Below are 72,089 nucleotides of genomic sequence, written 5' to 3'. Positions count from 1 at the left end.
GTCCAATGTTTTTAGTTGTACGTAACAGGCAGAATAGGGAAAAGTACACCTACTCAGTCTTTCCAGAGGCAGAATTTCTTTCTCTTTTTACAACGGCATTTTATAAATAGCTAAACTTATTTCTATTTGAAATTCCTTATCCATCTTTATTTCCATTTGTACTTTAGTAGTATTATTTAATAATACAGTCTAATAGAATTAATATAGTTTGATACTATTATTTGGTCTTCATTATATGTCCTTGTGCTTCTCTGTATGGTCAGCATTTCTTTCTAGCAAAAATACAAGTTTTTAATTAATGAGAGTATTGTAATGGGAATTATTAATTTAAAAACAATAAAAAGGAGGAAATTATTTTTAGGAAAATATTAGATGTAAAAGTACTGTATGAGGTTATAGTAAAAATTATGAAGCTATAACTCAAGCTATATATTTAAAAAACACTGGACTCTTTGAAGGTCCTTCCTTCTCCCTGTACGTAACAGGGGTGTATGTGGGGTGTCAGTGGATATATAGTGTGACTTGAGCTTTTCTTCCCTGTTCCAGGTCTCAGTCTGTGAAGTCTTAGCTCTGCCAGTTCAGCCTCAACACAGGACCTAACATGCCGGAATCTCTGTGGTTGTTGGATATCCCAGGATCAATGGAAAAATGCTTTTCATTTCATTGACAGACATGCCAGGACATGCTGTGTCCCCTGATAATATGTTGTGCACAGTTTCTGATTTTCACTCTCCGGGGGTGTCTGTAGTTCTGAAACAATTAAGTTCAACCTGGCACATAAACTGAAACATGTCTCGCAAACTTGAAGCACATGTGGTGATCCCAGTAAAACTACACATTGATTTCTGACCTAAGGCTCTCCAAGGAGTGTCCCTAATCTCCCAAGGGTAAAGTTTTGTGAGGGAATCGTTGATTAAACTGTAAGATTAAAGAAAATTTAAGTGGTTGGACAGCTCCCTATTCGCTGCATGCTTGAGACGTCTTGAGAACATGTGTTATTCTTTTCAAAGTTGGTTGTAAATCAAACTCTCTAAATTGCTTCCAGATCAGTCTTTTCAGGCAAAGCATTAAAGTGATGGTTCCATCACCCAAAACGCTAATTTTTGCTCAGATCACACATACTATTATAAATTCCTTTTACCTAATACAGAGGAGGGAGATGCCAATCTCGCCAGCCATCCTTTCTCTAGGTCAGCAGATGTCCTGCCTGGATTAGAAGCTTCTGACAGCAACTTGGTCTCACAATGTAGCTCAGGTTTTTTAATAAATCAGTGGTATGTCTCAGAAAAAAATTGGCATAAATTCCAAAAATATTCTTAGGAACAATGAGTATAATACCAAATGGAAGTAGAATATTTAAATTGAACAAAAGTAGCCTTTCTGACAAGAAAAATGCTTTATAGCTCTTAAGATTTTGCAAAATAAAGTGTTTTGATAAACCTATTTCAAATATATATAGTACTCATTCTTGAGTCTTCTTCAGCTTTTTCTAAGCCAAACTCCAATTGTAGCTGGACTGTATTGACTGACTGCTTAAAAGTAATGAGTACACTGATAATAGCAGAAATTCTTAACTTATCTCTACATATGAGTTCTAATCCATCTGTGAAGCCCCTACATTATGTGCTCTTTTCCTGAATAATGGGTGTGTAGCTTACATTAGATTTTCAAAGATGTATATTAATTTAAATTTCACCACTAAAGAATTTCTCTCATTAAAATGCCTAAAGAAAGACAAACACTAAACGTGAACCAACATGTATTAAACATATTCACACATCCTCAAATTTAAGAAGCAAAAAAAATTATAATTTACAACTAAAATTGTAAATGGATTAATATACTAAGCGAAACAAGTATTTGTTTAATTTTGGAGCATTGATTATTTGTTCCATTTAGGAACTATTTAAGATAATACAAAATGAATTTTACAACTTCCAAAATGTCAATAGGTAACTTAATTTGCTAATATCAGGCCTCACTCAATGTTCTTTGATAGAATGTTCTACTCACAGGTGGCATCAGTGATTCTACATAAACATGCCTATCATGAAAAGTTCTCCATAGTTCCCCACAGGAGAAATATAGACCTGGTAAATGATAACAAATATTTGTAAATAGCATATGAGTTTTCGGTCTTGGGTAAAATGGAGTACACACGCTTGACTGTCTTTGTCACTGAATGCAGTTATAAAACCTGGATATAATGCATGGAGCAGACCTTTGAGGCCTCTAGAAAGTCAATAACAGCAGGCAGCTAGAATTCAAAGTACCACCAAACCAGTGAAGAAATTACCAATTTTTTTACCAGAATACTCTTTAGGTATGCAAGACTTAGATGCAGTACAGCCTAGAACTTAGAGGTGGGTAGATGATGCAGCCAGAGAGAGCTCGAGAAGACCCCTTTAGTTCTGACTTGAGGAGCAGGAAAAGGAACACCTGATATTTAGGTAGACTGCAGAAACTGCCTTTATTTTGTGGCGGGGCGGAACACCTGGATAGCTCAGTCAGTTAAGCCTCCAACTATTGATTTTGGCTCAGGTCATGATCTCACAGTTCATGAGTTTGAGTCCCACATGGGGCTCCGCGTTGACAATGTGTGGACACTGATTGGGATTCTCTCTCTCTCTCCCTCCCTGCCCCTCCCTCTGCCCACTCTCTCTCTCAAAATAAATAAATTAAATTAAAAAAAGAAAAGAAGAAGCTGTTTCTTTGTATTTTGCTTTGTCTTTTTTCCTCCATTCTCCTGAACTTCAGCCCCCAGACAATACTTCAAAGAAGTCATCAGGTATTGTAATAGGAACCCACAGGAGGCAAAACTCGGAAGGTGGTTAACCTTCCTCCAGGCTCATCAGTGGAACTCTGTCCCCAAGATGGTGGGTGATCCCTCTTTTGCTTTCCCCCCACCACTCTGTCCTTCATCTGCTTTGTTCTAGACGTGGGGCACAGGAGAGGGGACTCAGGAAAGCCCTAGCTTTCTGTCCATGTGAGCCAAAAGGGGAGACCCAGAGAAACAGAAACTTCAGAGAGGTTGTTAAGAGGGAGGAGCTTGGGAAAGCAGTATCATAGAATGATATATGAACTTCTGAGCTCACTCTTGAGCTGTGTATGTGTGGATCTGATAGTAATAAGAGTACCAAACAGTCTGAGAACTGAACTAACAGATTGACGCCCGCACCTGCTGGGGGAGACAGATCCTAACAGTACTGCAAAGTTTGAAAACTGAAACAACAGTGGAATCACAGCTGATAGAAGATGGGCTAGAATTTGCAGTCTCAACATAACTAAGTAGAATGGTTACTAAAGCAAAAATAAGTTCTCCATAAGTTTTAAACTTACACACTTATAATATCCAAAATATTCAGGATACAATTCAAAGTTACTCAGTGCACAAAAAACTCAACTTTCATGGGAAAAGCCAATCAACACGTATCAGAACCAAAGTGATGCAGAACTTGAAATTATCCAAGAAAGATTTTCGAGTAGCTACCATAAAATTACTCCAACAACCAATCATAAACATCATTGAAATGAATAGAAAAATAAGCAGCAGCAGTAGCAGCAGAAGAAGAAAAGAAGAGAAGAAGAAGAGGAAGAAAAAGAAGATAATGACCACAAAGAAGAAGAAAGAAATAATGATAATAAACCAAACAAATTTTAAAATCACAAAATTGCAATTTCTGAAGCATTTAATGTCAACAACAGGAAGGAGTCAATGAGCTTGAAGATCTATCAGTAGAAATTATCCAATCTGAAAAACACAGAGGGAAACAATGAAATAAATGAACAAAGCCTCAAAGACCCATGTAACAACAAAATGTCTAACATTTTTGAAAATAGTCCTAGAGTGAGAGGAAATAGTGTGATGTTGAAAAAATAGTAGATGAAACAATGCCTAAAATTATGGCAAAAGATGTAAACATACAGATTCAAGTGGTTTAGTAAACACCAAACAGAATAAACCCCAAAAAGTTCACACCCAGACATAACAAACTGCTAGAAACAAAAGGCAATAAAAATAATTTGAAAGCAGCTAGAAGAAAAAAAAAATGCATTTTCTCTGCAGGAAAAACAATTTGAATTTTCACAGACTTCTCATCAGAAATTGTGGAGGCCACAAGTAAGTGACACGACAATTTTTAAATGCTGAAATAAAAAGATGTCAATTCACTATTCCGTGTCTGATGTAAATATCTTATAGGAACGAAGGTAAAATGAAGAGTTCTTATACATGACAGTAAGAGGACAATCCATAAAGGGAAAAAAATGATAAACTGAACTTCATTAAAATTAAATGCAAAATAAAATCACGATGATATACTACCAGCCGCTCTATTAAAATAGGTAAAGTTTAAAAATCAAAAATTGAGCGCTGGCAAAGGTCGGAAGCAACTAGAACACGCATACATCGCCATGGGAATCCAAAATGGCACTGCCTCTCTGGAAAACCATTTTTCAGTGTCATAAAATTTTTAACACGTATTTACTTTGTGACTCATCAACCTCTCTTTAAGCTACTACCTTAGAGGGGTGCCTGGGTGACTCAGTCTGTCTGACTTCCGCTCAGGTCATGATCTCGCAGTCTCCGTGTTGGGCTCTGTGCTGACAACTCAGAGCCTAGAGCCTGCTTCAGATTCTGTGTTTCCCTCTCTCTCTCCCCCTTCCCCTGCTCATGCTCTCTCTCTCTCTCTCTCTCTCGCAAAAATAAATTAATATTTAAAACATTTTTTAAATAAATTAAAAAATAGACTACTACCTTAGAGAAATAAAAATTTATGTTCACCCCCAAACTGTACAAGAATATTTACATCAGTTCTATCCATCACAACCAAAAACTGAAAATGACCTAAGGGTCTTTCAACAGGTGAGTGAATAAGGAAACCGTTAAATTCAGGCAAAAGAATTCTACTCAGCAATAAAAAAAAAAAAAAAAAAAAAAAAAAAAAAAAAAGAACAATCTATTGGTATGCACAAGCACTTGAATGACTCTCAAATGCATTTTAGTGAATAAAAGAGCCAGTCTCAAAAGTTTGCAAACTCAGTGATTCAATTTAAATGACATTTACAAACCCTGAAAACTGGTAATGGAGACTAGATCAGTGGTCACCAGGGGTTAAGAGGTAGGGAGAATGCAATTGTAGCACCTGGCTGTTTTTTTAAGGGTGAAGGAATTGTTCTGTATAGTCACTATGCTGGTGGTTAAACTAATCCACACACATTAAAATTTGTTGAACTGTATATGAAAAAGGTCTGTATTTATCATACAACAATAAAAAAATATTTAAAAAATTGTGCATGAAAATTTGACAAAGAAGAAAATAAATTGTTTAATTAAAAAGTACTACTATCCAGTACCATTCATTTGGTGCTTCCAGGGTAGTTTCTTTTATCTGTGATTGAATCAAGGTTAATTTTTATGCCATACAGGTTATGCTAATGCCTGTTTGATGATCTACCAAGCTGCTAAGACTCAGTGAATACACTGGTTCCTCCCTGAAGTTTCACATGAATCTTCTCTCTGATTCTCAGGTAAATTTGCCCAACCCTTCCTTTCAGTCTTCTCTTTGCCCTGTGTCTACTACTATCACAGCATTTATAGCAGTATTTCTCTATTAAACTATAAATCCCATGAAGGAAGGAACAAGTCACTTTTCAGCATCATTTCCCAGCAAAGAGTTTGGCATATACCAGACACAGAATAAATGTTGAATGAATGAATGATCTAAAGCTGCACAGTCTTTAAGTTGAAACCTACCAGGCAGTATTTCAGCTCTTTTATGTTAAGGTTGCAATCTACAACCATTCTTTTTCCTTCAGACCAGAAAAAAAAAAAAAAAATCACCTTGATGAATATCAAACCACTGGCCCCGAATATCAACTGCTGCCATAAGTCAGCTCCTCTATATTTTGTTATGCACGTGTGAAATTCATTTCTGTCCTGTGCTCCATCACTGCACTAATGAAAAATCTTTTCTTTAAATTTCTTGGATTAGCATTCAAGAGAAACTTTAGACAGGTCAGTATGGTATCAGAACCTCTATCTCATTAGTCTGACATGAGACTGTGGGAACATTTACTTTGTGGGAACATAGAACGTGCTATATTTACTACAATGGAACCATTGTGTGTGAAGTGTGAAATAGTCTTACTATGCAACATGTAAGGGGAAAGTACAATCTGGTCATGAACGACATTAGGGCTCTCGCAATGGTTCTAAGAATATATACTGATGTGTAGCCTCCATCGATTGCCATGAATTGTCCTTTCTCCTGATGAGAATAGAAAGTTACAGAAAAAGTAAATGGTGCTAAGCTTTGGGATCAATAATCTGTGATTTAATAATAGAAGTTAAATTCCACTAGAACAAGAGCTCATCAGCCATCCAGACAAGCCCATCAACTATATGGAAGTGGGCGGGTTTGTATAAACATTCTAAATGTGACAGAGCCCTCTGACACCGAGCATCATCAAAGCCAAAAAGGTGGAAATTCATGTTCGTGGTATGATTTCCTGGACCTACTGTGGATATCTAAGGGCTTTATCTCACCCAGAATCGGGGAAAACCCTGCCTGTTTTCTAAACTATAAAGATATTGAAGTTCTCATCTGTGAAAGATAAAATGATTATGGATGAGGAGAAAAAGAAAGAGGCAACTGAAAGAGGGAACTAAAGAGCAAGAGTCCCTGATACTTTTAAGACTTTACTGAAAGAAGGCCCTGGGGGAGTAAACTGAACCCCGGCAAGTAAATTGACAAGAAAGTTGTAGTGAATTGCAACAGAAGGGAATGTTGGTCGTTCCTGGCATTAAAATGATATGCCGGACAGGGATACCTGGGCTGTGGTCATGCAAGAGTATCTGGAACTCATGCCCACTGTGTCCCTTCTCATGACCTGGGTGTAAAGACAACCAGATGTGAAAATCCTTACCGACAGTTGTCACATTCTCATACAGCAGAACAGAGTTGAGTGATTTCCAAAATGTGAACCAGGCCATTTCTAATGATGTCCCTATACAGATATTTCAGAGACCTGAATGTGATTTCTAGTTCTGTGTCTGCTCTTAGAGGTGCTAAGAGGACAGATGATCCCGTGGTTTTAAGCAAAACCCTGTTACTGCAAAGATTAATGTGACTTTGACGGTCAAGCTTGGGAATTCTTTCCCCTCTATTTCCACTAACCTCCATTATATGAATTATCTCTCACTGGCATCTGGCTTATTTGTATAAATGAATAAAGAACTCTACTACAGAGTTCTTTATATGTCTTTTTAAAGGTATAATAGGACAATACCTTGCACATCATAGGTACTCAAGTATTTGTTTGAATGAATAGATTTGGTCTTAAGATCATGTGCCATGGAAGACAAACCAAGAGGAGCCAAGTAGAGAGAACACACAGAACTGCAAAATACCAATGAAGGACATGCCCTTGGGGGTCTTTTAGGATAACTTCCTCGTTATGCAGATGTGGAATAAAAGCTCACAGAGAATTACTTTTCTGTCCAGCAGCCTAGGACTACTGAATGATAGAAACCAAGACTTCAAGGTAGACTCCTTTTCCTTCCAAACCTACAGTTACACTCTCACACTTGGAGGACTATGTACAATGCCTCACTGCTTCGCTGCTTTTCTAGCAGGAGAGAAGCCCAACAAGTCAAACTAAAAGTATTTCCTTTCCTGGTCAGCAGTGTAGCCAGAAGACGACTGCCTAAAATGAAAGGAATTTTGTTCTCCAGAGAGAACATATACTTAGAAGCTGCCCCAAGCTAGACTTTCTAAGGAATGGAAAAGCAAACAAAAGGAGAGACAAGATTTCCTGTACTTGCCTTTCTGTTCTGAATGATGTCTCAAAAACTTCTTGGAAATATCTAAGAGTGGGAAAATAGATGCTGACATTGAAATGCCAACCACTTTGTGGTACATATGTGCACCTTCACCTTAAGCTCCCCTTGCCTATGTTGCCATTCATTTTGTCCTTTTGTAGCCCAAGTCCTGGGCTTTGCCCAACCTCTATCATACCTTACAACTTCTCTAGGCCACTTGTCGTAATAATTTGAAGAATCCTATACGTTCAATAACACTAGGCTAATTTTTCTTCCAGCCTGAAAAGCTAGAGCCAGAAAAGATTTTTGCTTTGCTTAAGCTTGTCTCACAAATTATCATTTCAGTATGAAGTGACACTGTTGGCAGATGTCCCCTTCGTTGATGTGCTAGAAACTCCAGTACAGGCTGGAAAAACACACTGGAGAAATAAAAACGTGGGGCTGAAAGGCAGTTTCAACTTGAAAGGAGTGTGATTCGTGGGGTGCCTGGGTGACTCAGTTGGTTAAGTTACTGAATTTTTTTTTTTTAATGTTTTTTCAATGTGTATTTATTTTTGAGAGGGAGAGTGCAAGTGGGGAAGGGGCAGAGAGAGGGAGACAGAGAATCCAAAGCAGACCCTGTGCTGTCAGCACAAACCCGGACATGGGGCTCAGACCCACTAACCATGAGATCATAACCTGACCCCAAGCCGGTCGTTCAACCCACTGAGCCACCCAGACGCCCTGTGACTGACTCTTGATTTAGGCTCGGGACATGATCTTGCATGAATTCGAGCGTGGGTTCCAATGTGGCATCTGGCTCTGTACTGACAGTGCGGAGCCTCCTTGGGATTCTCTCCTTGTCTCTCTGCCCCACCCCTGCTCTCTCTCTCTCAAAATAAATAAATAAACTTAAAAAAGTTGTGATTCGTGACCATGTCTGATGAGATTGACATGGAAAGAGAGGGGAATGAGACAACTTGACTATAATGACCACCCTGTATGTCGGAAAGAACAAAACAGAGGAAAGAGAAAGCACAGCATAAATAAGCCAATTCAATATCCTGGAAGGAGCAGAAGCCAACAGAACTCTACCCCACACCCCAGGGAAACTTTAATGGTAAATACAGTATATACATATGTGATAAAGCACAGCTCAGGTATGACTCCAAATGTAAACCCCATTCCAAGAACTCCATTAGAGTTTCCATTTGTTACCATGAAAAAGACAAATGTGGTCACTAAATACCAAACCTGAAAGATCTGCATTGCTTAAAAGATCCTCAAAGCAAGGTACTGTCAGCTTCTTACAATAAAACAGCCTTGATGAAAAGCAAAAAAAAAAAAAAAAAAAAGGAAATGGATTCATTTTATTGATGAATATGTCAATCCATCAGCAGCTATTAATTGAGCACCTACTAAAGAGAAGTTTCTTGCCTACTGGTACCTAAAAGTTGAGTGCTTTATAGGAATGTCAATAGAATTTGTTATGGATTGGTGAAACATGATTCATAATTTGTTTTTCCAGTAGACTATAATTCAGTGTGTATCCACAGCTAATATTCCAGCAAAGTGGATTCAGCTACTCTTAGCAAGGTTTGAACAGCATGTAATTGACAGGCTAAGTGATGGAGCTGGGAAGCTCCAAGTGACATGATTTTCCCCTGAAGAATTCTTGAAAAATCACAAATAATCTATAGAGTCTGGAGGAAAAGGTACAGCAAATAGTAACTTTATCATGTAGTAAGACTTTAATTTGAGTCCCTCGTATGTGCTAGAACACATTTAAAAAATTATTCATTCAATGTTTTTTTTTTTTAATTTTTTTTTAATGTTTATTTATTTTTGAGACAGAGAGAGACAGAGCATGAACTCTGTCTCTGGGGAGGGTCAGAGAGAGGGAGACAAAGAATCTGAAACAGGCTCCAGGCTCTGAGCTGTCAGCACAGAGCCTGACGTGGGGCTCGAACTCACGGACCGCGAGATCATGACCTGAGCCGAAGTCGGCCGCTTAACCGACTGAGCCACCCAGGCACCCCTTCAGTCAATGTTTTTTAAAGACATGATGACTTATTAAATAGTTTTAAATGTTAGGTAATGACCTTTTATATGCATGCAACCCGTTAACAGGGCTAGTCTAGACATTCTTAATATATATAGTAGAGGCCTTCAATAGAGATCAGCTTGGTCCTCAATGGGGACTCTAGTATGTTAGGGTTTCACTACCTGGCCAAGTAAGCCCTCCAAGAGTTGATTTCTAGGTGTGCTTGGCAAAGGATTGATCAAAGGAGAAGGGTTTTGAAAGATAGCCCCGCAATGATCTCAGGAGCCACCTGAGCTGCTCCAGATGTCTGCTGTTAGTAAGCCTTGGGAATGGAGCTACAAACAGAAAAGAGCAGTCCTCAAGCAGCAATTTCTATGGAGATATTGGAAATACCGTCATTATAGTTGCATTGCCAACGAGGTGCATACTTAAGAGGTCCCCTTAAGTGTGTTGAGAGATGAGGCATACAAATAGGTACAGAAGTGTTTATTAGAGGTCAAGAACTTGAGCCCCATGTGTTGAATTTATCTTAGATGTTTGTTTTGTGTTTCACTCTCTACTGCAGAGTTCTAAAAGGATGTGAATACCTTCAGAAAGAATTTGCATGTCCTTTCTGGTTTGCCCCAGTCCCCACTTCTTCGTATTGCCTTATCCCTTGTTTGGTGCCTTCATTTATACTACCTACAAGTCCCTGGATAATCATTTTAATCATTTGGGAAGTTGTGACCTATGGTTTAGACAAATTAATGAATGACACAGTTTTAATGGATAAAGCCAGAGATCAGAAGAAATCTGTGACCACAACTCTCCCCAACTCTCCCTTCTTGACTTTCCATGTTTATCTGCTTTGATTCTGCTTATATTCCCACCACTCCCACATACCCAACATACACCCATTTCTCCAGCTGCAGTCATGATGTCAGTCAACACTACACCAACCATGCTCAGTGCTTTTATTGCTGTGGTTTTCCTGAGTGAGCAATGAAAAAATCTTCTCTTTTATTGAGTAACTTCTCAATAAAATTTACTAAGAAATTAGGTCATAAAATAAAGAGAAAGATAGAAACAGTAAAAATGGTGGCAACAAAGAGCAAATTCCCGACCCTAAAATATTACCTTATTAAATAATTTGCCATTCTATATCCTTAAACAACAGCCCTTAGTCAGCACTATGTGTTACCCTAGGAATTTTTAGAATAGCTGAGGAAGAGGATATGTAAATAATCTTGCTACAACATCATGTTCAAGAGGAGATCACTATGGTCTAGATATAGTTTGTCTTGAGTGCCCAGCTTAGCCCCTATAGTCATCATTTCTACCTTAGCCTCAACTGTGAAGAATCCACTTGAAAGCCCCTTCACCTCCCACTCCCTTCTTCCTGCAGAGGCTGAGTGTGTCATAATTAGGTTCCCCTGTAAGGTGAACTATAGGGAGTGGATGGGAAAAGAGAAGAAACACTATACTTCTTATAAGTTAGGAGCAAAAAACTAAACACACAGAAGGTATTTGGTTTCCCACCCACACCAATGTCACTCTGAGGACAAAGTGTTTTATCTCATGGTAGTTTCTAACAGGAGTTGTAGTAGACTGAAGTGCATTCTAAATTCTGAAAGTTTATATTCTCTATTTGGTGGCATGCCGCCTACTATCTGCCTAGCACTTGCCTGGTGCGAGAGCGACTACATGAGAGAGAATTCCCAGATCTTCAGATTCTTACAATTTGATATCCCAAACAAGCAAACCAACACGTGTTGTTATCAAGATAATAATTTAATTTCCATAAGACTCAAAAGAGGGGTGTCTGACTGGAGGAAAATAAATGGGTTATTGGAAGAGTGGCTTCTGATCTTTGTCTTAGAGAATGATCCAAATTAACAAGAAACAGATGTAAATGGGTTCTAGAAAACTTTCCCAGAGAACATCCCATGGTGCCAATGTCAGAAAGAAGAGTGCAAGGTCAGGGTTATAGGGTGGCATCTGTGACTTTTTAGGTATGCCAAGTTAAGCAATCAGTGTTAAAAGCAGTTTCGTATACCATTAAATTTCTGTCTACCAAACAATCAGCTCCCACATGTCAACCATCTCACAATAATTTGCACATATGAAGCCTAAACCTTGGCAGGTTTTAGCTGGCTATGATTCAGCCAAGGAGCTATATCTAATTAAAAACAAAAACAAACAAAGAAAACCAGACTTTTAACCTTGTTTGGGGCTTGGGGCACCACCAGTGACACACTTCCCACTCAGAAGCAGGTACATCATTGTTAGCAAAAAGTATACAAAGTATCTGTTCAAATATAATGTATCTCCCTTACATAAAATTGTTGATGAGAGAGATTTTAAGGGGCTATTTCCAAAGCTTAAGAATGTTGAGGATACACCCATGGCCCACATGGCTTGACGGAATGAAAAGCCTTTCCTCTGATTTCTGTGTATAACTTCACCTTAGAATCAACGGGGAAAAACAACCCAAAACCATATATCTGATAGAATTCACTAACCAGACAACTGGTTCTGCCAGTTACGCTGCTAACAGATGAACTGATTACAATGCAAACCGTTAATCTAATAAAAATAGCCCTGTGGCCAAAATGAATGAAGCAAACATTAATAACAATGAGGATAAACTCTGAGGGTGATTCTCATAAAATTTCCAGGGGAGATGTTCAATGAGATGGTTGGCCTATTATTTAGCACATGATTTTGAATGTCTGTCCTTGTTTCAGGGCTGTGGTGGATAAAAAGATGTATCAGTCATAGATTCTGCTTCAAGGAGCTTTCAGGCTAGAATGGGAAACATGATATATCTATGTGTGTGTGTGTGTGTGTGTGTGTGTGTGTGTGTGTGTGTTGAATTCATATGCGTTGTATATAATTTAAATATATAGTAGATGGTGGTAGGTGCTACAGGGCAGTACATATACACTACTATGGGTGTTGTGAGGAATAAAAGATTATGTCCAGCTCACAAAGCTAGAAAGATTTTTTTATGGAAGCGATTCTGCTGTATTCTAGACTTGTGCATCCAATTGGTTTTTGATCATTTCTACTTATAAACCCCATTAGGCTCAAAGCAAAATCTCACATCTTTTCCCCAAAATGTGTTCTCCCTTTTCAACTCCACAGCTCACTGAATGACACCATCCATCCAGTCAACGAGGCTAGTGTCTGGGGAGTCAATATCGAACCCCCACCCCACATGTCACTGCCACATTTAATCAGTTACTGAATCCTGTACATACCATGTGATTCATTGAAGTAAGAGGGGTGTCAAGGTCCCCTACTATTATTGTACTAGTATCAATTAGGTCCTTTTGGAATCAGCCCTCTCTATTCATGTTCCCATTATTGTAGTTATATCCTAATAATTGCTTGTATAGATACCTGCAATGGTCTCCCTACATTTTTAAATTTAATTTATATATAATTTAATATATAATATATATAATTTGATATGATGTAATTATGTAATTGCTGTGCTTAAAACCTTGCAATAACTGTAGCTTTCAAGATAAAGTTCAAACTCCTTAGGTCCTTCATAATCCAAGACTTCACAGAATGCTTATTACATTGTAGGTACTCACGAAGTATTTTTTTGAATTAATGATGGGATAAATGGATTTTTGATAGATTTGTCACTTTTGAACTACATCTAGAAATAAAAGGATATTTTGGACATGCTGAAAAAGGGAGTTCCAACCAGAAGTAATGTGCTTAGGAGCCCTAACCTTGGGAACTATGTGGAAGAACTTGGGACTCAGTCTATGGAGGCTTCCTGTCCTTAATAACCTACTTCCTATAAGAGTAGAATAGCTTCAAAATATCACTGTGCTCTCTCCAAAGAGACACAAATTGAATATTGAGATATCAAGACACTTATAGTCATGCAGAAAAAATAATGGTAGAGACATTTGCTAATTCATAGCCCCACTTGCTTAAGAAGAAAGAGGGGGGCAGGAAAGGAAGGAAACATTATTTTTCATCAGATTTTTTTCTGCTTTTCAAATTCCTGACACATTCCAAAAATATAGACTAAAACTTTGTTCAGTCTAATGCTAAAATTTAAGTGAAATTCTATTTGAGTTTTCGTGAAAAACCATCACATATAAATAAAAATTTTTTACAAATCTTATCTTACATTTCTATATAAATATACAATTAAAAATGACCTTTAAAATAATCTAAAAATATCTTGGATTCATATGCATGCACACATAGTATGATGAATTAAAAAGAAAAGGCTAGTGGGGTGCCTGCCTAGGTGGCTCAGTGGGTTAAGTGTCTGACTCTTGATTTCGGCTCAGGTCATGATCTCGCATTTTGTGAGGTTGAGCCCCAGTGGGGCTCTGTGCTGTGTCAACATGAAGACTGCTTGGAATTCTCTCTTCCTCTCTCTCTACCCCTACCCTACTCAAGTGCTTGTTCACTCTCTCCCCCTCCCTCCCTCTCAAAATAAATAAATTTTTAAAAATTAAAAAAAAAATAGGCTAGTGTTTTTATTTGGGAATCTGTGTTTGTTTTGTTTCATTTTGTTTTGGTGGGTTTGTTTGTTTTTTAGATAAGACACTATACTATATCTTTTATATAGATTTGTGTCTCCAGAATTTCTAGAGTGTTAATTTCAACAGTTAGGAGTAATTCTTTAAATCATCCAGTTTTATACTTTGCTATGTGAAGTCAGGCAGTGGTGCAAGGAGAAATAATTCAGGGGGATGCCAGGTCCATTGGCTGCCACACATGGACCCTGGCCTATAAGAGCTGCAGTCTTGGTTATTTTGCATGTTGAGACTATGCAAAATATTTCACCTCTAGAAAAACTTCACAACATTTTCACAAAGCAAAAAAGTGTTCGAAAATTCACTGCTAAACAAATCAATTTTCCCTCATTCTTCCTTTTGTCTCAAAAGTCAAAGACAGAGGAAGGGATATCTCTAATACGAGTGTACATGTAACACTAAAATTTTGAAATACACGTCATTCATATAACCATTATATAAAGACTGTGTCAGATAATTAATGTAATTTACTGGTCTCCCCCAATAATGGTAATTTGTCTCTACTCGTGAGGTGTATACTTGAACCCTTTCATTTCCATTATTTTCTACAGTTAGAAAAGGCTTTGAATATTGTTGCCTACCCTATAGACATTCTGATGGCCTTTCAAATGACTTTACTCCTGATGAACAGAAAATAGAGCTTTCCCCATGAGGCCATTTGTCTTCCAAAAATTTGTACATTAAAATTACAAAGATGTCTTTTCTACCAGGGGCATTTACTTACTTATCTAATGCAATGTGTCAGCAGAAACTAAAAAAAAGTTGACATATTTTGTGGTTAAGTTTGGGTATACTATGTTGTGGTTATTGTAATTGATGTTGTTGCCTGCCTTTTTAACCTTTACCATTTTTACTCTTGTCAAAATAATACATTTTCACATTTATACAATCATGTTGTCCTGAGAGGCTCATAATGAAAAACAGCAGTCCTCTGATAGGACCCTAGCCCCCTTCAAGAGGAATAGAGCTCACTGATGGAAATTTTTAGGCTCTACTATTGGTATTTACCTTCCCTTTTATTTTCTTTTATTTCTTTTTTTAATGTTTATTTTTGAGAAAGAGAGAGAGGCAGAGAGAAAGAGGGACAGAGGATCAGAAGTGGGCTCCATGCTGACAGCAGAGAAGCCCAATGTGGGGCTCAAACTCACAAACTGTGAGATCATGACCAGAACCAAAGTCAGATGTCAACCAACTGTGCCACCCAGGTGCCCCTAACCTTCCCTTTTCTAAGTAATGAACTCATTTCTTGATTTTTCTTAATTTCAGAAATTTTTAGTAACCCCCATTATAAAATATAAGGATTTAATTCTCTTACATGCCATACACCCAATATAGTTAGATGACTATTTTTATTTTTATTTTTTTGAAAGAGATGGTGGGGGGAGGGAAGGGCAGAAAGAGAGGGAGAGAAAGAGAATCCCAAGCAGGTTCCACACTCAGTGCAGAGCCCAACGCGGGGCTCGATCATGACCTGAGCCAAAATCAAGAGTTCGAGGTTTAACCAACTGAGCCACACAGGCACGCTGATGACTATTTTTAGAGTGATCACCAGTCAGGGTTTATACCAAGATTATTATAAAGTATTATTCACAGGAATTCCAAGGGATTATAAATGTCTACATAAATAACTTTAATTTTATCCTATGGGCTATCAGATACCATTAGCCACTGTCTTGACCTCTTTTTGAAACCAAATGTTCCATTATATCAAGCTGTTTGTTGTGTCCCTTTTTTCCTCTTGGAAAGCTTTTCCCAGAGCTTTGCATGCACCTGCTCTCTAGGCCTCCTGAGAGCTGCCTTGCAGAGGCTGCTGTTCACCTCTCTCCTGAAATGCTTCCGCTGTTTCTCAGACTTCATACTTCTTCTCTGTACTCTTCAGTTTACTTGCTAGTTTTGCTGAAATATTTCTAAGAAAAGGTGCATGAAAACTGAACTTTTTGTGGCCTTTCATGAACATGACATCATTTTATGCTTATACCTGACTGATGGTTTTTTGAGTATGAAATCCTAGGGTGAATATAGTTTTCTCTCAGAATCTTGAAGATATGTTGTCTTTATCTTCTGTTCTTTTTATAAATCAGATAATAAGAAGTTATTGAGTTTTTTTGATAAATCTTCTAAGACTATTGTTTTTGTCTTATATTTTCTCCAGCATTTTTCTTTGAGTTTAGGCTCTAGGTGATTTCTTTGTTTTCATCTTCCAATCTTATCATTGATTTTTTTTTTTTTTTACAATTGTGTTTTTAATTTCCAGGAGCTATTTTCTCTTTCCTTTGCATGTTCTTTTCTGTATGTTTCTTTGTTTTCTTTGTTTGTTTGTTTTAATGCATGCAATCATTTCTTCTATCTCTCTTGGGATACCCATTAGAGCAGTGATTTTAACTGGTGAACTCGAGGGCATCCGGTAGAGGAAAAGCCATTTTATTAAAAAAAAAAAAAAAAAAAAAAAAAAGTCTTAAATTCCCCAGCACTGTTTAGTTTCTCCAGAAAAGCAAACCCCGTTCTTATCCAAGATTCATTGCCTAGCTGCCTGCTTTATACACAGACTGAGGAAAGCAGACTTTCCAACTACTAGCCCTATTGAGCTCCCAAGCTCCCTCCTGGCGAAGGTGGGGTGAGAGCCCTGACTGCTGGTGATGTGGGCATTATCCTGTTCAGTGTTGTGACTTTACCCCAGGGCCCATGTTTGTTTCCATCTTGTGCCTCATCCTCACCCTTACCCATGTGTTCTACTTGTCTACACATTTTACTCCACATAGTGCAGTTTTCAACTTCATCACGCTGCCTTCAATCTTCCTTTTGTTTTTTATCTTCCAAAAATTTGTGGGTATTTTATTTACCCTGTTTTCTATCTTCTCTTTGTTCTCACAGAGAAATATAAAGATAGTTACAGGTGATACAGATACAGATTTAGGTATAATCATTTCAGTTTCCCCTTAGAGAAATAACAGATCAAGGTGTATAGTCTCCCTATAACCTCAAGTTTCTTGGCCGTGTTTCAAGTTTAAGAAAAATATTTTCCAAGTTTTAATAGGCTACTAATTTCTCTTTTACTCAATTTCATAACTGTTCTCACTCAATAAAACACAAGAAGAAAAATTTTCTGACAGATATTTACCTTTTCCCTCTACTGAAAATAAAATTTATTCTCATTGCCTATTTTTAACGTTTTTGAACTCTGTTTCATTATAATATTAAAAATTACAAATCCCCCTTTCAATACACATGGCAAATGCATTACCTTAAATGGGGAGAGGGTTCTAGCAATTTACAAAGATAAACCAGACAGCATCAGTCTTGGTGGGAATTTCTGATACAATCCCAGCTGGGGGCTTGGTGACCCCACTTTGTATGAGACTTTCTCTGGGCACCAAAATGCTCCCTAAATTAGTACAGTTTATAATTTGGTTGGTACGATAAAATCAGAGCGCCGAAATTTGACTTTAGAATCTACTGGTATGTTTGAAGTATACAAATGTGATAGGCTTTAAACTATTTTTTGTGCCTCAATAGCCCAGCCCTTCCATATATATACACCCGGCTTGCCCTATTAATAGAAACAACCTAATAGACATCTTTTCAGGAAGAGTCTGAGGCAACAGGGTAAACACAGAGTCCATGCTGTTTATAGTGTCCCTGCTGAAGCGCTCCAGGAAGCATGCGTCCTTTCCTGACTACACAAGGAAGCGCCCACATTCTCTGGGAACCAAAGCTACCCGAACAAATCCATCTCCCTCTTCTCTGTTATCAGCATGTACCTCATCCTGCCTGGCATGTTAAGAAACAACGGGACTTTACTCTTCTCTTTGGTTGTGCTCATTCTTTTTTTTCCCCATCATTTTTACTAAGCATAGCATGTAGCATTGAAACTTATTTTAGTTTTATTCATTCTATCAATGAGTGTTCAGTTAGGAGAACAGGGACCAAAGCAGCTACTTTAATTAACAACAAAATCATAATATAGGGAATCGTTTAAATAAGCATTGAAGGGCAAAAAAGAAACATTGAGATAACATGGAAATAGTAACCAGAGGAAGCTGCTAGAGCTAGTGAAAAAAAAAAAAAAACAGCAGAGGCTACTAGGATTTAGAAACCTGAAGAAGTTCCGTTGAACTGGGACTCAGATCTCTGAGAAGGAAAAACCTCACAGTTGGTTTGGATATTCTTGGGTGTACCCCTCCCCTAAGCCAGGACTCAATCTTCTGAGGAGGGGGTGCTGCCTGGCTGCTGTATCTATGAGATGATTTGTTTAAGGTGTTTTGACTGTGTGTGTGTAGGAGGGTGACCTGAAAATTGGATCCAACTGCTGCTCCTGGAGTCCACAGGTACAAGCCAGAGTGGAAGATGATGGAGTGATGTGGACAGGAACAGGAATCAACAAAAAAGAAGTCCATTCTTCTGCATCTTGTCTTCCAATCTCCTTGCTGTATTCCCACCAGTGCAGCCTGGTTGGAGGCAAGCTGGCCTCGGAGACATGTGATCTACAAGGTCCCAGTATCACAAAGCAGGTATAGAAAGGTAAGCTTCCAGCCGAGAGGCAAGAGCTTAATAATCATCATATCCAAACCTATGCAAACACTTGCCACTTCAGGGGAGAGAGAACTGACTTCTAGCGCAACATTAAAACTAGACACCGAGTCCTTAATCAGGTTAATATAAAATTCCACCCTGACACTGAATGTTACTGTGAGATAATAGAATGTGCATCTGTTTGTCTCTGCAGTTCCTGGCACAAAGCTCCTAAAACCCTTATAATTTCCTAAGTGATTAAGAGTACCAGGGGCACCTTTTGTTCTAACATTTGGTCTTAGACCCTGGTTTTTGACCCTGAGCTCTTAAATCTGCTGGAATTTCTGGGGTAACAGAAACATCTTTTGTCCTCAGGAAGAGACTCTGGATGGCTTCCTGGATGGCACCTGGATGGATGCTCGTCACCAGAGGGGGAAGAGGAGGGGGGCAGTCTTGAGGGACTGAACCCTTAACCTGTGGGATCTGATGCCATCTCCAGTAGACAGTGTCAGAATTGAGTTAAATTTTAGGACACCCAGATGGTATCGCAGAGAATTGCTTACTGGGGGAAAATCCCACCCATTTGATAACCAGAAGTGTCAGAAGTGAATACACACAGCAGGGAAGATTGGGTGTTTTTTAATTCAGTTACAAACACTACACTCATGCCCACCCCTACCCACCCCCAGTTTAGGAAACACAGATATTCTCTTTTACTCACTAACAAAACAAATATCCAGGATAAGGCTACAAATTATTTCAATGGCTCCCATTATCAGACTTATTACTGAACAATGATTATGGTCTCCTTCATTCCTTTTTAGGTTACTAGAGCCAGAGTTCTAGTTCACTGAGCTCCACTCAGTTGTTACAGATTTGTTGCTATAAGAGAGGAAACAAAAAATGTCCCTTTACCTTTCTAGGTTCTTGGCTGAGAGACCTCCTGTAATAAAAGACAGATTAACAAGAGAAAAACAGAAGTTTAATCATGGGTATATTTCTGTATACATAAGAGAGACCCAGGGAAATTGAGAAGCTCTCCAAAATGGCCCAAGCCATCACTTTAAATACTGCCTCCAGCTAAAGACAAAAGATGGTGGCAGGGGAGGGGGGCTGGAAGTCCCATTATGGGAGGTTATCAGGAAAGGTGCAATAAACTAGGGAAAAGTTGTTGTGCAGATTTAAGTTGCTCTCTTCTCCACTGATAAGATTTCTAGAGATTTGGTAGTCTTCTTCCAGGTACAGAGAGGGAGACACCCTACAAATGGGAACATCCTTTATATATGCAAATGTATCTTACAAAAGGGTAACTCCTACTCAGTTTTCAGAGCTTCTCCTGTGTTTGCTGTCTCTTACAAATAATCAGCCTAAAATAATGTTTATGCCAAACAAGTATATTTCAGGGTGACAAATTCTGCTCCCCTTCATTGTGAACCTACTTCACTCTGGACCAAGTTTCCTCCAGCATAGGTATTCTCAAAGAATTACCTGAGATGTTCAGAGAGAAAATTTTAGTTTCTTTCAGAGAGCTCAGGGAAAAACCACTTCACTTTATGCTTCATTTGGCTGGAGTCTTTCTTACTCATGAAGAAATTTGCATTTGCCTACCAACATCCACTTTCTCCTTCTGCCTTAATAACAAAATCTCAATTTTGTTCAAGATGGTGATGTGTCAAGGTAAAACAAAACAAAACAAAAACAAAAACAAAACAAAAAAAACTACACTTCTTGGCCTGTTTTTCAACTAATGATGGGTGGGTGTTAAAAGGGAGCTGAATACCATCCCAAACTATGCCCCTTTGGCATAAAGATTATTTTAAGTTGATTATTTTTTAAATATTGCAGACAGAGGAAAATCTCTCAAAACTGAGTAGAAATTATCGTTTTAGGACACCTGGGTAGCTAAATCATTTAAGCAGCTGACTTCCAGCTCAGGTCATGATTCAAGGTTCCTGAGTTCCAGCTGTCAGCATGGCTTCTGCTTCAAATCCTCTCTGTCTCTGTCTCTCTCTCTCTGTCTCTCTCTCTCTCTCTGCACCTCCCCCACTGGTGCTTGCTCTCCCTCTCTCAAAAATAAATAAACATTAAAAAAAAAGGAAATTACCCTTTTGTAAGAATCATTTACATTTACAAAGGAAATCTCCATTTGTAAGGATGTCCCCCTCTCTGTACTCTCTAGGGAGGGATGAGTCTAAATTTCTAGAAACTGCTATCAATGGAGAAAGCAACGACTTAAATGTGCAAAACAACCTTACCCTTGTTTACTCTGCTTTTCTTGTTCACCTTCTGTAACCTCCACTCCACCATTTCTAACATCTTCTTTTGGCTTTAGTTGGAACTATTCTTCAAGGTGGTGGCTTGGGCCATTTGGGTGAGTTACTCAGTTTTTCCAGGTATTTTCTTTCATGTGATCTCCTCCAAGAACCTAGAAAGATAGAAGAAAACTTATTTTTCCCTTCCCACAGTGTCACAGTTCAAGCAAATGAGATAAAAGTAGAAATTCACTTTTCTGCAGAAAAGCAGAAAACCCCAGAGGATTTTTTTTTTACTTTTCTCTTTGTGAGGTTGCTTTCTGGAACATGAATGGCAAACTAGAGATAGAACAGCCATCTTTCAATGGTGACATGATTGTGACAAAGAAAACAGCATAGAAAGAATGAAGACGTAGCAATAAAGAAGGCATCTCTACCCTGGTCTGCAAATTCTAGATGTCTTGTGAAAGAAAAATTGTCTTTCCTACTTCTTTCATAAGGAAGCTTAAACTTTCATAATTGATACACTATTAAAAATATTGCAGCAATATCATTCTGTTTTAATTCAACCACTTTCAATGGAACTGCTTTATGTGAAAAGCACTATTCTGAGCAATATAAATGATACAAGATAAAGAATAATTGTGAGAATATGTTGACCTTAAGTACTATGGAATATGGTGGAAGAAACAGACATTATGTACTTGGTTAAGATAAAAGGTCTTTCAGTAGCATTTATTTCCAAAATAGCCACATCTTTTTGTAGCTTTGGCTCCTAGAGATTCTGAGTAATCACAGACTGTACTAGGTCCCAGATGCCTAAGAGATTTTAATGATGTCACGATGCCTACCAAACCCGGAGAGGGGCATAAATTTCTCTGTGGCCAACCCTATTCCAGAAATATTCAAAAACGGAAGTACATAAAATCTCATTCCAATTTGTCTGAGTTGACACAGCATAAAATCATCACACCCAGTTAATAATAGATCTGGGATCCAGACCCAGGAAATCTGTCTACAAATCTGTACTTCTAACTACACTCTACCACTTCTCACACAAGCACTCCAAGGAGGGACTCTTGTTCTGACTTGGAGGTTAATAGGATACCTAATTTTTCATGTGAACTGTCGGTGTTCTACATGCTGCTGCTCATGAACATGGCAGCGTTTGCAAATGGAAAAGCATTTATTCTCTGTTTTTGCTCCTAGGATATAAGAGGTTCACTCCCATGTCCAATATGAGCAGCTCAAATGAATGGCAAATCCACAAAAACCCCAACTTATCGATGGGGGAAAGATGAAGGTAAAATGTTTTTTATTTAAAATTTTTTTTAAAATCTTTATTCACTTTTGAGAGACAGAGAGAGACAGAACATGAACAGGGCGGGGGGGGGGGGGGGGTGCGGGGGGCAGAGAGAGAGGGAGACACAGAATTCGAAGCAGGCTCCAGGCTCTGAGCTGTCAGCACAGAGCCCGACGGGGGGCTTGAACCTACAAACCGTGAGATCATGACCTGAGCCAGTCAGACGCTCAACCAACTGAGCCACCCAGGCACCCCTGAAGGTAAAATGTTTTAAGATAAAAGAGAACACAGATTATCACCCTGATAAATAATGAAATAGAGGATCCTAGAGAGCTGATACAAGGCTTAATGCTAGAAGACTAAAATATGAAACAAACCCTGGTTGACTTCGAACACTTGCTAGTTCATCATAATTTCCAGAGTAGTTCTCCAAACTCTGATTGAAGGCTCCCTCAACACAAAATGGAAATTAAATGCTTGCTATAATCAAGATATAAGCTGTGGGGCATGGAAGAGAGAGTAATTTATCCCAAGTGGGAGGTCAGCTTCAAGGAGAAAAAGGCATTTGAGTCCAGCCTTTGCCTACTGATAAGGTTTAATACAGAAAAGACAAGTGCAGCAAGGCAATCCAAAAGACACAATGACCCTGAGGCATTCCATATATTATTTAGATTTTTCCGTGTGCCATGCACCGTGCTAGGAATGAGATAGGTGTTGCAGAAAAGTCAAGACAGGTTCACAAAACAGATGACACTTGGATGTATCTAAAATGAAGGGTGGGTAGTATGAAATAGAAGCAGATGAGTTTGGAAAGGTAGAATGAGAACAGATTATGGTTAATGGAATTTCTATTCAAAGTAAACATTTCCCCTTTTGCAGATGGAATTCAAAAGATACAATGTGTAAAGATTTTTGAAAGTTCACAATAAGCAAAGTAACACTGTATCACAGAAGAAAATTGCCACAGCCCAGCTCTTTCTCTCTTCAGAAATGTATTTGAATGCAGGAATGCGTTTATAATATAAACCATTTCTATTCCCTTCGAGAGGATGAGGGAAGAGCCACCTTTTATGAAATGTATGGAGTTTAAAATTCAATAAGCACAATGTTTACAATGTTACACATTCTTTCTTAGCCAAAAAGCAAGGCTATTCAAAGTGTTCTCTGCGAGATTGACTTATATTTTATTTATTGGAAAACACATTGACTTCCTCTATTCCTAAACTTCAGAGATGCTTGAATACTATTCAACTCATTGTTTAATCTTTCTCAAGCTTTCCTGTTTTATTTTATTTTTTTCTAAGCATTTCATTTACTTATGGAATTTAACTTTTACAAAATTACAGTAAAGATTTCTGGTTGACTGCATTTTGGACTTGCAGGGCTACATTTCAGGGGTCCATATGTCATTGTCCACATATTCTATGACTTCTTGTTGCTGTCAGAACCCAGTTCTAATTGTGTTCTGTGAGGCCTGGACTGAGGTACGGCTCACAGAAGGAAATAACCAAAAGTGTGTGACCAAAGGCATTTGAGAGAAACACTTAGCAATTTCAATTGCTGGCTTGACTTGCCTGTCTCACTGATACAAAGAGAGCACCAGGGGTTCAGAAAGAAGTACTGGCTAAGATGTCTATTTTATTTCAATCTTTAACTCTTTTGGCCCAAAATTATAGAGGACAAAGATAAAGGAAGCATGCCGGGGTACAGAAGGGGAATGAGTCAGAAAATGTACAAGCTTCTTACACATGCCATAATAAATATGGTTCTGTAAATTAGCAGAGATGCCATGTTGGTTGAAAATCTTATCTCCAGAGCTATTCTTTTGAATGAAAACAATATGCATACCATGCAAATATGTTATACAGTAGGGTTGCACTTATACTTGTTTTGTTGGGGCATATTCCATTAGTCAACTTAGTGCAAGAAGGGGGACCTTAGAAGAAGACAAATATCAGAGAAGTTTTTATTGGGAAGTAGGAGATATAGTAGGGGGACATGTATATTCAGAACATGAGGTCCAAATGAAAAGGGGCCAACGTTGAGATCCTGGGTAAACAGGACCTGTGGGAGTTTTTGGAACCTCAGTAAGGTCAGAGAAATAAATGTGGAGGTAATGTTTCCCTATTTATTCTGTAGTCTGATGGTGTGATGGTAAATGACACATTGGTGTGACAGACCCTATGATGTCTAATTCCCGGTAACCACAACTTGTGTAAATCCCCTCCCTTTAAGTGCAGGAGGGAACTGTGGCTTGCTTCCTAATCCATATAATATAATAAAGGTAATAGTACATCACTTCTGTTATAATATTTCATATGATTGCAACCCATCTTACTAGGAGAATACATCTTCCTTCTTAGTTTTGAGGACGCAAGGAGTCATGTTCAGAGGGCTCATTTGGCAAAGAATTGAGAGTGGACTCCAGCTGACAGCTGGGAAGAAATTCAGTCCTTTAGTCCACCTACCCATAAGGAAATGAATGATCATACTACACAGCACTATAGTCAACACTTTGATTCCAGCCTAGTGAGAATCTGACATAGAGGCTCCAATAAGTCATGCCCTAACTTTTGACCCATAGAAACTGTAAGAGAATAAATGTATGTGATGTTCAGCTGTTGAGTCTGTGCTAATAACTGTGATTTGCAGTCCTAGAAAACTGGGTTGGGACATGTTACTTAACATCTCTAAGCCTAATTTTTTTTTTTTATCTCTTCTGTTTACCGTCCCTCATAGGCTAACTGCATAATGTCAAAGTAAGTTCCCTTAAAACAAAATTCTACAGAGCGTCAACACCATGAGGTTTGTTCTCTGAGGCAGCTCTCCAGAAGTTTCATAAAGAAAAATGTGTATTGCATTCAGAGCATCATTTCTCCAAGCATTCCTCAGAATACTAATTTTATCTACTGGATGTTAGTAAATGTGACATGCAAAGTTTGTCCAGTGAAAAATCTGAGAAAAGAGAGTAAATAAAGTTAATCCAATTGCTTTACTACAGCTTTTCAGGTGCTCTCGTGTTCATCGTGAATCTCTGAAAAGGAATGAAGACTAGGAAGCTTGACCAAAAGTGGTCTGAGGAAGTGCCCAAGGAAAATAGGAGAACCTCCTAGAAAAACCATTTGGAATCTGCTTCTAAACAAAGACAGATGATTGACCTAGGTCCTTGAGGTCTATAACATGGAACGTGCCTACAGAAATTTCAGCCAGGAAATTCTTACCAAATGATTCTTACCAAATATCCATCTCAGCAATTACAACAAATTAATAGCTTGCCAGACATCATATTTCAAGGTGCTCAGGATCATACATACATTTTTCCCCCACAAATTTTCAAATTTCCCTCTTGGGGAATTTGGGTAGAAAAATTTAAGTATAGCTTCAGGATGCTTTCAGCTAATCAGCCTTGGCTATTTGGCTATCACCTGCTGTCTAACTCAGCAAGGAGCTAAGAGGCGAGGACAAAAGGATGGGGTGTGGCAGTGGACCCAGAGGGGAACTAGAGCATCAGGGAAGAGGGCCGGTAGGAGGGCTCCTGTAATTCACAATCTAACCAGCATGCAAATAGGCATCAAACCAGATCCCGGTTAGGTGGCCCTGCCTCCAGCAGAATACGAAAGGCCAGAAGGATGTTTTCCAAAAATGGTAGCCTTTAGAAGGAATTGCAACTTTTAGAGAAAGCATGCAAAGGAGAACACCAGCTTCCAGGCACAACATACCGCTGTCTAGTAGAGAAATTATAGCTGCCAGAGAGACACTGTCCACCCCTAGAAAAGTAGTATGCCTGCTTGAAAAGACACTTTCCCCTCCACCCCCACCCCCCGAAAAATCTTTTCATCTCCAAAATAGACTAATTCTGGACATTGAAAAGTTCTGTTTATTTTTACTTTTTGGATGCATACACGCACCAAAAAGGCCCAAGCAATTATGCCAGCCTACCAAAATCACCTTTACCAGTAAACTGAAGATAACTGGAAGCAGAAATGGGTGTTTTTGTTTTATTTTGCTTCAGTCATCAGGATAACTACTTTTACTCCAAGCTTTGTTAGATAGAATGAGAGAACAGAATCACTAAGTTTAAAATTTGTCTGAATATGACAACACATATTTAAGGATATTCCTCATAGAAAGAGTATGAATCTCTCCAGTATTTGATTTTTAAAAGGAGGTTAATGATGAGAATTTCACAATCATGGTACAGAAAACACCAGTTCTCCTTGGCACACCATTAGCCCTTTAATGGAAAATTAATTTGTATCCAACAAATAGTTGTAAAGTTTAGTATGTGTCCCTGTTGACTTCTCAAGGATATAGGCCATTAAAGATAGGGCACAGGTCTTCTGAACTATCAGAGTACTAAGTGCATACTAACAGAGTGCCAAAGTGGACCAAAATATTTTTAATTAGTCTATTTTTTCCTAAAACGAGAATTTAATTTTTATAGTGTTTCTCAAAAATTTCCTATTTAACAAAGTTAATGTGATATATAAAATATATACTCATATATGTTATATATATAAATATATATAATTATATATATTCATAGAGACTTGTTGAATAAAGTTCATATGTGAAAAATACTGCCTCATAAATGTGTTTGTAATTTGAAGATTAAGGAGGACAAGCAACTTGACCAAATTTCCATAATAATTAAGGTATAGAAATAGCATTGAAAATCAGATCTGTCGGGAGTGCCTGGTTGTCTCAGTGAGTTAAGTGTCCAGCTCTTGATTTCAGCTCAGGTCATGATTTATGGTTTCATGGGTTTGAGCCCCACGTCGAACTCTGTGTGCAGTACAGCCTGGAGCCTGCTTGGGATTCTTAGTCCCCCTCTCTCTCTCTGCCCCTCCCCTGCTCACACTCTCTCTCTCTCTCTCTCAAAATAAATAAATAAATTTTCAAAAATCAGATCTGTCCTACTCCTTAGCTTATACTTTTAAATATTACCTATGAACAGTTATAAACAAGGGTACAAGCATCAAACACCTTTCTTCTTTTCCCTCATTATTCTTTGAAATCTCCTCAATAGGCTAGTTCTTGGCTTACCCCTGGATGAAATCTCAGACTAATTCTATAGTCCTTGCAGTCATAAATTTTAAACACTTTCCAGGATCCTTCTAGTGCCAAGAATTGCCTTATGTCATTAATTTTAAATGTCTGCTATTTGATTATTAATCAAACATTGATCCCTGGCTAGCCCCTTCCCTTGTCACCCAGCCCTGATCTGTGAGACCCAGGAACCTGGGTCAGGTCCTCAGATGAAGGGCAGCTGGCTCTGGGATGTCATTTCTCTTCTCTTCACTGCCAGAGAGAGGTCCAGCCACAGCCAACTGCCTCTGAGTTTCACAGATAAAGGTCAAACACCAGTCCCTTATGCACGTCCAAACTTCATGGGGAAAATACTGAGCTCATTAATTATTTCACTTATTCACTCAACATGTGTTTACTGCCCATTTGCCATTTGAGAACTGTAGTTCTTGACCCATGAACAAGACATATTTGTTTTTATAAATAGATTAATGAAACCAGGACATTTTTGAAAGTGGATATAAGAATGGCAGTGAAAGAGAATGCTCTTCATAATTACGTTGTGATGTCAGGCATAAACTCATTCCATCTCAGGTAGACCAGGACACATGGTCACCCTCCAGGAAGTGGACCACACAGTGTGTGATTAGTGTTGTAAGAAAAAATAGTATAGAGCCAAGCTGAGTCTAGAGTTTATAATTTTAAACATAGTGTCTGGGGAAATTTCACTGTGAAGGAGATGTCTAAGCAAACACTAAGGAGGGGAGGGAGGGAGCCACAGAGAAAAAGGAGGTAAGAGCCTTGAGGCAGAGGAAGCAGTGAATGACAGACCCATTGTGGAAGGACACTTCTACAAGCTAAGAGAACCAAATAGCTAAAGTACTAGAGTGAGCAAGGGAGGAGCAGGGGACAGAATCAATGAGGCAAACAAGGGAGAGAACATTTAGGGCTCCACAGGTCTTTGTGGAGATTTCTGGCTTCTGCTCTAAGTTGGAAGCCATGAGAATTTTGAGCAGAACAATGACATATTCTGACAGGTTTTAATAGAAATGAACTGGCTTTTGTGTTGTTGCAAAACACAACAACAAGCGTGGGCAAGCGTGGAGTCAGAGAACTCAGACTTGCAATACCGCAGGTGAGAAATGATGACGTGCCCTAGGGAGGCAGTTGGGATGGGGAGGCATGATCATATCCTGGATATGTTTTGAATATATTGACATCTATATTTCCCGATGGACTGCATACAGGACATACAAGGGAAAGTGGAGTCAAATTTAATCTCAAGGTCTTTTTGGCTTGAGCAATTGGAAGGATATTGTTGATTGGTTTCCCCAAAATTCCTCTCAGGTCCCTTGAGGTGAGGAGGCAGCACCCTTGCCCCGACCTCAGCCTCACAGGGTTTCAGAGAAGGTTTTAGAAAGGAAGGGGAAATGCTGATATACTCTAGCAATTTCTCCAAATAAATTTCCTCTCAGTCTCTTTAATCTCAACCATTGTCTATGCTGCTGGGAATCATAATATTGACTTTTTCACTCCTATATAGATGGAGTGGAAACTTACTTTTGAATACTGAGATGTTTATCCTGTATGATTTGATTATTTCCTTTTATTTAATTTCTTTTAATGTTTATTTATGCATTTTTCGAGAGACAGAGAGACAGAGTGTGAGAGGGGAAGGGCAGAGAGAGGGAGACACCAAATCTGAAGCAGGCACCAGGCTCTGAGCTGTCAGCAGAGAGCCCAACGATGCGGGGCTTGAACCCACGAACCCTGAGATCATGACCTAAGCTGAAGTCGGATGCCCAACTGACTGAGCCACCCAAGGGCCCCTGATTATTGCCTTTTTGATGACTGAGCTAAATAGAGGGAGAGAGATAATCCCATCTGAAGATTTTTTTTTTTTTTTAAGTGAGCTTTATACCCAAGATAGGGCTTAAACTCACAAACCTAAGATCAAGAGTTACATGCTCTACCAGACTCAGCCAGCCAGGTGCCCCTCCCATTTTAAGATCTTGTTTAAATAGACAAATGCATGTGCATTCATACACATACATACAACAAAGTCAGGGTCATATCATGGCTCTAAAAATGTTAATACTTTTTTCATTTATCCCCTCATTGTTATATATCTTTTGAAAGCTATGAGCTTTTTCACCATTGCATTATTGTATCATATGGCTGATTCATTTAATCATTTTCCTTTTATTAGACATTTAGGATTTTAATGAACTTTCATCATTCTATATTTTACTATAATAAATTCCCTATATGCTACTCTCTGTAATCATCTCTGAACATACTCCTAAAGTAACCTCCTAGACATAATATTAGATCAATACTAAGTATAATTAAAATGCTTGATACAGTTGACATATTAATATCCAGAAAAGGTGCCTCAATTCAGATTCTCATCAGCAATACATTAATGGTTTATTTCAGTGTAATCTCAGCATTACTAAGTATTATCTTTTTTTTTATAACTGGAAGTTTGCTTATAATTTCTTTCTTCGAAGTTGTAATTGTTCATTGAGGTATAGCAATAAAAACCTATGGCTATCTGGAATGTTAATCTAAGCTAAAATCCATATTAAGTAGAACTAATATGTATATAAAACTTTAAATATGTATAGATGTAGCAATGTAAAAATATAGGTATGATGTATAAATCATTTTTAATGTCCTTTCCAGGCTTAGAATTCCATGCCCCATGATCTATTAAGGAAAAAGTATCAACTGTTTATATGTGATAAATACCTATGCAACATTAAATCTTGACAAAGCCCAAGATTTAAGTATAGCCAGGCACAGTCAGATGGTTCATTTTAAAGAAAGATGAACTCTCTATGAAGAAAGGTGATTCCTGAGCAGACTTTAATGGATTTAGTTTTATTTATCTTCCTCAGAGGAAAACACCACTTCAAATATTGGCAGAAATCAGATGAAGTGAGGAAATAGCCACATGCATCCATGAAGGAACTGTTAAAGGTAGCTGAAGGATTTGGAATTTTACCCATCCAGGTTAGAAAAATAAGGGCATGGGAAAAAGAAGATATTTTCTTGGAGAATTCATTTTGCAAAGGCCCATAGCATATTATTGTTATTAGTATTATCATTAGTCCTCAAAACCTCACCAATTCTCATCCTTTCTAGTCTTGAGACTGCATCAAATCAATAACTATTGTAAACTGTCATTCACTGCAAGTAGTTTTATCTGATGATTAGAGGAATCTTATCTTTTCTTGCTTCCAGAGGACTCATTCACAAAAACCAACATACATCCACATCCAAATAGCATCCATTACTGCACCAAAGCCCACATTGCCATATTTTTTACAGCTTATTTAATAAACAGTTGGTTTTTAAAAGCTATTGTTTAATGAGAAATTATTATGTGATGGATATGTTTAAAAAGTTAATTGAGTGCATGATCAGAAATCATTTGTAGTAGTTATTATCCCCATTTTATACACAAGTCATGTGAGACTTGAATAAAGGCATTATGGGGGCACCTGGGTGGCTCAGTTGGTTGAACATCTGACTTTGGCTTATGTCATGATCTCATGGTTCATGAGTTTGATCGAGCCTTGCATCAAGCTCTCTGCTGTCAGCTCAGAGACTGCTTCAGATCCTCTGTCCCCTTCTCTCTCTGCCCCTCCCCCACTCACACTCTGTCTCTTTAAAATAAATAAACATTTAAAAAATCTTAAAAAATTAAGGTAAGTAAAACCTTTAAAATATTCCTTCAGCTTAAGATATTTAATAAGTCCAAGTGCCATATTTCAGGGTAGCACGTCCTGGCCCCCATCAGCGTTTTGTTACCATTTACTCAGGTGAACAGATGATTCTGACATTACAAAATAAACGCAAGAGATTATAGACAGGGAGGCACCTGGGTGGCTCAGTTGGTTAAGTGTCCTACTCCAGCTCAGGTCATAATCTCACGGTTTGTAAGTTTGAGCCCCAGGTCTGACTCTGTGCTGACAGCTCAGAGCCTGGAGCCTGCTTCCGATTCTGTGTCTCCCTCTCTCTCTGCCCCTCCCCTGCTCAGCTCTGTCTGTCTCTCTCAAAAATATATAAACATTAAAAAAGCATTTTTTTAAAGAATAAAGGCATTATGTATGAGTTTTAATAAATTGAGAAAGTAGGATGGGGTCATAACACAGAAGTCAAATTATGTGCTCTTGGTCACACAGCTAGGAGAGTCATATAGCCAATCCCAGCTCTGTGTGGTGACCCCACACTTAGTATTTACCTCCTCAAGCACACAGAGTCTCTCAGAAGCAGTGACTGTCTGGTACTTCCCTCTTCTCCTACTCCACTTAGCAACAGTTTGTAGTAAGCACACGACCCACACCCATTGCAGGACTGAAGGTTTAACTACACAGTGCACAGAATCTCCCACTAAACTATCTGTTCTTTAAGTTCTAATGTATATGGGATTTCAAATTTGGCATTTAAAATCAGAATGTTTAGAAATTATTTCAAGGTAAAAAGCAACTTTTAAGAAAAACTCTTTGCCCACCTGAACAAAATTAAAAAGCTGATTTGGAGTGGAAGTCAGGGGGTGGTGCCTGAACTGACTTTTTTACTGTCAGGTTTTATATTTGTTTATTTTTCTGTTTTGAATTTGAACAAGATACCTGGTTTTTCAAAACTTATGTAAATTCATGAGTCCTTAAGTCAGGCACATCGTACATTCACAAGTCAACCCCAGAATATTTATTAAACAATCTTTAAATGCAGGGTACCTGTGTGGTTCAGTCAGTTAAGCATCTGACTTGGTTTTGGCACAGGTCATAATCTCATGGTTCATGAGTTCAAGCCCCACCTCAGGCTCTGCACTGAGAGCATGGAGCCTGCTTGGGATTCTCTCTCTCCCTCTCTCTCTCTCTCTGCCTCTCCCCTGCTTGCACACATGTTCACAGCACATGTGTGCACTCTCTATCAAAATAAATAAACTTAAAAACAATCTGTAAAGGCAATTGTATGTAAGACAGTGTGCTAGGTGCTGTGGAAATTACAAAGAAAAAAAACATAAGCTCTGATATCAATATACAGGTGGAGATAAAACCTATAGGAAATTACAAAGTTAAAAACTATATATGTAAAAATATACATTTTCTACATATGTAAAATAAAAATTGATAGTTAAGAAGAGTTATGGTTTCCAATAAATATATGGGGGTGGATATGGGGGTGTAGAAGGCAGAGCAATTGAACGGAGAAGTAAGGGGAAAAAACAACTTTTTTTGACCATCTGAAACACACCAGGAACTATGCTTAGCGTTTAAACATTTTGAAAAAAAAAAATGTAATCCTCTAGAAATTCTTTCAAGTGCATAATACAAGACTCATTATACAAAGGGAAACAGGGAGGGGCCAGAACATGGAAAGCCTTGAAGCTGTGTAGATGCTGTCAGTTCTTAGCATTACCCCTCAGGCACTATCATTCTGACTGTCCTGATGACTTGCAGTTGACAGTATATGTATCTCTGTTCCTGGAGACTTTCTCTGAAACTACCGATGGCGTGTCTGCCCTAGACCGTGACAGGTTGGAAATACCTAGAAATAGCACCTCTGAGGAATAGCCTCAACCACGGAATTGGTATATACTCCACTTGCTCACCCTTTGTTTAATATCAATACAAACTGTATTCCTAGCAAACACTTCCCAGTAATATACTCTATCAGAACACTTAAAATTATGGATAAAATATGACACATTTCCTTTTAAATGAACCATTGCTTTAAAAGAAAAGAAGAGAAGCTCTCAGACATCAAAAACGAATCAGGGTCTTGTAGGTAGAGTTGTCAGAATGTATTAAGACTGGTGGCCAGGACTTCAGAGTATTGGGATATAATACCAAAGTAAATTCAAAAGAAAAGGACTTTGATCCATATAAGGTGGGAAACTGTAACAGAGAACCACACACAAAGCTTGGATCTATGAAAAATTATACCCTCACTGGAAGAATGACTAGAAAAAATTCTACCCCATCCACTCTCCCATCCACTCAATAAAATAGATGGCAAAGAAATCCATTTAACCTAGCTCTGGTTTCGAGGTGAGCTTTGTCTGGTGACAAAGCCAGACACAAAAGTGTGCACATTATATAATTCCATTCAGAGGAATTTCAAATACAGGCAAAATATTCTATCACTTTGGGGAAGCATGATTGGAAGAGTATGAAGGAACTTTCTGGGGGCTATCCTTTCTGTATTTAAATTATGGTGGTGCTTACATGGATGTTTATAATTGTCAATACTTATCCATCTATTTGTTTTATCATATGTAAGTCATGCCTTGAAAAAACATTTGGGAGCAATGTCTTAAAATTTTTTTCATGTTTGTTTATTTATTTTCAGAGAAAGATAGCACAAGTAGGGGAAAGGCAGAGATAGAGGGAACGAGAGAGAATCTCAAGCAGGCTCCACACTGTTAGCGCAGAGCTGGACACAGTGCTCACAAACTTCGAGAGCATGACCTGAGTTGAAATCAAAAGCTGGACACTCAACTGACTAAGCTACCCAGGTGCCTCTAGAAGCAATTATTTTTTAGCACAACTGAAGAGCTAAAGAGTGAATTTCTAATAAGAGCTAAGATTTATTGAGTGCTGAGGACGACTCTCTTTTTACATAAACTCTGTTAACCCAATGAGATGTGTTCGTTTTCACCCCCAATTTTTCCAATGAGGAAACTGAAGCACATAAAGATTAAATATCTCTTTTCACAAATTCTCATAGCTAATAAGTAAATGAGTTAGGATTCTAACCTAAGAAATTGGACCCCCTAACCCGAAGATGCATGAAATCCTGATTCCAGGCCAGCAATCCTCCTACTAAATAAATCAGAAACTCTGAGGTTAGGTCTGAGTCAGCAATGAAAATTACTGCTCTGGGAAAATTTGAAGATTTGCACCCTGGAATAGTTACAAGAATGTTCATAGTATATTCATTTGTGTTAGCATATAACCAGAAGCAACTAGAAACAAGAGAGATGAATAATATTGGATTCCATTTATATAATGTAAGATTATTTAGCAGTGAAAATAAATGCCCTCTGGTAGTCTCATGTATGTGGATATCATAAAAAAAAATACAGAATGAAAATAGCAACTTGCAGAAGGTTATGTGCCATATGATGTCATTAATATTAATTTCACAAACATTTAAGCTAGTAAATATATTTAATGGGTTGAGCCCCCCCCACCCCACAAAAGGTTAGAGCATTATAAATATAAAGTTCAAAACAATGGATCCTTTAGGAATGGGAGCAGAGAAATAAAAAGGATAAGTACACAAGGAATTTCAAGTATACTAAGAATATTCTATTGCCTAAATAAGTCAGAAGTATAGGTGTGTTCTTTACATTATTCTTTAAACCCACATGATTTTATTGTTATGAAATATTTACATAAAAATTAAGGGTAAGAAATATAACAACTGTACTAACACCCAGAAATGACTAATTATTTTTTGCAAAATTAAATTTATGCTATATGTGCAGATTTTAAAGAACAGATAAGACATTATAAATCATAGATTCTAGACTGAATTGTATGTAAATAAAAAATTGAGGGGCTCCTGGGTGGCTCAGTCAATTAGCATCTGACTGTTGATTTTGGCCCAGGTCATGATCTCATGATTCATGAGATCATGCCCCGTGTGGGGCTCTGTGCTGAGCGTGGAGCCTGCTTGGGATTCTCTCTCTCCATCTCTCTCTGCCCCTCCCCTGCTTGCGTGCGCACGCTCTCTCTCTCTCTCTCTCTCTCTCTCGCTTTCTCTAAATAAGTAAATAAATAAATAAATATCTTTGTCAATTATTGTTGGAAGCATATGATCAATCATTAGCAACAGCTGAAATAATAACTAATATTTGCACAAAGCTTACCAGCTACCAAGCACTATTCTATCTTCTTTGCATATATTAACTTATACATATATATAATCTTAGGATATTCCTATGTCAAATGATTGTCTCCATTATGCAGTGGCATAGCTAAGGGACAGAGAATTTACCTAACTTGTCCAAGGTAGCATGTCTGGTTGGAAACAGAGCTAAGATTTTAACCCAGGTTCTCTGGCTCCATAGTTGGATACTCAGTCTACAAGCAATACCACCTAAGTTCCTGATAAAGACAGCAGGGTGTCCCCCAACAGTTCTCCAAAGTCACAGGAACAGAGCAAATACATCAGTTGTTTTATGTTAACAACAAGAGATTCCATCTGCATTGAGTGACAAGGGCCAAGCACGAATAATAAATGTTCTACTGTCAGGAAAGCAGAGGAGATGACAGCAGAAAGGAGATCTCTAGAATGTGCAATCCTTACACCTTTGGCTGGGAAGTACTACACTGAGCAGAGGAAAAGACTGAGTGGTATATTTTTGAGATCCTGAAAATCTGAGACTTAATCGCTCCTTAACAAAGGAAAATTGTTTGGTATAAAGTTATCGAGTCTCTTTTTTTCCTCTTTCACCCAATTCTGTAGACACTCTTTAACATTTGCTTTTGCAAAGGAGATATCTGAGTCAAACTTGTCTTTTTTTTTTTTTTTTCCTCTTTGATACTGGTTTGCCTTTTGTAAACATATTTCAAAAATCTGTACAAGATAAGCCTAGGTATGTTTTCTTTACATTGACTTTGGAAGGGGTGCCTACAGATTTGCATATTTATGCTTCTTTCCAGTTCTGAAAGATTTCTTTAGCCACATCTTTGTTGATTGTTTTACATCTGATTATTCTGACTATAACCTCAGGAAAATATACAATTCTTAAACTGAATCCTGCACACTTTGCTTTACATCTTCTCACTATTGGGCTTTTTTTCTTCCCCCCATCTCTGCATTCTGTGCAAGTTTCTCAAGTTCATCTTCTACATCATTAATTCAGTTTTCCAAGGTAACGGTCTTCTTCATTACCTCCACTGAAAATTTTATTTCTGCTATTACATTTTTAGTTTCCTTATAAAACCTCATTATCTTACCCATTTTCCTGTTTTTAATCTCAGTGGTTCCCTTTTTATGATTTTCTGAACATGTTTCAAAGGAGTCATATATTATGATCTATTGAGAATACTAAACATTTTTGGAAAATTTTTCTTGCTTCAGATAAGTTGCAAAGATCTCCTTCTTTGAACATTCAGTATGATAATGCTATTTCCTTGTTTTCCAATGTTTTCATATAGAATCTTTCCTTGGGTGGGGGTGGGTGAGAATAATCTATTCTACAAAAGGTTAGCTCAGAGTTTCTGTCCATTCAGTCTGACTCAAACTGTCAGCTGTCTTACAAGTCAGTTTACATAGTTTACTAGTGAAATTCCCAGTCTTATGAGCTTTTGTTGACTTTGGGTCTGTGGCATTAAAATGGTCTAGTCCTCTTCTACTTAGAACACAATAAATGGATGGAAAGATAAAATTCCCATGATGCATAGCTAACAGTGCTCTGGGCCTCCCTTTTGATATTTTAATTATAGGAACCACACCTCTTAGGGTGAATGTACAACCATGGGGACCACCACCCAGCACTATCCCAATCCAGCCAATAAACATAAAAAGAGACACTTCTATTGGAGAGAAGAGAACAATTCTCTGTCTCCCTCAAAGAGCAGCTGCCAATCAATACAGTTGCTCCTGAACACAGAATCCAGGAGGCAGACAACAGAAAAAGAACAAAAGGTCTTACTGCATACTGTGAGGCAGGCAGACTCATTTTATGCTTACAAATCATAATTTTTAATCTGGACCCATAGTTCTTATAGTGAGTGTACATTTCTTTCAGATTTTGAGAATGAGTTCATTGTTTAGGTAAGAGTTAAGTTTTATGTTTTCATCTGAGTCTGTCCATGGATATGTTTTGGTGTAAATTTTGAAAATATTGTGCCTAGAGTCACTATTCAAATAGTATTGAATTCTTGCTGGCCCCATTATTATGGGATTTATAGGCCTCAGGATTCCCTGTGCCTATCTACCTCATAACCATATTATTCATCTGGATGGTAGATTACAGCTTGTCTGTCCTTTCAAATCTGCCAATAACTGAAGAAAGATGGTGGTGTTGGTGTCACTGATGTTGCTGTTTTGCTCACAGTGTTATAAAATTGAGATTTGCATGTTACTAATGAGGATTTTTTTTTTTTAATATATACATAGAGACATTAAAGTGTCACTTTACCTACTTTGCTTCCAATGGATTTTATTTTCAGAGAAACCCTTAACCAAGAGTGGAATATATAAAAACATCCCTTTACATGCTCTAAGTAAATATCAGTTTCTTTTCCTTTCATCCCTTGGGTGCTTGTCTAAGCTAATGGGCTTTGTAGGCATTATAAAGACTCCTTAGTGCCATTTTTACAACCTGGACATTTCATGAATGGAAATTCCTATCACAGATTTAATTGGTCATGACTGTGTTCCTTTTTAAAATAAAAGTCTGCTTGAGATAGTTCATTGATTTCCTTCTGTCATTAATAATGGATGCAACTTACCCCAGTGGATGTATTCTATTAGATAGCTTGGAGCAGAGAACCAAAGCAGTCATGTCCCATTCCAATAAGAAAAGGAGAAAAGGGCTGGGGAGAAAAAAGGTCAGCACCCCAGAAGGAAATGTTACTACCAATTACTGTTTAGCATGGAGGGGAACCTAGCAGTCTACCGTGAAGCAAGGAAAACTGTCAACAGAACCTCACGTTTGCTTAGGGCAACTCTCATGTCACCTAAACTATCAAAGAGCTGTAAGAACAGAGGTCCCATGATCCTATCACACACCTCTCACCTTCACAAGGTTTCCTTCTCTCATTAAGGTAGAGGTCCCATGTTAAAAATCTATGCCTATATTTCTTCTTTTCCGACCCTGAGTTGAGGTAAACAGCAGGTTTCCAACACCCATAAACTAAGATGTTATGTTCTCCTGGGTAGGAGGCTGGGGTCACAGAATCATAGAGAAAGGTCTCAGTATAACAGCCAGGAGTGGCGGGGGTGTGTGTGGAGAAACAACTCAGGCCAGAAGAGTTCATGCATGAGTTCATGGTCTGGCTCAGGTCAGAGCCCCTGATGAAAGGTGCCCTGATGGTGGAGACATGGCTGACATAGAAAAGAGTGCACCGGCTCTCACCTTTTGAAGAACTGCGTATGAAATCTCTGAACAGGGCATTTAAGCCTGCAGTTCCATCTTGACTTCTTGCTTTGACTTGTACTGTGTTTCACACTCTCTGAGGCAAAAGCTTTTTCAAAAAGTTTTTTTGTTTGTTTTTTTTTTTGTTTTTTCTTGTTGTTGTTGTTTTATTTTTAGTGAGCTTGTTAAAGTTATTAGCTGCCTAAGTTTGTGCCTAAGAACAAATGTGGGCTCCTGTAAAGTTAAGATGTTTCACTGAGCACACAGAGATTCCAAGAAAATTGGATGATTCTGAGGAGTTCAAGATTCCTGAACTGAATGTTTCTGAATCTGAAATTAGCTCTTGGTTGACTAAGAAAATAGCCAACTTGTTTAAGGGGACAAACTTACAACTACTAGATAAATAGTCCTGAAGATCTAATGCACAGCATAGTGATTATAGGTAATAATACTGTATCATAGATTTCAAAGGTACCAAGAAACTAGATCTTAATTGCTCTTCTCTCAAAAAAGAAATAATAATTATGTGCCTTGATAGAGGTGTTAGCTACCATTAAGATGCTAATCATGTTGTAACACAGTAGATAAGTGTATCAAAACACACTGTACACTTTAAAACTACATAATGTGCGGGGCACCTGGGTGGTTCGGTCGGTTGAGCTTCTGACTTTGGCTCAGGTCATGATCTTGCGGTTGGTGAGTTCGAGCCTCACATCAGGCTCTGTGCTGACAGCTCGGAGCCTGGAGCCTGCTTCGGATTCTGTGTCTCCTTCTCTCTCTGCCCCTCCCCCACTTGTGCTCTGTCTCTGTCTCTCAAAAATAAATAAATAAATGTAAAAAAAAAAAAAAGATTTTAAACTACATAATGTTATGGGGCATCTGGGTGGCTCCGTCACTTCAGCATCCAACTTCAGCTCAGGTTGTGATCTCACGGTTCATGGGTTCAAGCCCCATGTCGGGCTCTGTGCTGACAGCTCAGGGCCTGGAGCCTGCTTCAGATTCTGTGTCTCCTTTTCTCTCTGCTCCCCCCCAACACTCATGTTCTATCTCTCCCTGCCTTTCAAAAATAAATAAATGTTAATAATTTTTTAAATTGCATAATGTTATATGTCAATTATACATCAATAAAAGATAAAATAACCCCCCAACACATGCACACACATACACACATGCCAACTTTCACAGAGTAATTGCCAAGCTTTAAAATAAGAGGGGCGCCTGGGTGGCTCAGTCGGTTAAGCGGCCGACTTCGGCTCAGGTCATGATCTCGCGGTCCGTAAGTTCGAGCCCCGCGTCGGGCTCTGTGCTGACCGCTTAGAGCCTGGAGCCTGTTTCAGATTCTGTGTCTCCCTCTCTCTGACCCTCCCCTGTTCATGCTTTGTCTCTCTCTGTCTCAAAAATAAATAAACGTTAAAAAAAAAATTAAAAAAAAATTAAAAAAATAAAATAAAATAAGAAACTTTTCCATTCCAGCTAATCAACCCATTTCAGACTTTACCAGGATATTCTATTTAGCCAAAAGCTTTCTAGGAAAACAACAACAAAAATTCAAAGCAAAGCATGATTTAAAATTAAAATTTCTATAAATTGTAGGAATATAAATTTCTATTCTATTGTATAATTCCATTCTATTCTATTTATATAAATATAAATTTCACATATTGTAGGAAAAAGTCCCAGAACGTCCTTGAAAGGAAAGCTCTGTGTTTAGCCCTGGCATCCCTAGTTGGAACTTCAAGAAACATTCCTAAGTTTATGAAAAACCGCACCACCAATTTCTTTGGAGAATTCCAAATATAAAGTATGAAGTACACTGTAAACACTGTGAATAAGAGTTCACTCTGTGGTAGTATTCTATTTTTGCACTGGGGTGCCTGGGTGGCTCAGTCAGCTAAGCGTCCAACTCTTGATTTTGGCTCAGGTCATGATCTCACGGTTCATGGGTTGGAGCCCCGCGTTGGGCTCTGCACTGACAGTGTGGAGCCTGGTTGAGAATCTCCCTTTGTCTGTGACCCTCCCCTGCTTGCATCCTGTTTTTCTCAAAAATAAATAATAAATAATAAACAAACAAAGAAATGCACTATTTAAGGCTTCAGAAAACAAAAAAAAAAATATGTTGTTAATCAAAATTTGGAGTTGGACCTGTCTCTGCTTCATTTTTCACCTGTGGGAACTTGTAGTCAGGATAGAGATAGGGTCATTAAATAAATATATTCAATTAACTGTGTGTGCTAGCCATGGTTCTAGGGATTAGAAATATAGCAGTGAGAAAGTAGATAAAGATCCTACTCTCATAGAATTCATATCCTATGGAAAAAGAGTAACTGAGAACAGTTTAGATGGTAACATACTATGAAAAAACAGAAATAGGGCAGCATGATGGAGAGTGACTAAAGACTTCTTTAAGGTGGATGGTCCCTGAGGGTGTAGTGTTTCACTGGGGATCTGAAGAGAGGGAAGAAGCCATGTACAGACGTAGGAGATTACTCCAGATAGGACCAGCAAGTGCAAAGGATAAAAGGCCAAGACCAGTTCAGCATTTTGGGGATAAGAGAGACCTATTACTGGACTCAGTGAGGAGAGTGAGAGAGGTGAAAGGTCACGGAGGTGGGCAGGTGGGTGCCATATTATGCAGGGCCCCAGTGGTGATATGCAGCGACACGTTTAATAGCCTGCATGCCTGATTTTTAGCACTTGCTAATTTTCAAGTTTCCTAAGGTAATTACTACCTCCATGGATGATTTCATTCTATCAGAAATTTCAGACCTGGCTTACAAAGTTCCTGAAAATTTAGCAATCTGATTTGAGCCAATCTAGCAGAGTAAGAACACTGTGTTGCATTTGTCTGGGGGAAAACTCAAACAGGGTTTGAGTTTCCGGTTTCTACTGTAGGGATAGAGGGAGAATATCAATCCTAACTGTCTGCAGATAAAAGTATGTAGGAGTGACTCGCCTGATTGGTGGATTTGGGAACAGGAAGTGGACGTGCCAGGTGGTGACCCTTTGCAGGCAATTCTCTTTGTTAGATCCCCTCAACCACAGCCAGAGAACATGCTGACCAGCTAACACGTGCAGGAAGACATTTGGAGGTGGCTTTCCCTGGGTAGGAAGAAGTCTGCACTTCTAAAGGATGAGTACAATTCAAGGAGAAATCATGGGTCCATTGTGGCCTCACAACTAAGACACGTTCTCCAATCACCATTACCACAGAGGGTGATGCTTGCACCTCTGTCTCTCTGATCCTATGTGGACTTCTCATTTCTAAACTCAGTGGAGAAATTAATGGGAGTCATTGTTTTTATATTTAAGGACCAACCTTATTATAGGAACAAAATGGGTTTTGGCATGAGAATTATCTGATTTATGTTTTACATAAACAGAATACTGTGTCAAAGAATGACAGAATATATCGCTAAAATTTAACAAGGAAAAGAAATCAGCATCAAAAAGATCAGGACATGATGTCTCTGGCAAAGAACAAAGATCCTGTGGTGGGAAATAGCTCGGTAAACTCTAGAAACTGACAGGAGCTAATGTGCCTTAAATAAAACAAGTGAGGGAGAGATTGGTAGGTACCTAAAGAGCTAAGAGTGAGGTAGGGCCAGACCTTGCAGGACCTTGTCAGGGCTGTGTGAGCACATTTGGCACCTCAGTACAAATTGGGAAAATGGACCTCCTCAGAGCAGATAAATTAGAAAAAAAATGCTCTCTATGGGCAGGAAAATTAGAACAAGGTGCTCCATCCTCTCTGTTGATATAACCCAAAGCCCTTGGATAGAATTGAGTACTAGCAAGCTGGCGGACGAAATCCAAGCTGTACAACCAACCATATGGGAAGGAGTGGGATTTTATTATAGGGACTAGAGAAAGCAACTGAGGAGTTTGAGGAAGTGATTGAAACAGCAGAGCATACAAGTTAAGGACACCAAGATGCTTGAGTTTCACTATTGTTTCCTCTTGTTTGGCTAGAGATTAACCTATGTACTTGCATTTTCCTATCTATAAAACAGGAATGATAACAGGGCCAACTCCATGGGGTTGCTATTAACAATAAATGAGTAATCTATGTAAAGCACTCAGAAAGGTACCCAACACAAAGTCTGTGCCTCATAAATATTTGCTAGGGTTATTATCTGAATGGCATATTTAAAAGATCATCTGGCTAATGTACTGAAGACACACTTTAGGGGACAAAGACCAGAAGTGGGGAGACCAATGAGAAATCCACCCTACTAGTACAAGAGGAAGATGGTGGTCTTTGGGCGAGCATATTATAGAGATTTAATTATGTCAAACTCTATACTCAGATCCGGTAGCAGACATTGGTTGATGTTGAGAACAAAGGCAAAAGGAAATGTAGACAAAATCTTTACAACTTGCAGCCCACTGACACCAGGAACTCCCAACTGTCTTAATGCTAATGTCTTGCTGGAGGGAAAAAACCTTAGCTTGACAATAGCTAGGCCTCCAGGATCCTGTAAGTCTTGTTTAACATATGAAAATTCTTTTGGAAACTTCCTTTGTCTCTATCCCTCCCAATTTAAAAGTATATAATCAGTTCCTCCTCACAATCCCAGGGCAGCTCTTTCTGCCCAGGGGTCCTGTCCCCATGCTTTAATAAAACCACTTTTTTTGCACTGAAAATGTCTCAAGATTTCTTTCTTGACCATTTGCTCTCAGACCCCGTATCAAATCACATCATCACCCATATCAATTTATCCATGACTATTTCATATGTATCTCAAAAAGAAAAGAATTCCTTCTTAAACATAGATATAATACAATTACCCAATCTTGAAATATTAATAATAATTCCTTACTGACATCAAATATCAAGCCATCAAATATTCTACAATGGCTCATAATTTTTACAGTTGGTTCAACTAAAGATGAAAATAAAATTCATTTATTGTAGTTATTTGATGTCTCCTAAATTTCTTTTTATCTCTAGATTACCCCCCAGCCAAGTGCTCGCACTCTCTCTCTCTCTCTCTCTCTCTCACACACACACACTTTTTCTCTTGCTCTTTGTCTTTCTGTATGTATCTATCTGTTCTCTTATTTGGTAAAAGGCACAAAGGATGCACCTTTACTGTGTCCTTGAGTCTGGATTTTGCTATTGCATCTTCATACTGTCATTCAACATGTTTTTCTTTCTCGTGATTTTCCTCTACGTCAGTACTTTCAACTACAGTTTTTATCAATTCCGGTTCAATACTTTTCAATAATCTGTCATTGGAAGTGTGTATTTCCATCTGAAGATGCACACAGACATATATATAGACTCCTGTAATTTTTCACAGTATCACCAGTTTTATTTGCTCTGTAGTAGATTCCTCAGGAAATCTTATGATAACTTTATTTCCTGAAATATTAAGTGTTCATGGTACATTTTTTGGAGCCTTTAAATGGGAAGGTTAGTTTGGAAGGATATAAAATTCTAAGCTCTCATTTTCCTTCATTTAAATTTATCTTTTGGCATAAACTATTGATTTTAAGAAGGCTGATGACAATTTAATTTCTTTCCTTTTTAAATGACTTATTTTTTCCCCAGATGCAAAGGGACTTCTTTTCATTTTTTATTATATTTTTAAGCCACGGTTTTAATGAGCTATATCTTTTTTTTTAATTTTTTTAAGTTTTATTTTATTTGAGAGAGACACAGACAGTGTGAGTGGGGGAGGGGAAGACCAAGGGAGAGAGAGAATCCTAAGTGGGCTCTATAAGACCAACACAGAGCCCAATGTGGGGCTCAAACTCACAAAACTGTGAGATCATGACCTGAGCCAAAACCAAGTCAGACGCTTAACCGACTGTGTCACCCAGGTGCCCCTAGACTGTATCTTGATATTACGTGCTGCAGTTAGATTTTTCCCAAGTACGTGGTATGCCATTTATATCTCTACTTCTAGAAAGCATTCTTGATTGTAATATTTGGCTTTTGTTCTCTCTCACTGCTTCATGTTTCTGTAATGCCTGAAGTTCCAAAACTTCCCACAAAAGACCACCAGAGTCGTAAGTCAAAGCCAAGCGGCAAGGGTCGTTTATTGCAGGTTCGAACCTGGTCCTCTGCGCACTCGTCGCCGGTGACGCAAGAGGCCACGATCAGCGTTGGTATAGCGTTTTTATAGACAGAGACAAATAGCACAGGGGAGGTTTTTACTTGTGGCGGGAGGAAGAAAGGGGGAAGGGGGTAGGTGAGGAATGTGCTAAGCAAGCAGGTTTACAGAAGCGAGAAATGCCGGTTAGTTTGTATACAATCACTCATTCCATTACATATCAGACTACATTTAGGAAGTTTTACAGCCCATTCTACTACACAGCGGGTTACAATCAGGAAAGGTCTCACAATGCTCATAGCAAACAGCAAGCAAAACAGACTTCTCAGCAATTGTATTTCTTATCAAAGATCCATAATAAGCAGAAAAGAGAACCTAGCTTTAAACTAAGGCAGGGCTGTCATTTGGATTCAAAGCTGTTCCTTTCATTTCTTCTTTGGGGACAGCTACCATGTATATAGCCAGTCTTTGCTCATCTTCTCTATCACTTTCTCTTGAGTGATCTGATGACTTTTTACTCCTCTCTTACCCTTTAGGTTTTAAGATCTTTTCTCCATTCCTTCTTTTATCTCTCTTAAGGCATTTTTCAGAAACATTCCTCTGTTGTCCTGTTAGTTTAGACTTCCTCTCAAAAGTGGCATTTCTTTTACTTCTAATTCTTTCCCAAGTTCTGAGGTTCTGTCTCCAGTCATCTCATATCCAAGAAGTTCTATTTATTATTGTTATGCTTCTCACTCATGGTTTCTGTTACTGTTTAATTCGTTGTAGTAGAATATTAGGTCACAGTGTTTGACAGTGTTTGCCCATAATTCCTGAAATGCCTCCACTGTGTGTGCGGGCATCATTCCTTTCTCTCTCTCTCTCATTTCCACTGTCTTGCATTCTCTCTTAATAAAATCTCACTTGTGGAATTCCACTGCCTTCCTTTTCTGGTTCTGATGTTCCGTGAAATGAGTTTTCTCGGACTCTTAACAGGAGCCTATGAGCCACATTATCTTCCTTAGTCTCACAGCCCCAGAGCCTCCTCCTGTCCTGCTCATTAATTGTTGAAAAGCATGGCCTTCCCTTTCTGAAATCTGTGTCTGCTGCTCCCTCCCCTGCCTTTGTCTGGTTCTTCTCTTTTTCTTCTCCCCCATTTTCTTGTCCTCTCCAGTATAGGCTCTACTCCCTACAGTTCTTCACTGGTTTGCAATTCTGTCCTGGAATTTGCTTTGGCTTGTTACTAGGGCTGAGACTCTCCAGTGCTGTGTAACTCTCACTCTCCCCATTGCATCTTTTTATTTTTTAAGTTTATTTATTTATTTATTTTGAGAGGAGGGAGAGGGGCACAAAGAGAGGGAGAGAGAATCCCAAACAGGGTCCACACTGTCAGTGCAAAGCCCAGTGAGGGGATCGAACCCATGAACCGTGAGATCATGACCTGAGCTGAAATCAAGAGTCAGGCACTCAACCGACTGAGCTATCCAGGCACACGGTCTCCCCAGTTCATCTGAAGCAGCAAGGTTCTTTCCTAGGTTTGGCTGCTGTTATCAGATCGGCCCATACTTTCCCATGAGAATCTGGAAAATTCGGGGGTTCTCTGGCTTTTGGTGTCATCAGAATCTCTTCATTTTCCATCTTTTACTGCTCACAGAGTTACTATAACTTGGTTTTCATTGTTATGAGTGGTTCCGCATACCTCCACCTGCTGATATTTGGAGAGACTTAGAGATAGCTTCTATGTAGATTTGGGAGAGATTTAATAACTATGCCACAATCCCACCCTCTCTCCGTAGTCATTTCTAATCCCCACAGTCATTTGCAAAAGCTGGAAGGAAGCTTCATTTAACCCATTGTATATATGGAGAAACTGAGACTTGGAAAAATTAAGAAACTTAAACAAATTTTCAAAAATAGAAAGGGGCAAAGGCATGATTTGAATTCAGGTCCATTTGACTTCTCAACTCATGTTCTTTCCACTATAAGTATTTTTACTCTTTTCATTTGGAGCAGAGCTGCACCTAATTCCTCCATGTACTGGTAGGAAGAGAAGTGAGGGTGGCTAAAAAAAAGATATGCTGAGCAAGGGGCAGACGTGGGTAATCAGACAAGGCCATAAATGCTGTGGCCCTTCCAAGTCACCAGGGCTGAACTAAACATTTTTGGATGCAAAGGGACTCTAGACACAAGTCTTTCCTGTCCAGCTGAGAAAACAAACATTGAAGAAGGTGAAAAAATGTATTTAACTTATTCAGTAATTAAGACAGATCTCTACCTGGAATGGTACCAGTCTCTACCATGGTCTTGAGGAGAGCTGGGGGTGCAGTGCATGATTTCTTAATGTTTCTTGCAGGATTGGCATTCCAGAATTGAGTAGACTCACTACCTCTGTATGCATTCCAGTCCATTGAGTGTAGGCTGAGTGGGGTCTGGATTTAAGGAGAAATAGACAATGTTCTGAACTGTTTTTAAGGAAGAAATGAATATCTGATTGGATCCCAAACTTATCCAAGGGAAGTCACATGAGTCCTACATGAGAGGACTGCACCTTATTTTTCCCTTGCTCTACAGTGAAATAGCTGTTCAGAATATGACCTACTTAGGTGTTACGCTGACAGGCGAACAGCTGAGTCATGTGGCAATTAGAGATGAAGGCCTTGCTCCATGGAACTGCTTCCTGAATCAGGAGGGAATTCAGTTTACACAAAAGCACAAAACAGCAGCTGCGGATTCTCTCTGGAAGGCAGATTAAGCACAGGGAGTCCACCAAGTTGTATGCTGCAAGTATTCTAAGTATTCATCTGTATTATTTTGTTCAATTTCATTTTAGTTTAAAAAAAAGATCCTGGAACATTAATCCATTTCCATTAATATTAGCTTAATTATTTATGTTTAATTTGTTAGAAGTTCAATGTTTAATTTTAAAAACCCAATGTATTTTCATAAATAATATCTAAGGACTATAAAAGATTACTCAAAATGTACAAGTGATTTAATTTCATTGCACAGCTCCTTTGTGACCTCATAGAAAGTAACAAAATATTGCCTATAAGAAAACTCCAAACTCTGACACATTCACAGTGTATTAGGTGCCCTCGGGTCTTCCTGCACGGCTAGTGTTAAGAGCACTTTGGCATCCTCTTATAATGTGTGACTCAGAGTATTTTTGTAAGGAAAAAAACATCTAGAGGAAGGGCAGCTCAACTTCCAAAGGTAGCAACAGAATTCTACCTCCCATATATGCCTTAGTCCCAAGAGAAGTTTGAGGTAACTGTATAAAATGGTTAATAAATACTTAATATGGTATCACAAACTAGTAAACACTATGTCTCCACCATCGTATCTCATTATTATCTTTCCATATTTCTCCACAGGGTTCACTGTGAAATAGGCTGAACTTATATCAGACTTAAAAGTGGGAAGAAAATGTATACTAAATTAAGAAAACTTCAGGATGAAAATTCAACTTTTTTATGACACAAGGGAAAATTGGAAAGTGTATAGACATGCCTGTTATTATTTTGAGTAAATTTTATCAGTGTATAAAGCTAATATGAACAAAATGTAAAATTCTGAATGAATAGGCCAGTTGGCTTAAGAACAGTGACACCATGGCTCATCCAATACAGACCCCACTGTTTCAGCCCCACAACCTAACTCTACCACATTCTTTCCTCATGCTATTTTGTGTACAAATCCCCAGCTTTCCCTGAAGACCTGATCTACATATAACCCTTTATTAAGCAAAACTCATCATCCCCTCTCTGTTTCCATACCCCTACGCCCACACACAACCTTGAAGACGCCTCTTGTATAGCAATTACCTAGTTGAAAAATCCTTATTTACATATCTGCTTCCACTAAAGCATGAGCTTTTCTCCAAAAATCACTTGTTCTAATCCTTGACATATCCCTAGTACTCACCGTAATTCCTAGCACAGGAAAGTCACTCTTTCTATTTGCCATCCTTTCTATTTATCTCAGGGAAAATGCTCTTGGGTGAGGTACTTTCAATCAGTCATCAAGGTATCCTCGTGACATCTCTACTTGAATATCTCAGATGCCTCAAAATAGCATGGTCTTCCCACTCACAGCTCCTGGCCAACCGAGTCCTTTGCACTGCAGTAAAAACAACCACACTCCACAGGAATCTGGGGGTTGTACTTAGCCCGTTTTTTTCTTTCAACTCAGCACCTAATTTTCCGGCAAATTCAGTTGGTTCTGACACTAAAATAAACCATATCTATATCATGCTAGTCTAAGCAACTATTGTCTTTCCCCCTGGGCAACTGTCAGAGCTTCTAAGTGACCCCTTTTCATATTTTATCTCCTTTAAATCTCTTCAAGTAACCAGAAAGATCTTTTATACTTTTAAAGTTTTACTTATTTATTTTGAGAGCGAGAGAATGAGAGACAGTGAGCAGGGGAGGGGCAAAGAGAGAAAGAGAGAGAGAATCCCAAGCAGCTTCCATACTGTCAGCACAGAGCCTGATGTGGGGCTCCATCTCAGGAACTGTGAGATCATGAGCTGAACTAAAATCAAGAGCCGGCTGCTTAACCAACTGAGCCACCTAGGCGCCCCCAGAAAGGTCTTTTAAAACTGGAAGTATGATGATATCCTCTTTCATAAGATTTTTTTCTAAAATAGTAGCTTTCTGTATCACTTGATATAAAAATTCTGCCTAGTTATCATTAATTATAGATAGGGCTGCAGATTTACCAAATAAGAATACAGGACACCCAGTTAAATTTGAATTTCAGATAATCAATGACTTTTTCAGTATAAGTATGTCCCATGCAATCTTTGAGATATACAAAAAAGGCATCAGCTATTATTTAAAATTTAACAGGGCAATTCTAGTTGTTTTGTTTTCCCTGAGAGATACAGAGAGAGAGAGAGAGAGAGAGAGAGAGAGAGAGAGAGAAATCTGGGGAGGGGCAAAGAGAGAGCGAGGGAGAGAGATTCCCTCCACATTGTCAGCATGGAGCCCAACGTGCAGCTCAATCCCACAAACTGTGAGATCATGACCTTAGCCAAGATCAAGAGTCAGACAGGATACTCACCCAACTAAGCCACTGAGGCACCCTACAATTCTAGTTTTAAGGCCCAGCAGTCTGAACCCTGTCAGACTTTCTAACTGTATTGGGTATTCTGTCCCCCTTATTCACTATGCACAGCTCATACAAACATTGTTGTCACATTGTTGTCACGTTCCTAGGACGTGCTAAGTTTATTTCCATCACAGTGGTTCTACATTTTTGTTCCCTCCACCTGTAACAGTTTTCCCTGGTCTTTTTGATGCCTGGCTCCTTCTGATCACTCAAGTATCAACCTAAATGTCATCATTCAAAGAAGCTCTCTCTGACTACCTTATATAATATCAGTCCACTCAGTTTATTTTGTTCATGGTACTTATTGCAATTCTGTAATTCTTTTTGCTTGCTTATTTGTTGTTTTTCCTATTTTTATTAACTGTTTTTTTCTATTATAATTTTCTGTTATGAAGGCAGAGAACTTGTCTACACACAGGGTAAGCTGAATGAATGAAGAAAAGAAAGGAAATTGAGCCACACTAGACTTTGATTTGACGTCTGGCATCAGAATTTGCATAGAGCTTAAAACAAAGACTTTGAGTCTGACTGTCAGGGTTTGAAATCTCAGCTCTTATAGTTTGGGTAACTGTGAGCAATTTATCAAATCTTAAAAGCATTATTTCTTGGGCACCTGGGTGGCTTAATGGGTTAAGCGTGCAACTCGGTTGCAGTTCAGGTCACAATCTCATGGTTTGTGAGTTAGAGCCCTACGTAGGGCTCCACGCTGACAGTGCAGAGCCTGCTTAGGATTCTCTGTCTCCCTCTCTCTTTCAGTCCCTTTCCCACTTGTGCTCCCTCCCTCTCTCTCTCTCTCTCTCTCTCAAAAATAAATAAATAAACTTGAAAACTAAAAGAAAATAAAAGCATTATTTCTTCGTTATTAAATTTGGGATAACAACAGTACCTGCTCTATAAGGCTATTGTAAGTGAAAAAAAAATATTTCCAGCATACAGAAAATATTCAATAGGGGTTCACTACTATTATCACTATTATTGTTGTTGCTACTCTAAACTCAACCCAATCACCACTGAGTCTTTTAGACATTATCCAGGTACATAATACATTCAACAAAGCTTCTATTAGAGAAGGATGATGAAAATAAATATGTTTAATAAGAGGTGATATGAGAATAAAGTGAATATGGAGGAAGGTTACAACCATTTCCTTCACTAAACTCTTGGGTAGACAAGAACAAGTCTAGGACAGATACAAAAAGGACTCTGTGAGATCCTGATGCCTGAACCTTTATCGGCCTTCCAGGGGGGGTTGCAAGAGAAAAAGAAAAATGATTATCCTACTTCCCACCTCTTTTGGTTTTAGACTCTGGTCCATTTCTCAGATGGAAGTTGGTAGGGGTGAAGAGGAAAAAAAAAAAGAAAAGAAAAAGAAGAAAAGGGAACCAATTGGCATTAGTTGTGTGGATGGCTAAGCATTCTAATGATGCCAAAATCTGGGCATCTGACTCCTACCAATTTATGGAAAACTGTCAGGACAGCCTTCTGATGTAGAGCATCTGAGATTTAGCAGTATCTGTGAAAGAAACCTGAATGGTTTCTGAAGAAAATCGAAAGGACAGACCTCACATTAAATAAATCCAAGGGAATTTTAAATATGCTCTACTTCTCAACTTTATTCAAAATGGATAAACTCCAGAATCCAGATGCTTTCATATAATTTTAAAATTAAATAAATTGCTTTTGCAGAGATGCAGTTACTGATTTTAAGAGCAATCACCCTGTACTACAGAGTATGTAGGGGGAAAAAGAAAAGAAACAAATAAAATACGCCATTATATGATGCTAATTGTTAGAGGAATTTAGGTTTTAAAAATCCATCTTTCCTTCCCAAAATGGAGACAGGAGAAAAGTTTTTAAAACTCTTCAAAATTATATTTGTTCCCTCAAACTGAAACACAAAGAGGCTTGTTAATTTTCAACTGAATTGAAAATAAAGTCACAGGGATGAGAAACATTATATCAACTTTCTATTCAAAATGCATGTTTTTAGCATTAGATGTAGTGTCATAAACACGATGCCATTGTAACTGAAATCAAGCTTTGGATACACTGCCAAATGCATGTTTTTTAGTCATGCAAATAGTGTCCTTTTAAAACATGTATTTATAACTTACTCTGAAAAAATTGTTCAAAAGGATTCTTTCGTTCTTTTTTAGGTTCACTGTTTATATAACCAGCTCATCTCAGGAATATCATTGTGCTAAACACAAATGAGGCTTTCATTTGGCCACTGCCAATTATGCTGCAAATTCCAAAGGTTGATCTTTAGCAAACAAATTTACCTGGGAAAGAGATGGGACAATGTCAAAGGGAGATTTGGCCTTAACTAATCAAACACCATTTCCTTGTCTCCAAATTTCGCTCATAATCAGATGTTTAAATGAAATTACACAATGGAAGGAGAAAGGAAGTACAGAGTGAACTTCAAAGCACCAGTTAGAGGCACAGCAATTCTGTTCTTTGTTAGCTGAATATCTGACAATACAATACTTCCCACACACTCCTTTCAAATTATACCCCTAATGTCTTTGGAAAAGAGTCATAGTTGCCTAGGAAATTCAGTCAAGACTATCCAGTTAGATAATATCAGTAATCAGGTGGCTTGGAGACATTTTCAATGCTGTAGGTTTACAATCAAATTATAGGTGTCATAATTAGCACAGTAAGCATAATTCATATGTCAGTATATCCATTAACTATTTGTCCATAACTAAAGGACTATTTTTAAGGCAGCCCATTAACCACTGAACATAAAAAACTGGTAACTATCAGAATATAATTAGAAAATACTGAACTATATATGTAAACTTGCAGGCATATTTATACGCATCTAACCATGCATTACTTTAATGAGTACAGTACAATGTTTGAATTTGCAATCCTAAACATCATCTAGTAGCATATCATTAAATCTGATGATTTATTTTACATACGTGAAGGGTTCATAGTTTAAGTTTTTTAAATGGCATAAAATACACACTAAGGACTTGGGTGAAATGGAATCTCCAATCATATCTAATAGATAAAAAACAAATAAACAAACAAAAAATTAAAAAAAAAACAAAAAACAGCATTTTAAGCACCAGTAGTATCTAGTAGGCATATAAATACTTTTAACTATATTATAAAATAAAACATCATCAACTATGTTACACCTTGTAAGGGAAGCATTACTGATACTTCTCTTCACAATAACTATATAAAATGAGATTTTATTACATAATCAGGCAGAGTAATGAATATGGAGCTCAGGTTTTCCTGGCTTCACACCCAGGCTCCCCCATTTATTAGCAAATCACAATATATGGACTTAGGCCTATGATTTAGCTTCCCTGGGCCTCAATTAATTCCTGTGTAAAATGAGGACACAACTTGCCTCATGGGACTTCACTGAGGAAGAAATGTGGTTTTAAGTACGTATTTCTGGCATTTAGCACAGGCACAATAAATTTTAGTGTCCTTTTACCTCTTTAGAATGAAAACATGGATGTTACCTTCACAAAACAAGGAGCCAGATTTGACTTCTTTAAAGGACACTGAAAGCCACGGCAAGCTTCAGTTTATATTTGATATGGCTCTAATCAACATTCTAGACGCTTCCCAAACAAGCAGCTCTCCATCCTTCTCAATCAGAATGCTCCGGGAGCTGTGGTAAAGGCAAAGGTCTAAATAGGGGCTGAGTAGATAAACACTCAAAGTTGCTTCATAAGCCCTTCCTTAAGAATTGAAAATACCTTGAAGAAGGTCTTAGACATGACTTTTGGGGTATATAAAAGCCACATACAGATACCAATGGTTTTTTAACTCCTCACCACCTACTATCATTCTCTTCCCTGTCATCAACTGACCATTATATGTTCAGGGCACAGTGCTGGATGTTAGACATCTCTCTATTTCACATTGTTATAGAATGCTTAGGTTATCATTTCTTGACAAATAAAACCTAAGATATGTAACTTCACAACCTATTTCATTATTTCTCAGTCCATGGAGCATACTACAGACCACCAGTTCTTCGGAGACCTTGTGATGGATTGATCCTGCCTCACTGACACCAGACTCTGCTTGTTAGGATTAATTCTGAATTTGTGGTTCATTCTAAAGAGACGAGGTAGTTGCTAATTTCTTTCTGTTAGGCCATATTTCCATGTTATGCCACAGATCAACAAAGATCAATGTGAGGGCCTAACTGTGTAACCGTGAAGTAGAAGTATTTGATGGAGGATTTCTTAATTTGAAGGTTATGCTCCACTTCCTCTGGGAAATCTTTCCTGGTAGTTCCTGGACCAGATAGATATCCCTGCTGTCATCTCTCCCACAATATTGAACTTCCTTGCGATCTCCCTCTTATAAATGATTTTAACTGTTGGTTTAACTGTCTGTCTTCACCATCAGACTATATTCTCTGGGATGGCATGGAGTTGATCTGTCTTGGTCCCCATTGTACCCTTGGGAACCAGCATTCTGCTCGGTTCATATTCAGTGCTCAAGCATACTTGTAGAATGACTTAAATTAGCAATATAATGCTTCTTCTTGAGGTGATTAGGAGTGTCATTTCCTCCTATGTGGAGAGAACATTGCAACCTAGTAAGTGAGTATTTTACAAGCATACACCCTCACTTATTACTGGAATGTGTCCTTCCTATTTATGAATACATACCTAGACCAGCACAGGGCCTGACACTTGGAAGGGAATTAATTAATATTTTTGAAAGACTGGATTAGTTACTAAATTAATTCTTAACATTTTTACTTTTATTTTCTATGGTCCCTATCTACAATTAGAAGTCCCTATGCCATGTAATAGACTTCTATTGTTTTCCTGACTGAAGTTAGAACCCCCACAGTGGTCAAATTCACTTTTTTAGATTTTCCATGACACAGCTCATGAACTTTGAAACTACAAGTTGTGAGACCACTCTGCTGTCAATGTGCTTTAAAGGTAAGGGTTGGCTTGCTCTATTTCTTGTTAAATATTTATGTAATAACAGCTTCATACTTAACATTCTTCTCTTAAAGTAAATACTGTACTTGATTTAAAATAAACATTTCCAGTTAAATGCTCACATACTAATGGTTCTGTTCTTAACACTCTTCTGTTCAAAATGCAAGCCTTCTAAGACATTTCCTAACTGCTCAAGAGTCACTCCACAGTTTTGCTTTGTTTTTAATTCCCAGCCAGTTCTATCTTTTCACAAGATCCATGTTAAAAAAAATTAGAAATTCATAACAGGTAGTATAGTGCAGAGTCACATGAAGAGAGCACAGAAAGAATTTTCTTTCTGCTTCTGGAGTCCATTTATGTAAGTTTCTATTTGTTGCAACATCAAGAATGGCCAAGTTATCTTGATGTAGCTGAGTTGACCAGAGGCAGCTTGATGAGATTTGTGTCCAGATTGCTTTCCCCGATGAGCCCCAGATCTTTTACAGCCCTTTTTACATACTCCATCTGGTTCTAAAATCCAAAACAGCCTTCTATATTTGAATACAGGAATCTTGTATTGAAATCATTTCCTCTTAAGACCATGTTGCGCTAAACTGTTCAGCCAAAGGATTAAGACCTATCCAGCCCAGTAGCATGAAAAGACAAGAGCCTAGACACAAAAATGGCTGAGGAATCAAGAGAAGGTGACTCAGCTAGGCTCTAAGATAATTCTGAAAAGTTAACAGAATGAATTAAAATTAAAACTGTGGATTTTTATGTTTTCTTTCTTTGGTAGGAATATAAATTTTAACATAACACAACAAAACACTATCACTGGAATGTATACCTTTGATACAATTTTAGAGCATCACCTGAACATTTTTGGGTTAAAAGTAATAATATGCTTCTGTTTAGCAAGAGAAAGAGAGCCCTCAGGTCTGTCTGACTCAAGGTGGCATTAAGTTAAAAAAGATAAAAAGCAAGCTTCGGAAAAATGCCCAAAGTCCCTTGAGAAAACATTCTTTGGTTACATGTAGATATCCATGATGATCTTCTTACCAGTTATGTTAAGTATAATCTAGCAGTGACCTCACAAACCCCTTCTTTTATACTACCAGATCTATGGTTTGCACTATAAAAGACATTATACACCTGGCCAAAATAACCCAGTGAGTGAAATCTGGAATATTTCTTTATAACCAACTTTATCTATCTATCTATCTATCTATTTATCTATCTATCATTATCATTTAAGCAGGCAAAGCTAAGCACTAGGTTGCTTAGTAACCAACTACTAGAAATTTCAGATTATTATTGGTTTAACATGAAATTATGTCTGTTTAACACTACTTCTATGCTACTGACATTCCCAGAAGCCTTACGAGAATATCTACATATTTATACAAAGGTAACTTATCAGCAGTTATTAAATTTCCCACCATAATTCTCTTGAAGTGTTCAAAGAAGACCATCCACCAGGCTGTATTTTTCAATCTGTGAGGGACAGCAGCATCCTCAAGGAGACAATAGAAAACTCATTAGGAGATTCCTGCTACTAGGGCACCATTACTGTCACCTGGTCTCATGATCCGGGCACATTTTTAAAAGTGTCCTTCTGTTTTTACCTTCTATTCCTTTACTTCTATCCCCTTCTCTTAATTGAATTAGTCCCTCTTCCTATTTCTCCTCTTCTGGATTTGGAAACCAAAACATTTTGCCTACCCTCATCACTAATATGGCATATAAAAATGCTTGAGCCCCATAAGTCTTAGTTTGTAAACAGTTTCTTCATTAGCTTTGGTAAAGTGCCTACTGGCTTTTATTAACTGTTGCATCTAATTATGTGGTCGTTTACTGGCTTTTATTGAATGCACTTAGTTAACCTTCTTTTAGCTTTATTAGGTAGTAAATTTGTTAATTTGGCACAACCTTTCGCTTTCTTGGCTTGGCATTCTGGGATAATAATTGCTTCCCTATAATCAATGGATTTACTCATTTACTAATAAATGCTCCTTTACCCTCCTAATTGTAGATCTTCATCTTTATTTAAAAGCCAATTTAGGAAAAAATGGCTTCCTTGCCTCTTTAAATTTGGACACTTTGTAGGAAATAGCATTTCCTTCATCTAATAAGCATTATTGAGTGCTTAGCATGTTTTTAGCATTGTGCTAAATGCTATGGTAACAACAAGGTAGCCTGAGACTCCATCTGTCTTCCAGGAAAGCTTAAGCTCCCATCTTCCATTGCTTTATTTGTACCGTGCCCTGTATCTGAAGTGTGCTGTATTCTCCATGGTGCCTAGTGGTCAACCAGACAGACACATCAATTCATTCCTCATGGCCTCTAGGTTCAATTTCATATCCTGTTGTTAGTGTTCTGTGCCCTCTGACCCCGGGAAGGCCAAATTAATTTTCTCTCATCAGTTGTGTTCTCAAACTAGTTTATATATACCACTGGTCATCTTGAATAATAGCTATGAATTACGAATATGCCCGTATTTATCTAGATCTTTCACTACATGAAACTTATAAGTGCAGAAAATGTTTTTTATAAATTTAATTACTTCCAGAGCTTAGCCCAGAGCAGATCCATACCCTCGGAGTCAGAATTCCAAAGATCATAAAATCCAAGGAAAAGCTTCCACTACACTTGAGGAAGACAAAGCACATAATCGTTGGGTTTCACAGCAGTCCTTGGTAGCACACAGCCTACCCTGAATAAATCTTAGTTGGATTTTAATTATCAGCCGAAGAAGATTGAACCAGTAGGTGACAGAGACCTGGCCTGCCACTCTCTGGTAATGTGACCTGGGGCAGCATATTTAACTTCCCTGGGTGTTAGTTTCCTAATTAATGTCACAGATGTGGTGGAATTAATGCTTGTTAAGGGTACCTTGCAGTGGAAAGACCCTATAATTCTATCACAAGGGATTGGTAAAGTATATAAACATTTACGTAACATGTAAGAAGTCTTAGTAAATGCCAAAGTTTCCTGGTTTAGACAATATGTATTAGATAAATTTACAGGAGAGTTTGGGACACTTGAGCCAAAAAGTCAATTACAGTTATTGTAAAATGATGTAAATGATCCAAAGTAGAGGACATGAGCATAAACTGCACATGCAGCGTGAACAGGGAGAAGTCATTAGTCTTCCTCACACAGACAGGTCCCCAGGTATATTAAAACTAACACATGCGGGCCTGAAATGAGTGGTTACATCAGCTGTTATTCCTAGAACATGCCTAGATAGACACTGCCAGGTGTGTTGACTTCAAAGTAACTGGATATTACATTTCATTAGACTGAGCAGGAGAAAAAGCAGGTTCATGGTAAGGATATGGAATGTGATCATCTTTCCTCCATAAGTTTTTCTGGAAAAGGAAAAATAAACACTACAGGCAGATTACTTATAAAAGTTGTTCTAATATACAATTACAGTTCATAAGAAAAGTAGTGAGAAGTGAGTCATGGCATTCAAGGACATAGCCAGCCTCTTTTAGATGAATTGGGAGCCCAAAGCACCCACCAGGAATTACAGTTACTCAGGAAAATGTACAAATCCACATTCTCCTTTTAGAACATCAGATATGCAGATTTACAGGCCAGCATCTGAGAAAACCTAGACGAATACTCTGGGAAGGCAAACAACTTTACAACAGTGATTTGGAAGGGAACCTCGAAGTGAGGATGAACTTGTGTCTCCATAGTTGAGGCTGGTCTCCATAAAATGGCTGTATGGGAAGTTAAAGTTTGAAAGTGGCTTTCCTTCCATGCACGAACGGTTTGCACCTGCAGACATTAGTGACCATGGTGCCACAGGCAGTTCTGAAGGCTGCCCAAGAGGTCACTGGGAAATTAAGTCAGCAAGCACATAATTGTTCTGTCCATGATCCAATTAGGGGCACAAAGAACCGCAATTCACTTCCTGAAGCTTTTAAAAGAGGCAAAGGCATGGACAGCCATTGTCATAAAAATATAATTACGCATGCAGGGCAACCACAAATAGGGAGAAACAAACTGATTTTTCAATAGGCCACAAACATGGTTTAGCCCTTACCTTGTTCCTAACAAAGTAATCAGCTGAATCAACAGCACAGCTTTGACCACTGACTGGTTGAAGGTCACAGAAGGAATTAAAATACCTCCTTAGTGGGAGACCCCTAAGATGAGAACTAACATCTTATGTGAAGAGTCTTTCTATCACAAGACGTTGACTGAAGTAGGCCACATATCTGAATCCTATGGGTGCTGATTTCCAAGTCCCACCCTAGAACCATCAAATAAGAAACTCTGAAACCAGGATCCAGGAGTCTGCATTTTTTAAGTGTTTCCCAGAGTTTTGAAGAAGCCATCTTAGCACCTGCCCAGCACCGGATCTCTGCTGACCACTAGCGATCATTACATGAAATGTGGAAAGAGCCACAGTAAACCTAAACAATTTTTATTTCTTTTTCCATTTATATGTATGTCCATACCAGCCTAATCTAACATAAATCTTAATAATGAATTCCTACTACATTACAGAAATAAAACCTTCCCTGTCCAATCATCACAGAATGGTTGGAGCTCTCTTTTAAATGAAATTAAAACTTGAGATGCCATGAACACAAGCAAAATAATAGGATGATTGGAGTAAAATGTCAAATATAGCCTCAGAATAAACATAAAAAATCATGAGGAAAAGACAAACAAGCAAAAACACAACGAACAAAAAGTAAAATGTCACAAAGGACAGCTTGCTGAAAGTTTCATGCTACCATGACTCTTGTAGTTCATCCATGGGTATCATCTTTTGTTGGGATTCAAGAGCAAGAAATAAACTGCCTAATACAACAGTATTCTCTGGAAGCAGAGATCGATTCCATAAATAAATAACAGTCCATGCCTACTGTGTACCATGTTCTGTGCTGGGTACTGAGTACACACCAGTGTTTTTTAATCAGGAGTAATTTTGTTACTTAGGGGATGTTTAGCAATATCTGGAGGCATTTTTGTTTGTGTAACTGGGAATGATGAGGCAGGTGGGATACTACTGGTATCTAGTGGGTGGGGCTCCTACAATTCACAGGGCACAGGGCAAAGACTTATTTGGCCCAAAATGTCAATAATGCCAAAGTTGAGAAACCATCCTGTAAACTGAAGAACAAGCAGATACGTTCTTTGCCCTTAAGTAGACATATTGTAAAGAAACATACAAACAAATGTATAAAAAATTATCAAAAGTGCTTTGACCCAAAGAACAAGGATTAGTAGAGCAGATGGGTAGCACAAAAAGGAACAGGGACCCACAGATGACAGGTACTCAATTTTTTTTTTACTTGGTCAAGTGCCACTTTAATAGGCTAGAAATAAAAAAAAATCTGTCTTTGAAGAAAATCAAGAGCCACCTGTGGGCCAGAACAGAAAGCAGAGGCACAGTACTTAGGGCCTAGGGGAAAACAGCAGGCCAACATCTTCTCCTGGGGAAATTCCTCGGGCCCCTCCATGCTGTTGTCATGACTCTCCATCTCCAGGTAGACGTCCAGCAGCACACACAGGTGCTGCAGCTGGTTGGTCAAGAGCCGACGGCTGGGTCGGGGGCCGCACAGCTCCTTGTAGCACATGTTGACCTTGCTCTCCATGGCCTGAATGTTGTCATCGTTGCTATTGGTTTTCTCTCCTTTCCAGTTCAGACACAGCTGGAAGATGGGATGGAGGAGTAGCTGGGGTTCAGCACCACGGCAGCTTGGAGTTTGGCTGTGCCCCTTTCCACGAGTGTCATGTAGTAAAGATTGGTGTCCTCATCCAGTCCCGCCTCCACAATGTCCTTGGTGAAATGCAGCTCCATGTAATACTCATGGGGAATTGTCACCCACTTTACAAGGCGGGAGACAACCTTTGCAAGGAAGAGGTACTGGCAATCACTGGTAACTGGTACAATGCCATGTTTCAGGGATGCAAACTATTTGTGGAGGGCCAGGAGGGACTGCATCCTGGTCTTCAGCAGTTTCATGGTGGTCTCCATGTGGCTGGTGCTCAGTGAGTGGTCAGCAATCACTGTGTGCTGGGGCTGCTCTTTGGGGAAGTGGAGGCCACCTAGCTTCTGTACCCACAAATAGGGGTGACCTAGGTCAAGTACACAGTCTCTCAAAGTCAGGATGCTAACTTTATCAACTTTGATTGGCTGGATTCGGAGTCTTCTTTCCATGATCCCCTGGATACAAACAGCTCAGGACTGAGTCAGGAGACAGCAAGTCACCTGCACTGATGGGGGTGATCAGCTCTGTGGCGGTTGTCACTTTGGCCTTTACCGTCATGATGTTGAGGTTCATGAGGTAGTAGAAAGTCAGGTGAAGCACACTGCCATCTTTGCACTTCAGGTCCAGCATGACAGATAGCGGGTGCCTCTTCAGCATCTCCTTGTGCTTGTCATCCAACTGAACTCCCAGTGTGGGTAGCTGGCATTTCGTGGTCTGCTCCTCTTCAGCATCGGAGTCACTCTCATCATCTTGGGAGTCTTCAGGAGACTTAAACAGAGCCTTGGCTTCGTCCACACTGCCTTCGATTGCTACAGACAACGTCTTATCACAGGCCTACCCATACGCAGTGGCCTGGACAAAGAGGACATAGAGAGGTGGTGGCAGATGTCTAGCTGTCTCATATTGCTTATGGGCCTGGTCGGACGGCATGAATAGGTACTCTTTCACTGGGAAGGAAGCCTGCATGATGCTATTGAGGCAAGGCTGGAGGCTGCTCAGGTATTCCTTCTTCACCTCAATCTCCTGGAGGATCTTCTCCTTGTTGGACAGGCACTCTTGGTACTTCTCTGCCAGCCTTTTTTGCTGCTCCAGTCCCAGTCCAGATGTGCCAGGGTTTGCTGGTGAGGGTCTCCCATGGTGACTTCAGCCTTGCTAATATCTGGAGGAGCCTCCTTATAAAACTCCTCTAAACTGACCAGATCAATTTCTTCATGTTTCAACTTAAACTCCAGACATTTGGTGATCTCTTTCTGCAGGTGCATCACCTCATACAACAGGTTCTGGAGCTGCAGGTGACAGGCATCTACTTTCTGCATGGCCTCATGGGTCTGGTCTCTTCCTTTCTTCAACCTGATATGGGCTAATCGATTAAGCTTCTTTAGAGTCATGAAATGCACACAGCTCTGGATCCTCCAATCTTCTATCTCAACTGCCACATCCTTGTCTCCTCGGCTCTTCAGGTCCTGGATCTCAGCCATGAGCCTCTGCATCTCCTGGCACGTGTACTTGTACAGCTCATAGTCTCTCCCGGGGTCCCGCAGGTCCACCTCAGCCTCCTTGCTGTAGTATTTACCTTCCTGTTCTGTGTCAGAACGGTTACGCTTGCCTTCAGATGGAGTTCCATCACTTCAGATCACTTTGGGCTTCCGTTTCTTGCTTGATTCTGATGACATGGTTGTTTGGTAAGGTCAGGAGGACCACGCGCAGCCCCGAACCTGTCGCCGATACTCAAATTTTTGTTGACTCTATAAAACCCCTTCTATCACCCACTAATTATAACAACCTGTAATATAAAGATATTTTCCGTTCAATTTTTTTTAACTCCTTTGCTCTTTGAATCATATTAGCTTATGTGAAAATTGCACACTTGGAATGTTCTTTGAACTTTACATCAACTCCAGCTGTGGCAGCCATTCTTGCAATGCTTTCATAGACTTGCTATCCACGAACCCTCTATAGCACAAATGGAGCTTCAGCTATTTAATCTGGACTTCTCGGTGTCAGGGTCCATGGCTGGGAGGGTGTGAGGGAGATTTTCTCTGATGACAGTAAGATGAAATATGGAACTGTATAGAATCATGAGGAGGAGAAGAAGCTGTCAATTATGTGGTAGGTTTTAGTGCTCAGTTGAGGACCTTTATCATCTGCAGAGGATGCTGTCAGCCTCCTCTCATACTTCTGGGTGGAGCACCAGCATTGTCCTTGAGAGACACTGCTTCCTCACACTGTAGACCAGAACTTTCTGGCCCTAGGGAAAGTCATAACCAATGACACTCAAGCCTGGACATTGGTTGGACTTTGTGAAAAAAGAGGCATTTTATTTCCATTCTGATTGTTAACAAGAAAATACAGGAGTCTAGATTTGCTGGCAATTGTCTCACCACAAAGAAAAGAGTGCCTTCCTTAATATAGAGCCAACCCAGAGGGAATCAAAGCAGGGCAATGAATCAATGATATCTTTTCAGCCCCAGAATCCAGCATTGCTCAATGCCATCTAACCTGGGTAAATGTGTCAATTTGGTTTAAATCACAATATAACTAAGTAAGATTGAACCTACATGTGGTCCTGAGCTGAACTCCAATCAAACTCAGATAAAAAGGACATGGTCCAGACATTTAGAATTTCACATTTATTAAAGGAAACAATTTTATTTGTGAGCACCTATCATTTTTTAGTCACTACACCTAGATAATGCATATGGATGATTATCTTTATTTTATTAGACTTTATACTTAGTAATTTTCCCAAATCACAGAATAATTAAGTGATCATCCAGATTTTGAACCCAACTCTTTCTTGATTCTGAAGCTCCCACACTTTGCTCCAAATCATGTTTTCTTTCTGTAATTATCGTATTAAAATATTTTATATAATAAGATTGAAATACATTTCTATTAGTGTGCAGAAGAAGGAAAAATATAAGTACAAAAGTGTTTCACAGACCAAATATTGAGGTTTTATAGGGTGTGGAAAGGAGAAAAGATGGAAAGGGGCTTTTAAAGACTAATTTTTACTGGCTCTTTGGGTTACGCCCTGTTCTAAGTGTTTACTATACTAATTAATTTACCCTCACAGTAACCTTATCAAATGATTGCTATTATCCCCAACTTTAAAGATGACCCAGAATGTGGAGAGGTGAACTAATCTGCCCAAACAACTGAACTAGCAGTTGAACCCAGGTGGTCTAGCTCCAGAGCACACATCTACACGCTATACTGCCTCTCATATGGGTATACACAAGTTACAGGAAGTATATGCACATCAGTGACAAGACATAAATGAGCATCATGATTTAGATATCAACTTGATATTTGCTTATAGCCAAATCAAACTCTTTTTTTTTTTTTTTTAATCTTTTTCAACGTTTTTCATTTATTTTTGGGACAGAGAGAGACAGAGCATGAACGGGGGAGGGGCAGAGAGAGAGGGAGACACAGAATCGGAAACAGGCTCCAGGCTCCGAGCCATCAGCCCAGAGCCCGACGCGGGGCTCGAACTCACGGACCGCGAGATCGTGACCTGGCTGAAGTCGGACGCTTAACCGACTGCGCCACCCAAGCGCCCCTCAAACTCATTTTTAAATTATTTACAGATGGCTTATAGAGATTTATTTTGCAAAATGCTTCGTTTGGAATTACCAACTCCATACACTATAGATTAGACACTTTTTGGATGTGACATGGACAATTATAAAAGTTAATACGTTATAGCCAAAGATTAAACTTTAGCTTAACAGAGAATATATGACAACTCTTACAACTTATTTTTTGGCTTGCAGCACAGCTTAAGTCAATATATTTATTCAGCAACTATTTTTTGTTTATGCCTACCCTTACCAAACATAGAGCCTAGAAAGCTAGTTACAGTTCTTATCAAACAAAAATATAAGGTTATTTTCTGAAATGATATAATTTATGTCTATGTGTGCACATGTATGTATACCCACAAATTTATACATTCATCTATTCACATAAACACATGCACACATATGAATGTAACTCCCTGTATGCTTTTACATAGAATGGGTTATATCTGAAAAAGAAGAAATAAGTCCTAATAATTTTAGTTGAATCTGCTTTTGTCTTAAAACATGGCATAGAAATGTTAACATTCCGTATCAAAGCCCTATAGCAAAATTTCAAATCAAAATTGTTAGAAATATCACATTTAATCAACACTTTCTATAATATAAACTTCCTAAGAATTTTTTTTAATGCTTGTTTGTTTGTTTATTTATTTATTTATTTATTTATTTATTTGAGAGAGAGACAGCATGAGTGGGGGAGGGGCAGAGAGACAGAGAGACACAGAATCTGCAGCAGGCTCCAGACTCTGAGCTGTCAGCACACAGCCCAATGCAGGGCTCGAACTCAAGAACCGTGAGATCATGACCTGAGCTTAAGTTGGAAGCTTAACTGACTGAGCCACCCAGGCACCCCTATAATTTTTTTATAAATAGACAAATAAATAAAATCATACAATTTAATATAATCACATTAAAACGAATTTATTGAGAGAAAGTATTGTGTGCTATGAAAATGTGGCTGCATTACTTATGTTTTCAGTCAAATGACTCTCACTCTCTGGAGCCTCATTTTTTTATTTTATTTTATTTAAAACAATTTCTAATGTTTATTTATTTATTTTTTTTTTTATTTTTGAGAGACAAGAGAGAGAGTGCAAACGGGGGAGGAGCAGAGAGAGAGGGAGACACAGAATCTGAAGCATAGAGCCTCAATTTTTTTTATCTGTAAAATGAGAATAAAAATTTAAGCTTGTTTTAGGGTTATTGAGAACACTGAATTAATCACACTGCTGCTACACAATCAAGGCCCAATAAATCATAACTCATTATTTAACATATATACACTTTAGCCTATGATCTAAAATGTGTATGATTCATAATCCTTGACATTGTTTCCTGAGATAGATCAGAATGTTAAGAAGCACCTTTATAAAAACAATGAAATCTAAAATGAATTCTCTGGTGATTTATTTCAGGTTGTCTTTGAAAAAGACTCAAGTTGCTTAGGGAAATCTGGAAACATTTTGAGAACATTTTGCCGGCTTTTTTGTTGTTGTTGCCTTTTTTTTCTTTTTATGTACGCCCTTGTAGTGAGCATCTACACAGGACAGAGGCTACGTTGTTTGTCCTTTGGCTGCCTTAGACCAGACACGTTCTCTAGGAGGTTCTCTTAAGCATAGCACCTTCAATTCTCCAACACAGGGCTGCAAACACTAACTATGGGCCCAAGCCTGATGCCTCAGACCTTTCAACCCTCCCAAAACCCTTTAACTCCTCACTGTGATATAAAGAAAAAAAAATTATAAAATAATGATGTTTGCTGTAATTATGCAAGAAATCTAAGCAATTAAGATAAGAAATTACATCAAAATAGAAGCTGTGTCTACCTTGTAGCAACTCTACAGGTCAGGACTTACATGTAGGAAACGGCTCAAGCACAAAAAGATACAAGCACATCTGGGTTACATATGCATGCTGTGTGGTAGCACTGTTATTAAATTGGAAATAACCTAAGTATCAATTTGATGCTGATGAAGTAAATTCTGTGAGAAATTTAAAATGCAATCCTATGCAGTCATTAAAAATAATGTATATCTGTATGTATTGATTCAAAAGATATCCACAATGTATTCAAGGCAGGGGATCAAATTACAGAAAAACATTTTACGAACCCATTTATATAACAATCCATACATATAAATATAACTATAAATATTTATAGACAGATAGAACAATATCTGGAAAAATATTGTTTTCCAAAGTGTCAGAAGTGATTCTCTTTGAGTATTAGAATTCTAGATAATTCCTGCATCTCTTTACCGCTCTTACATTTTGTTTTGACACTTATCATGTACACTGAGAATTTTTATTGAACAAATATCTGACTACTTTTTTTAAGGGATTTATTTATTTATTTATTTACTTATTTATTTATTTAATTTTTTAAGTAGACTCCCTGCCCAATGTGGAGCTCAACATGGGGCTTGAATTCAGGACCCTGAGATCAAGACCTGAGCTGAGATCAAGAGTCAGCCACTTAACTGACTGAGCCACCCAGGCACCCCAACTGCTTTTTTAAGGTGCAGAACTGTGATATTTATCATGTTAAACTCAAGTCCAACTGTATTGTTTTTGATTCAGGTAGAAAAAAACATCTGTTGAGTTGCCATTCTGGCCTATGAACACTTAATATGCTATCTAAATTGGACTTTGCATTAACATACTGAGAAAAGTAGAATCATAACTATAGTTAAAATGAGGAAACTGATACTAAGAAAGGTCAAGTAACTTAGCCTCATTCACACAGTTCATAACTAAATAGGTCAAGAAATCAGGATTCAAAGCCAAGTTCCATTCTCTTTGCAATACACCACATAAGAAGGAAAGATATGAAATTTAATCATGGCTCTCTTGCTTCCAGGTCTAGCTTTTTTTTATTTCAATTATCCAATTATTTTAAGAGAGTTTAAGGAGTTTATATGGTTCCATCTAGTGATTATATTTTGCATTATCTTCAATAAGGATAATCATAACCAGCATTTATTTTATTTTACTTTTAATTTTGTTTAATGTTTATTTTATTTTTCGAGAGAGACAGACAGAGCAGGAGTGGGGGAGGGGCAGAGAGAGAGGAGACAGATTTGGAAGCAGGCTCCAGGCTCTACGCTGTCAGCACAGAGCCTGACACGGGCCTCAAACTCATAAACCAAAAGATCATGACCTGAGCTAAAATCAGACGTTCAACCGACTGAGCCACCCAGGCACCCACCTTCACCTTCTCCTTCTCCTTCTCCTTCTCTTCCCCTTCCCCTTCCCCTTCCCCTTCCCCTTCCCCTTCTCCTTCCCCTTCTCCTCCTTCTCCTCCTCCTCCTCCTCCTCCTCCTCCTCCTTCTCCTTCTTCTTCTTCAGTTTATTTATTTATTTTGAGAGAGACAGAGATAGCACAAAAAGGGAAGGGCACAGAGAGAGGAGAGAGAATCCCAAGCAGTCTCTGTGCTGTCAGTGCAGAGCCTGATGCGGGGCTGGAACTCAAGAAGCTGTGAGATCATGACCTGAGCCAAAATCGAGTTGGACACTCAATGGACTGAGCCACCCAAGCACCCCACACCCAGCATTTATTGAACAAGGTTCTTGTTCTATTATCTAAATTTTACAACCAGTCTGTATGTTAAGTCCAATAAGTGTAACAGTCACATAATGACTGAGAGTGACCCGGAATGCTTAAATAATTTGCCCAAGGTCACAGAAAAGTAAATGGTGGAGCAAAGTATTCTATCCCAGGCAGTCTGACTCCAAAACCTGTACTCCTAGCCACAACCCTGTGCCTAATTTATACAACCAGCTAAGTACTGATTCTTTCATAGTGGCCATCTTTGGAAGCCAGGTATTTATCTCACTAAGCTGCCACTGTTCAATATACATTTGGGCATCTTATTAGCACAGTGACATATATATGTGCTTTTATTTGGACTGACAACTTTGGATGCCTTTTTTTCTTCTTCCCCTTCCTTTTTATACAGCTCATTTGTACACACAGAACTACTACTTCTGACCTAATAGACAAGAGTGAAAGAACCACTGAGTTAATCTGCTATTGCCCTTGGCTTTTAGCAGCTACTCATGAACTGAACAGGGGAGAAGGACTGTCACAAGCGTGGTCAGGAAACAACCAGCCTGAAGTCAGTTCATCTGCACACTGCCCGCTCGCCTACTGAGCCAAAATGTGATGATGACCTGGGAAGAATAGGAACTGCAGAATGCTGTCAATTGAAGACTACCTTTGTCCAAGCAGAAAATGCCAATTTACATGTGAAAGGATAATCTTCTGTTTACACTTCACAACAAGGCTGTGATTGCTCCTACAAACACTGTGCAGTTAGGGGCCATTAACAGCCATTAATAAGTGATACTAGTGTATTTCCTTTGTATATTGAAATTTCACACGAAGAAGCAACACTCAAGCTCATGCAAATGAATTTGCTTCTGGTCCAGACTTAAACTAATAACTATTTAGATAATGGAGCCCAGGGAAAGTGTAAAGAAGATTTGGTTGCATATATATATTATTAGAAATCTGTGTGGGTTGCCTGGGTGGCTCAGTTAAACGTCCGACTTAGGCTCAGGTCATGATCTCGTGGTTTGTGAGTTTGAGCCCCGCGTTGGGCTCCGTGCTGGCAGCTCAGAGTCTGGAGCCTGCTTAGGAATCTGTGTCTCCCTCTTTCTCTGCCCCTCCCTCACTTGTGCTCTGTCTCTCTCTGCCTATCAAAAATAAATAAATGTAAAAATTTTAAAAAATTAACAAAATTTAGGATTCTGTGTGAGCACAATCTGTATATTGAAGTTATAAAAAGTAACAGAAACAAAATGTTCAATTTCTGAATAAGGAAATCTGCATATACCTCAAACCAACCATCAGGTCATATTTGATGCTTTCAGATAATAGGAATACTGAAATCTTTAATAAAAATGATCTAGGCGTTTTCACAACCACAACAGGACACATGCCCAGAAAGGACGCTATTCGAGAAAAGCATTCCCAGGTGCTTTTTGCTTTAGTATTAATCAAGGAAGTACTCATAGTGTCTTGGTTTCACTACCTGGCTTAAATCCTGGGCTGACTTCTCTAGGGGAAGTCAAAGAAATATGAACAATTTCTGACACACAGTAGGAGACCATGGGATTCAAACTGCCAGATGCTTACCTAGGGATGCAAAATTTAAATGAATGAAGCAATTATAGAACTGTAGAAAAAGTATGTAATTAACCTTAGTACTCCTTCTCAGTTTGAGTTATTACCCAAATGGTTAGTCAGATTGAGCTAATGTTACTTTTGGACAGAAATGTTGAATGTATCAATCCTGTAGCATGATTAAAAAACTGATTTATTATTTTTTTTTTCTTAAAGGCATCACAAATCATTTTTTAATGATTTTTAAAAAAGAAAGTGTAAAGGAATTTGCCAACCTCACTACCTTCTAATGAACTAACCAGCATGAAGTTTATTAATTCAGAGAAAAAAAAGTCAAATCAATTATCAGCTGCTTTATATATAAGACATATTAATGTCTGCCATACATATTGATAAATAATAGACCATATTTATATATGGAGACAGAGAAAGAGAGGGGGAAGGAGGAAGAGAGAATTTCTTTCATATAGATAGATATCTCCATCCTTGAATAGAGAGTGATATCTTATTTATCTTTGTAGTCTAGTATATGATATATTTGATTAATTGAATTAAACTGAATTTATCTTGACCATCCTTATTTTTCACCCATTCCATTGAGTTTTGCTTCAGTCCCACAGATGCCTAGCAAGGTACCCTTTGTATTTCCTACCCCATGCAGGACCAAAGGGGTTAGGAGAGGACAAAGGATCTGTCCTAAAAAGCATATGATCTAATTGATGTGACTTAGGCAAATAGGGACCAGTCAGAGAAACATGGAAACTGGTGGGCCAAACTGAGGAAAAGCATGAAGACAAGAATATCTGCCATTATGAGACAAAGGTTCTAGTCCTAACTCAGCTACCATGTAGCTGCCAGAGAGCTTTGGGTTACTAGCTAGTTTTCTCTAGACCTCACTTGCCATCTCCGGAGGATAGGTCTGAGCAAGCCACTGAGCCTCTAAATTGGGCAAGTCTTTTTGAGTCATATCTGCTTCATATCTATATTAAGCTAGCAGTAATAGCTATATGGGCAAGATGTTTAACTGCATTTGTGTTTAACACAAATGAATACATGATGATTCAAATTAAAAAAAAAAAAAAAAAAGAAAAAGAAATTCAGGTAAAGGCTATTGGGCATTTTATAGTTACCAAAAGGAGCTGGATGAGAAAAACGGTAAAGAAAGAAAAAGCCATGACACATAAACTATAGCTCAAACAATGCCACAGAATCTGCTGCTACTACTGATCCCAGGATTCTACCACATGGCTTTCAGTGGATGTGGACAGTGCTGCCTGTTCTGAGGATGCTGCTGTAGGGCCACTGCTGCTCTTGCTGCCCAAAGAACTTCTCCCCTAGCCCGATTCCTGGGAGAAGGAGCCAGAGGGGCCAGGCTTGGGTCACAAGCCACGAATCAGCTATAAATTAAGATGAAGAGGTTATTGAATGGGAAGTATACACTTCCTTCCCCACCTAACCCCAAACTTAAAAATGGGATTCTCGAGGTGCTCAGTCAGTTAAGTGTCCAACTCTTGGTTTCAGCTCAGGTCATGATCTCACGGTTTTGTTTGTTTGAACCCAGAGGCTCTGTGCTGACAGTGTGGAGCCTGCTTGGGATATTCTCTCTCTCTCTCTCTCTCTCTCTCTCTCTCTCTTTCTCTCTTTCTCTCTCTCTCCCTTCCTCACTCCCTCCCTCCCTCCCCATGCTCCCTCCACACTTGTGCTCTCTCTCTCTCTCTCAAAATAAATAAATAAACTTAAAGATTTTTAAAGAATTTCACACTTAGGAACAGAGAAGATATCATCCAGATATGGTGAAGTATTTGAGCCAAATTTAAATGGATATTTGGTACAAAAAACATATTTTCCACACACTCCAGTGTGATCCTTCCTTTGCTCCTTCAGAACGCTGTTTCTAATATTCTCATGAGTACATAATACATTTTAATGTGGTTAGTGATAAGGTTGCCCCCCCCAACAAGACTATGCATTGATATGGGCCTTATTTTTCTTTTGTATTCTTGGCACAGTTTAGGGATGAAATAAATATTTTGTTTTGTGTGGTTTTGTTTGTGGGGGTGATAGAAAATAAAAACACATTTGAAGAATATATGATGGTCAAAGTTTAATACTGCTAATCTGTAAAGAATTCATGCAGTCAAAAAAAAAAAAAGAATTCATGCAATCAATAAGAATATTGCAATCAATAAGAATATTACTAATGCTTTAATAGATACTAGAGCAAAGAACAGACGGACAACTCAGCAAAAAGAAAATGTAGCTAGATAACAAAAAATGTGAAAATTCCAATAATCCCAGAAATAGAAACCTATATGAAATACTATTTTTGCTTACCTAATTTGCAAGGATTTTTCCAAACCATAATATAATATGTAGCATATATAAAACAGAGTTAGTACTGTGTTGTCAAGGATTCAGCAAAATGGGCAGATTCACATATTTATAGAGGGGTATAAATTCATACCATTTAAAACCATTTAAGACATGAATCATGAGTCTTAAAATGTTGGTATCCACAAACTCAGCAATAACTACTCCAATTATCTATGCAAAGGAAACTGCAGGGGGAAAAACACATAAAAATGTTCACTGGGGCACCATTTGTTACAGTAAAACATTAGGGTATAAACACAGATTTCCAACAGGTTAAAAAATGGTCAGGTATACGAGGAAATATTTACTAAAAAGTATTATGCAACCATTGAAAATGATATTTATGAAATATTCATACTGACAGGGGAAAACGTTGCCATATGTACCTTGTACAGACAGGCATTGTAACTGATCACACCCCCTTGTAATTGTTTCCTTACATGTCTGGTCTCTTATGAAATCATAATCTCTTCAAAGTCTAATATCTTGTCTTACTTATCTTTTTGTTACTGGGAACTAGCACCCTGTTATCTAATTTCAGCTCAATATGTAGTTGAAGGATGAAATAAGTGATTGAATAAGTTG

General features: G+C 38.5%; 1 pseudogene; it reads right to left on the bottom strand.

Moving 5' to 3' along the window:
* Nucleotides 1-18,075: 18,075 nt before the first annotated feature.
* On the bottom strand, nucleotides 18,076-62,089 carry LOC122201175 (annotated as a pseudogene).
* Nucleotides 62,090-72,089: the final 10,000 nt, after the last annotated feature.

This window comes from Panthera leo, chromosome D1, assembly GCF_018350215.1.
Source record: "Panthera leo isolate Ple1 chromosome D1, P.leo_Ple1_pat1.1, whole genome shotgun sequence".
Lineage (NCBI taxonomy): Eukaryota > Metazoa > Chordata > Mammalia > Carnivora > Felidae > Panthera > Panthera leo.
This window is presented reverse-complemented; position numbering and strand designations above follow the sequence as displayed.